A 72,089-nucleotide genomic window follows, 5' to 3' on the forward strand; every position below is an offset into this window, starting at 1 on the left:
TTTAAAATTATGCAGTTTTAGAGGTCAAGTACTTCCGTTATTTGGGGGATAGGTATCCTAATCGTAGGCATGTCAGACGGTAGAGCTACGAAAATGTAAATAACAACCTAACCTAATAATAAGAAATACCTGTATATGTCGTGACGTAACAATGTATCAAGGTTAAAAAAGACCTAGAAAGGTAAAATAACGGTTCGCCGCGACCCTACAGACGCGACACCCCGGAGGAGCTGACCCCAACGCAAATCGGCTCTTTTTCGGGGCGATTGTGCGACGCAGACGGAGCTATAGGATTTTAATATATATTGACAAGCTTCTTACACATCCAGGTCCGCGATGACATCACGGAAGAGTGGGAAAACGGCTAACATTGAAGGTATAGGGATCGAGTAATCATAAATATCATTGGCCTACATAGATAAGGCAGGATAAAGAGGGATAGTCCCCCTCGGTCCCAAATTATCGAGGCCACGTTTAACGACAAAAATAACGGCGCGGTACAAAACAATTTTAAGCAAATTATTATCTTCTGCGAAGCTATTTATGCACTAACCAGCGGCAAAATTGTAAGTGAGCGTTGGGATCTAAATTTTCAAGTTCTTGAGCAGGAGTTATATGAAATGGCCGAAGAAGTTGCTTTTTTTAAGTTTTGTAAACATTAGTTTTACATACATTTAATTGTCTTGATACATTGCGGACACTTCATAATTTGCATGTGTGGTGTGACAAGAATCCTAAAGAAACACGACAATAATGACATTACCTGATAGCCACATTTTGTTTTCATCGACTATACCTACTCACCACAAATTTTAAATCCGTGACACTGCTACGCAAACCGAAACATACACACCTGCAAATAATGCAATTTTTCTCAAGAATGGCTTTCTCTAAGCGATTTTTTCAATGTTGCTGCCCGTTTTAAAAATATACGATCACTGTAAAAGTTTTGACAGCTAAAAGGGAGAGGTCACCGTAGTATATCGATTTGATTATTTAAGAAATAATATGGCATAATAGTCCAAATAAATGTCCTAAATTTTAACGCTATCGGTAAAAGGGTTATATGAAGTTATTAATTAAATTAGTTTTATTTTTGACAACTTTGAAGGCCTCGCCATTATTCCATGGCTAGAAATTGGCCTCAATGATTTGGGATCGAGGGGGATTATCCCTCTTTATTCTGCCTCATCTCGTGTAGGCCTGGACAGCCTTCGTAGGTGGGCCCCATCCGTCGTCTACCCCGANCGCGCCGTAAAGAATCCTGGGTCTTACTATCGACGTATACAACCAGTGTGACATCTTTGGTTTCAGTCCCACGCATCTGTATTAGTAAACAACCTGTAAAAAATTTGTTATTTGTACCTTGTTCGGTTTTCAAATTACAGCCAATTTTCATAATTTTTTTAAAAACTTTGATGGCCCATATCTTTTCAGGGGTGAACATTTTACTAAGGCGATTTTTTGCAAATCGTGTTCTTTTGAAATGTAGATTCACTGGTATCATTTATGCTACTCCATTCAAAAACACCCTGTATATTTAAATTAACATTATTGATTCCTTTTTCTTTAATATAATTAGCATTAGTACTTATAAAGTGGAATGCAATAACTCTGTACCTAATGTTCTTGTGCTTTTAACTATTACCGAACTTCTCAGGAGATCTGGTAAGTAGCCCACCACCCTCCTCCTTAATGGCCACTTCAGATGAGAATTAGGTACTTTTCAAAAAAAATTAAATAGTGATAATTATATTTTAATGTAAAATTATTAACAGTGTTATTAATAATTACTATATTTTAATTCGTTTCTGATAATTTTTCCACTGGAATTTCTTGGTATAGACTCGATAAATTTAACACCACCAACTAATTTTTTATAATGTGTTACTTTAGAATTCACTAAACGTTGTATGTCATCTTCATTTATATTTACACCCGGTTTCCTCACTATGTAAGCTCTTGGAACTTCACCCGCTAGAGAATCGGGAATGCCAACAACTGCCGCATCTATGATGCCTTCTATGTCCAAAATTAAATTTTCTAATTCGGTTGGAGAGACCTGTAAATAAAAAAATCCAGTAGTATTTGTAGTTAAATACCTAATTAAATATATACTCGTATAGTAATATCAGTAAGTAGGTAGTATTTAAACAAGAGGTCACACATTCTGGAAAAAGCTTTGGGTCTCACTATGGGTTATCTTAACAGATACCTACAAGGTCAGTGAAATTAGGACAAAGTTATGGTAGTTGACGACGGGTAACATTTTTTCCTGTCTTTCTTTCGTTTTGAAGTTGTCCATTTAAATTGAAAACGAAAAGAACTGAAACTTATTAGAAAAACGGGCCATTGTAATTTAAAATATTTTTAAAAGTATACCGGAGAAATATGTATAGAAGTAATTCTCTTTCTTATATTGTAACCACAGACCAACTAATTAGTGTAACCATTAAAAATCCAAAAAAGAATAACACAACCATGGGGGCAGAGCTATAAACACTTTTTAAATTTCTATTAAGTATAACGACTAGTCTACGACTTACTAAAATTTTTGTTTTGTGAAAAAAATATTTGTAGTATTTTGTGTTTAATAAACTATGTAATAAGATTATTTTAATTAAAAAATATAATAAATAAAAACTTAAAAAATTGTTGGTTTTATCGATGAAAGTGACACATCGTGGAGACGGTGGCGCGAGCGAAGACCACCAGGGCTAGGCTCTATCCCTAACTCAAAGGTGGAGACACCCTCAGTTTAAGGAATAAGCGAACGCTTATCAAGGTGGTACTTCAACCGCAGCTAACCTACGCCTCCACGGCGAGGGGTCACGCGGCAAAAAGCCACTTAAAGTCATTACAGGCTGTGGAAAACATAGCCCTCCGCACGGCCACCGACGTGCCCTGGTACGTATGAAACTCTGACATATTACGAGACTTACAATACACAAACGCTAGACAGACAAAAACACAAAACGCGGAGAAACGGTTTGACGTAGCCGCTAGACATGCCAATCCCCTCCTCAGGCAAGCCGTTGACTACGTACCCGACGTCACAAACACACAAACACAAAAGATCTATACTCGACGGCCAAAATTATAGATAGTGATTGATCGCTAGCTCTTGGACTAGTAAGGGGGATGAAGCGTGCCGGGAACGAAAATCCATTGGCGTGTCTGCGTAAAAGGCAACAAGATATAGAAAATATTGAAAAAACATAATAAAACATAACATCTAATATTTTTTACGGTTTGCTATAACCGGCACTTTGGTCAATTTTAATTATTACAGCATTTTAAAACGTCCCAGTTGTGTTTTTTTAATTTATAAATTTATTATAGCCATGGAATTAGATCCCTCGTCTACGCTTATGCTATGACGTTTCTCAGGTCGGGCAAATCAAGTCCGTTTACACCCACTAAAAAAGCATTTCCCTATTCCCTACCAAGTGCAAAAGACAGAGATAAAATATAGATCGACGTTCAGTGTAATTCAGTCTATACACGATTATAGATTCTACCGATGTGCATGGCGAGCGGCACAAAGATAAATAATATTGAACCGTATAGAAATCATTTTATATTTTTTATACGCATTATGGTAATAATGTTTTTATATTATATATTAGTCACTCTTTATAATTTCGGCCGTCGAGTATAGACACCAACTTTTTGACCCTGGGTGACCACTCCAACAACATCCCCCCCCTGCCCGCTAACCTTTTCTGTTTCAGAGACCGCCAGGATCAAGAAACGAAGACAACGACACACACACACACACCCCATACCCTCCTTACCTCTCCCTTCCCGCGCTAGCCTAAGGGCCACCTTAGCAAAGCGCATCCCAGGCTGCATAGCCGCATCACCCTATCCAACCATAAACATGACACCACCCCCGGGGTTTACACAGACGAGCCGGCGAAGCAAGAAGAGCGCCAGAAGAAAGGGCCCTAGCCGGCGGGGCCCAGCTAGGACAAAAGGTGGTCCCACAAAGCGCCTACACCGGCCGCATTTGCGGTCGGGGTAGACGACGGATGAGGCCCACCTACGAAGGCTGTCTAGGCCTACACGAGATGAGGTAGGATAAAGAGGGATAATCCCCCTCGATCCCAATTCATTGGGGCCAATTTCTAGCCATGGAATAATGGCGCGTGGCGCGATGAAAGTGAAAGACGCCAAGTTTAGGACAGACTGAATTTAGTTATTCAATTTTCAAAATAAATTAATGTCGTCTATAGCGCAATCAGTCATGGCAAGATCGCTATAATTCGGCCAGCCGAACTGTGGTGAACCGTTTTGCCCTGGTCAACTTGGATTTTTAGATATGATAGATCACCGGAAACGGATAGAGCGAAAAATTTTACGTTCAGATCTGTCTTTATGTTATGCGTCAAAGTGATCCTAAAGGGTTATTTTAGGTTCAAATAAGATTCTGAATAAAATATGGGATATTTTTCGGGACCTACGAAAAAAGATTATGGTTGAAAGTTTTATGGTTTGATGGGATTATACGATGATGACCTTGACCATAACCTAGAGGTCAAGTTTGAAGGTTCTTTGAAGGTCAATTCAAGTTACGAAATAGTAGAACCTCATTAAGTTTAGGCAAGATTGTTATGACCCAATCAGTCAAGGCAAGGACGCTATAATTAGGCCAGCCGGGCTGTGGAGAACCGTTTTGCCCTGGTACGTAAGAAACGCAGACATTATACGCGACCCGCCACCCAGACAATACGAATAAACCCCGAAAAGAGCTTTGACGCGGCCACAAAAATCGACAATCCTTTCGTCATTAGGGAAGCCGTTAACTACATACCCAACGCGCCAGACAAATACAAACGGCCTAGACACCAACTTCCCGACCCGGAACCACACTATAACACCTCTACCCCCCTTCTCGACCCGTGGTAACCATCACAACACCTCTACCCTCACCCCTGCGCGCCCCCTAAAGTTTCAAGAACAGCCAGGACCAAATACAGCAAAGAAGAGACAATGACCAAACCCGTCCCACCTAAACGCATCCTACCTCGTACCAGCCCACCCAGCCATTTGGCTCTATGGTCGCGTGCATTTTAACGACCACGCTACTCCCAAAAATCCACCCCCATGGCGCGAATGGCACCGCTACATGCGCCCGCAACGATGAACACCAGAAGAAAGGGCCTTAGCCGGCGGGGCCCAGCCAGGACAAAAGGAGGTCCCACAAAGCGCCTACACCGGCCGTATTTGCGGTCGGGGTAGACGACGGATGGGGCCCACCTATGAAGGCTGTTCAGGCCTACTCGAGACGAGGAAAGATAAAGAGCGCGCGCGCCATTATTCTATGGCTAGAAATTGGCCTCAATGATTTGGGATCGAGGGGGATTATCCCTCTTTATCCTGCCTCATCTCGTGTAGGCCTGGACAGCCTTCGTAGGTGGGCCCCATCCGTCGTCTACCCCGACCGCAAATGCGGCCGGTGTAGGCGCTTTGTGGGACCTCCTTTTGTCCTGGCTGGGCCCCGCCGGCTAGGGCCCTTTCTTCTGGCGCTCTTCTTGCTTCGCCGGCTCGTCTGTGTAAACCCCGGGGGTAGTGTCATGTTTATGTGTGGTATGGTTGGGTAGGGTAGTGCGGCTATGCAGCCTGGGATGCGCTTTGCTAAGGTGGCCCTTAGGCTAGCGCGGGAGGGGAGGGTTAAGGAGGGAATGGGGGGTGTGTATGTGTGTGTGTGTGTCGTTGTCTTCGTTTCTTGATCCTGGCTGTCTCTGAAACAGAAAAGGTTAGCGGGCAGGGGGGGGGGTCATTGGGGTGGTCACCCAGGGTCAAAAAGTTGGTGTCTAGGTCTTTTGTGTTTGTCGGTCACGTCGGGTACGTAGTCAACGGCTTGCCTGAGGCGGGGATTGTCATGTCTAGCGGCTACGTCAAATCGTTTCTCCGCGTTTTGTCTTATTGTCTGTGTAGCGTTTGTGTATTGTAAGTCTCGTAATATGTCAGTGTTTCTTACGTACCAGGGCGCGTCGGTGGCCGTGCGGAGGGCTATGTTTTCCACAGCCTGTAATGACTTTAAGTGGCTTTTTGCCGCGTGACCCCACGCCGTGGAAGATAAAGAGCGACAATCCCCTCGATCCCAAATCATTGAGGCCAATTTCTAGCCATGGAATAATGGCGCGTTTGATGATTATAAAATCTGTTTTTCACACTCGCTGTATTCGTTATTTTTAATGGCCTACCTATAATAAATAATAATTATTATTAAATCGTGTTACAAAAAAATCTGCTGATTTTAAAGTAAAGTAGAACTTTTATATCAACCTATCGTATTTACAAATAATTATGAGATATGATACAAAGTCCTATATTACTTGCGAAGGGAACGTGATAATTAATAACTTTGTTAAAAGAGTAAACTTACTGTGTGTGTACTGTGGTAGTCTTCATGCATTTTCCTATAATGCTATTCTGTTATTCTGTGTTTCAAATATATACGTGGTTCCATGCATATCAAATGTCAAATGACAATTGACAACTGACGAAAACAATAAATGATTATTTGAGGTGATTGATGTGTACGCTCGTTATTTATCTTTTGTATTTATAGTTAAGTGTGCATTCTAAAATTATGGAAAATCCTGAAGAAATATTACACAGCCTAGAAGAGTTTTCGAAGATGAAACCTAAAGATATACCTCGCGAATTGGAAGAATATCTCTGCTTTGTTGCAAAAACGGGTAACCCAGTTTATCAGTGGCAGACAATAAAAAGTCTTTTTCGAGAGAAATTACTGAATGTTATTACTGAATTCTACGAGTCTTGCCCATCTGTGGAAATTCCACCATGTCCTAATGTAGAAATGTTTAATTATGATCTCATGAAAAATTTTATACTAGAAAAGTTAGATACTTTCGCTTCTGCACCTTTTACTGTTCAGAGAATATGCGAACTTTTAACTACACCGAGGAAAGAATACAATAGAATAGATAAATACATGAGAGCATTAGAGAAAAATATATTAGTTGTTAGTACTACAGAACCAGGTCGAAGGTCTACAGAAAACGGAGAGGGCATCGTAAATGGTATAGAATCAGAACATTTACCAGAATCAAGTAATTCTAGCCATGACATTAATGTTGAAGAAATGGATGAATCACCATCGTGGCCCAGAACAGCGCAAATGGCTCCAATATTATTTGAAACCACCAATGCTGAAAATCAGTCAACTGACATACACCACAATCGAGAACAACAGATTTTTCAAAATAGCTCTGATCTAAAAATAGATGGTATGTATGAATTTCAACATTTTACCGAATTAAAAGTACCCTAATACATATTGTTATGATTCTCCTAGTAACAGCTTTATGTTGATTAATGTACATTAATTAAAAGCCATTGAAAATTATATTCAGGTTCGGAAAGTCCCCATGGTACATCGGTCGATACGTGAGAGCGATAAAGTAAGTCATAGAAATCCTTGCGATAGACAAGGATGGTTACATTGAAGACGTTTCATAATCTGAATAGTCACTCCCACTTCTAACCCGAAACGTGCGATGACTATTCAGATTATGAAATGTCTTCACTATAGCCATCCTTGCCTATCGCACGGATTTCTTTACTTTACTTTATCGCTCTCATGTAAAGGCAGATGGACTATGTGGATTTTCCAGCCCTGTTTACAACCTATCTATCAAAATGTTATGTTTTTATTTGGAACACCATGTCATATTTGCACTGAATTTAAAATCATAATTTTTAATTGTAATTAATTAACTTTCAGAATACCAATTTTATATTTTTTAATTTTAAATATATTTAATCTTAAATATTTTTAACTAAAAAAAAGGTCATAGTATATTTATAGTATAGTATATTTTTCACATTTTGAATATAGGCAAGCCTGTTATGTGATCTATATATACAGGGTGTTGAAACCGAAAACTATAGAAAAGCCATACACTGCTTAAAAACCGCCAAGGAGTTTACCATCAATTTTTGTGCACTTACATTGAGAACCCCCTTTACATGTATTGTAAATGCTAACTACAAAATATGATATAAAAAATGGCATTCCCTATTTTCCTTAATATCATTATAAATTATTTTCTTCAACGGTTATTAAATGTCTATTATGGATGCTAACAACAAAATATTGTGCGAAAAATGATATTTCCCACTGTCTTTAACTTCACTGCTATATACTTTCTCCAAAAGTTATTAAAACTAGATTTCAGAATGCCAACGAAAAGTAGATTTTTTAAATACAGATATACATTGGTTTTTTTCTTAGGAAGAGAGGGGATATAAATTCGCCCGATTCATTAGTTGTAGATCTATTTTGTGCCTATTTTATGATATGTGGCTTCCTACTCACTTACTACAAAAAACTGAATAAAACTAAAAAGGATTTTTTTAATTTTAGAAATTTCATCAAGTAGTACTACCGCCACAAAATCCCAGCTAGATGATGCACAAGAAACAATAATTTCCTGTTCGATTGTTGGTGAAACGCAACATCCTTATGTATCCATAGAACCCGTGGCCCCAAACACTTGTTCTACTTCTCAAGATACTGATGAAAATCATACAGATAATTCACTTAGCATCACTGCCTTACCAGCTGGCGTTCAGCAAAGAAGAAATAGCATGGAGAGAGTGGAAACTTCCGAAAGTAGAAGTGATAAAGAACAGGATTTTAAAGAAAACTTATTTGTGAGTAAATATTATTCAGTGACATACCTACATTCTGATAAAATTAGATATTTTTGCATGCAGCATTTTTGTAGATTGCCTGTACAAAACGTAAATGACAAAAAATTATCAATGTGAAATTTCGCAATTTGAAACTGATCGTGCATACTTAAAAAGTAATGTGTATAATATTTCTTCTGAAAAATTAAATAGGCCTTATCAGGAGCAGAAGAATTATTTTTCAATAGTAAAGTGTCTTTTTCATATAAGATACGAGTATCGAAAAATTTTATTGAGCGTTATCCACTATTACAATTATTCATATCCATATACCAAATTTGAAAATGATTACTTATATATTTTTTGATTTACCGATTGCCGCAAAATTAATATCTTTTACTCAAAAAGAGTGCTTACACAAGAATAGTTGGGCCAATTAGATGATTTGGAGCAAGGGAATAAACATCAATTATTCTGAGCAATTTTTCTTAATGAAATGTTTTAATATTGTTTTCGTCTTGTATTTTCAGTATTTCAGTAATTATCAATTTTTGCTGCTATGTAAATATACAAGGTATTTTATGTCTGAAGTAGGTTTCTTTTCTGATTTAGTTATTATGCAAATGTATAAAAGAACTTAATAATAGATAGAGCTGTCACAATCGGTCCGCTAGCCATTGGCGCCGTCAGTCAGCCACGTGAGCTGCCCGCCTGTTGGTTTAGTCACCGTTCTCCCAGAAACCAGAATGTACTTTTCTGTAGGATTTTGGTACGCCGAATTCAATCTCTCAATTGGCTTTGGTTTTCGAGATATCCTAACCTAAAAGTTACGATTTTTTTAAATATTTGAGGATATGTTACATGGATAGGTTATATTTTTTTGCTAAAACCGTTAATGGGGTCTTAAGTACTATACTTACTGTTTAAAACGCACGCAATACTCTCACGTCAAATTTTCCAATAAACTTAGAAAAAATGTCTAAAAATTCGATATATGGCCGATAATTTACACATTACATCAATCTGGAAATACATTTACACGCAAAAAAGGTTAATACGCTCAATCTCGAACTCATTAACCCTAAGCCCATAAACCCATAAGGTTTGTTGTGCCATGTTGTGAGTATGTTCAAAAATCGAGAAATAAGTCAATCTAAGACCCCATTACTGCCCTACTTTGGAAGAAGACCGTATGTGCACATAATGACTGTTTAGAGAAAATTGCAATGAGATATTAGGCATACTTAATTTGGCTGTAATTCATTTACTAATTAAGGTAATAACTTGATTTTTTCGGTAATGGCAAATGAAAAACACTAAGTATATTTTTTAATGTAATTTGAAAATGTTAGAAAACATTGCAATTTCAATAAAAACAGCATCACATATGTTGTTTTGTCTTAATAAATTTAAGATTTTGCTAGGTAAAAATGCCATATGTTCAGTATGTGCTACATTTTCAATAGAAATTAATAGAAGAACCAGAACATGTACATCGTATACATGATATTTTGGATGCTTTTCAGGATATTTTACAATTTTTAATATATTATGTTGCAAATAATGTTAATTGTTGTTTAATTTAAAACAACGCATGCGGACACATGAATTTAATTTGTTAAAAAACAGTGTACCTCAATGCAATACATGCACATAAGTCTGCATCAGATACATACTGTGTTTTTTTCTAGTATTGTGACGAAGAAAATAAGAGTGATGCAATATTAGAAATTTAAAACATACAAATTTTTAAATTTAAAGAGACAAAAACGATATTTTTGATATTTATAGATGGGTATAATGCGATGTAGATTTCGAAAATGTAATTATCTCAATTTGTCACAAAACTGCACATACGATCTTTTTCTGAAGTAGGGCAGATTAATGATTTCAGCAAAAATGTACCTTTCCACGTAATATAACCTCAAATATGTCAAAAAATCGCGATTTTGGCACTTTTAGGTTGTGATATCTTCGAATTTAGCTCACCAATATCCTTTGGGAAAGTATATTCCTGTTGTTGGGTTAAAATGACGGCCTGTGTTATTAACTATTCAGGTGGAAAACAGAGATATAATTTTTGGAATAGAAAACAATTTTATGAAAGTAAAGGAATATAATGAGTTCCGAAAAGTACCTATTTAAGCTACTTCCTTCGTTTAATAATTTGATTTTTTATTTTTTTCATAAAATTAATAAAAAGAGTAGGAGTAATAAATTATGCACTCAGGTCAGCACCACTGCTTTATCAGTAGTAAATTTGTCCAACAAAGCAGCATTCAACATGTGTTATTTCAAATGCATGTTGTCATCGGGCCATCGTGTACAACACATAAAAACAACTGGCAAAAACCAAAATACTCACTTTATGTTTAATGTTTAATTTTAATCCTCATACTGATTGCATGTATTCTACCATTTGACATAGTAAAGAATACAACATTTCATTCCTTCTGGAATAAATACAACCCAGAGTGGAAATTACCATGTCGGACCAGCTTAGACGTAGACTATTTAGTTATGCAAATATTACATCAGTAGATGTCGAACGGTCGTTCTCTTTAGGTTAAGATATTTTATCACCGCTGCACAGTGGGAAAAAACAGACAAAAGTGTCCGTAAGACATAAATTTCGATAAATCTTGATAATTTTTTTTACCACACCCTAAACTAAGGAAATTTTCATGTGGTATTATACGAATCATCAAAGTATTTTGCAAGTTCACTTGGGTTCAACACGATACAAAAACTTTAGTCCACTCACAAATCTTAAATCCACAAACCCCAAACCTACAAACCCAAACCCAACCCATAAAACCCAAAACCACAAATCTCTAACCTATAGAACTCAAACCCATAAATCCCTAACCCTTAAAACCTAAATCCACAAACCTTAAAATCATAAAAACCAAAGGGTCGCAGGGTCACATGTAGAATAAGTGTCTGTTAGTAATTTAAAAGAAAAATTATCAAGATTTTTTCGAAATTTATGTCTTACAGACACTTTTGTCCGTTTTTCCGCACTGTGTGCCGCAAGTAAGTTTCGCTGAAACAAGGGGAGAAACATACCTGATGATGCGATCTATAACAGATCTCATCCAGATTGTGAAGCCGATGGTAACGATGCGTAAAACAATTTACATGTTTCACAATGATACAGTGACATAAAGATAACCATTGTTCACTTTATTTTATGTTGACGATCCGCACGTCTTTGGTGCAGGGACAGTTATGACAGCTCCAATAATAATAGAAATAGATTACTTAATATTTAGCCCTTTCACTGCTCCAGACTTATTCGCTAAACATTTATAGGACTCAAACTGCTCCAGACGAATTAATTTGCTTGAATAGTTAAATTGGATCACGCTGCGCAAACCGTATATATTCGCAACCATGCGCATTAGTGACTCGGTTGTTGCAATCAGTATAGGGGATTTTTGTGGGCGGAACTTATAGCGATTGTGGCAATTATTTTTATGCAAGGAGGTACTGGTAATAATGCCAAGATTGCGTATCTCTTTCAGTTTCTGCTTTATAATAAAATATTAATAATTAAACTATTACAATTATTTTGAAACGTTTACACATATTTTAATTTAATTTAACACAACATAATGTAAAAATATAAGTAGTCTAATTGCTCCACACAAGTATTATTCGCACGCAGTAAACTTTTGCGCACAGCGCGGTAGCTACGTTCAGATGTATTGCGTAGCGAAAGAGTTAAAGACGAATAATAGTTAAAATGGTCCAAGCATTGTGTTACCTTATTTTTTTCAACTATTGTTGCAGACCGAAGATGAAAAACAGAAAACACCCGAAGAAGACAAACAGATCCATCCATTAACAGAAGCAGTTTTGTCACATCCTCTTTGTCCAGAGCATGTAGAGGTCTTGGCAGACACGAAAATTGAGGAACATTCTGAAGAAAAACTACCGAAGGACCAACCTGATATGGAGAATATCTCACCAGAAAATAGTTCTGCATCTGCGGGGACATTGAAGGTCGATATCACTCCAGAAAAGTATAAAACTCTTCCTCAAGGCATAGAAGAACCAGATGAGAAAATTCCAGAGCAACCTCAAGAGGTTCAAATCGAAGTCTGTTCAAAAGAAGATGAATGGTCTGAAGATAAAGAGGAAACTGAAAAAGTGACCAGTGCACTAACGAGTACATTTCTGGAAGAGAATGAGGTGGATGAATCAACTTTGAAGACTTCTAGTTGTTCGGAACATGTTTCAGGATTGTCTAATACTCATCAACAAATTTCGGAGCCCTTAAAAGAAGCCGATACGAAATCGGACACTTGCGAGGAAAAAACTTCTGATAACCTGCCAGAACCTAATAAAGCTAATATCGAAGAAGGAGAGCCGGTTAGACAAATCATTAGTAAATTGGAGACGCCTATGGACGTCGATGCTCTCAGTGATATAACGATAGATGAGAAAGGTGAACATTTACGTGAAGAACCATCTTCGACATCAGATACCTTGTAATATATTTGCCTTAGTTTTTAAGTTTTTTTTAGAGTCAAGGAAGCAGTTTTCTTATCACATTCGATGACTTGATAATGCATGTTATCGTTGTGTTGTCATCCACATCTACGTTATAGAATTTTAGAACTACCTGGTAATAAGTAATTTTTATATTATAATGTTTTAAATACGTAACTTAACCATTTTTATGTACAGAACTGAATTAAATGTTGTAAGTGACATTCATGTTGAAATTTTTTTAATATTTAGAGGTAAGCATGTGCATTTATTTTAAATAGGTCTTCGACGTCCTAGTGCAGTGTTGCCCATTCCTTCAGTTTTTTACTATTAAAAATATGTATTGTTTTTATTGCATGTTAAAACAATAAAACAATAAAGTGGAAACGAACAATACATGAAACTTTTCTTTTGTAAAGATCAGTTTATTAATTAATTAAGCCAATCAGGTTTTGTTTGTGACAAAAATACTAGTAGCCCAGTCGGTATCTGTTTCGGGATGGATGTTTTACACAGGGTGTGGCGTTTATAATCTATAAAAATTAAACTACAGCTTCCTAACGATATTTGTAATGGAAAAGTCTTTATACGAAAAAGTTATATCTTCGCGTTTTTTTTTTTTGTAAATTAAAGTTAATTTAATCGACAAAAATGAAGGCCGACCCTGTGTTATTTATTAAAAACTTTGGAAATGTTTTTATGCGACCCGAGATGCAACCTTATAATTTAAGTCGGTATAATCTAATACTAGTAATACTAAAAAAAGGTTAGGTTACATTGTCAAAAAATTTGTGCAGTCGACTGATTTCACTTAATTATTAAATATTAAGCATCGTCCATCGACCCATCAGTGTTAAAAAGTGAAAGATTCCAGACTGTAATTTTTATAAAGAAGTAAAAAATAAGAATGTCCGGTCCTAGTGGGAATACAGTGTCCCCCTAAAGTTGTGCACAAATTCATTATTAGGTAAACAAAAGAAATTATTAAAAATTCCCGAAACAGGTCGATTTTTGAATTTAATTTACTATTTTTTCAAATAATAATTTAATATACAGGGTGACCTATGTTCGAGAAATGACGTCATCACAATTTTTTTTAAATGGAACACCCCACTTTTTTTTCCAATTTTGGGATTGCCTTAACTGAGCTGATTCCAAAAATATACCACAAGTTGCTTCTAATTGTTACAGGGAGGGCAACAAAACCCAAATTATTTACAAATACTAAATTTATTTACAAATAAATAAACGTACTAAAAATTGAATCAAATCGCCAGAAACACCTAAATTAAATGTTCAAATTGTTGACCATTTACTGCCAAACAATGGGCCAGACGGGAAGTAAATTCTTGCTGTACATTCCCAATGACTTCAGGCGGGATCGCTCGAACTTCTTGCCGAATTCGTTCCTTCAGATCGTTAATACTATTTGGTTTATTGACGTATATTTTGCTTTTTACATAACCCCCAAAAAAAAAGTCGAGCGGTGTTAAATCTGGTGATCTGGCGGGCCATTCCTTAGGTCCTCTTCTGCCAATACACCGATGAGGAAAGACATCATCTAAATAGCGGCGAACAGCGCTGGTATAGTGCGGTGGTGCACCATCTTGTTGAAACCAAATGGTTTCATTGGGCAAATCTGGATCTTCTTCATTTGGAAATAGAACACTCAAGGAAGGAACTGAATGGAACTGAAGAAATTCCAAATATCTTGCACCATCTAAATTTCCTTCAAAGAAATACGGCCCCAAAATTCGATTACCAACAATTCGGGCCCAAACATTGACCTTTTGGGGATGCTGAGTGTGTGCTTCCATCATCCAATGTGGATTGCGATCTGACCAGTACCGACAATTCTGTTTATTGACGGTGCCATTCAAATAAAAAGACGCCTCGTCGGAGAAAATTATGCGTTTCACAAAATCCGGATCTGCCTGACATTCTTCCATCATCATTTCGCAAAATTCTGTGCGTCTGTCGAAATCATTGTCACATAATTCTTGTACTAAGTGGACTTTGTAGGGATGATACTTGTTTCTGTGAAGAAATCTACTCGATGTACTTTCACTCATTCCTAAATTATCTGCTACGACTCTCAGACTGGATTGTGGGTTTTCATGAATGGTCAAAAGGGCTTGTAACTGCAATTTTTCATCTACAGTCGGTCAGCCAGATCTGGGCATATCTTTAATATGACCATGATTTCGAAACTTTGCTTCAGTTCGGCTAACCGTGGATCGATTTATTGGTGGACGATTGGGATGAATTTCATTAAACAAAACACAAACTTCCTCATGAGTTCGAATTCTATCACCATATCCGATCATCATAAGAATTTCAATCCATTCGGTTTCACTTAGAATCATGTTTTTTAATTAATTAAAAAATACTCAATATTTTAAGGAAGAATAATTCAATATGGATTTACTTGTACAATCTTAACAAACTATTTAAAAATGATTGCCTGCAAGAAATACACGAGCACGTTCTATCAGGCAGATAAATTTAAAAAAGCATCAAAGAAATTATAGCAAAAAATAATGACATTTTAAAATGATATGTTGTGATTTGATTCAATTTTTAGTACGTTTATTTATTTGTAAATAAATTTAGTATTTGTAAATAATTTGGGTATTGTTGCCCTCCCTGTAACAATTAGAAGCAACTTGTGGTATATTTTTGGAATCAGCTCAGTTAGGGCAATCCGAACATAGGTCACCCTGTATATTAAATTATTATTTGAAAAAATAGTAAATTAAATTCAAAAATCGACCTGTTTCGGGAATTTTTAATAATTTCTTTTGTTTACCTAATAATGAATTTGTGCACGACTTTAGGGGGACACTGTATAATAATAAGACGTACATTGGTTTGCTCCGCAATTAACTCCAAATCTTGGGCGATGGCGAGTAGATTAAGGTGTGAAATTTAACTGCAAGTGCGAGCAGGTCCGTTCTGGCCAGGTCAGGAACTCGGCAAAACCCGACTTATTTTGGAAGATAGGCCCCCAAACGACTAACAAGGCGCCAAATGTATAAGAATATTTTTTATAAATTCTTGAGATATAGCCACCGTAAATTGAAAAGAAAAATTAACGTAAAAATGAAAATTGAATCTTGTAGAAATGGGATTTTCCCAGGTCAAAAAAATAACACAAATTTTATTATTTTGCCCTATACCCCTATAAACAGTGTACATACAGGAAAGAAAGATATATAACTCCTTTATCTACTTATAAGCCGTGGGCCAGAAAAACGAGAGAAATTAATAGTAAGTCTTAACCTTATAATAACCGTTTACCCTATTATAGTCGTATAAGTTATGTGTTCGGAAGAAAAAATGAGAATATAAATAATAACCGAGAGCTTTAAAATTTTTGTTCAAACTATTATTGATTTTCTGTATTCTGTATCCTAGGTCGATAAGTTTATTACCTATATTAATATAATTTTAAAACCAATAATACTTTGGACGTAGCCTATAGAGCTATAGCATAAATAAAATCTGTGAAAACTTCATACCCCAGTCATTCTGTCCAAAAATAAACCGAAGAAAAGAAAGTGAACCGGGAAAGCCAAATTTTTTAAATGTTGTGGAGGGTGCTTAGAAAAGCTTAACTTGAGATTTGAGACCAAGATTTCCCATGTGCATTTTCCGCCATCTTGGAAAAAGGGGTGAATTTTTATTTTTGGTATCGGTTCCTCGTCGAGATAACAGAATTGTTGTTTTCTCCTTTTTTGTTCCTCTTTCGACTATCTATAATTTAAGTCTTATAAACTTTTCACCTATTATTGTTAGCTGTTGAAATATCGAACAAAATAGATAAAAATTCAAAGATTCGATCTGGTTTTTCGGGGTTTTCTCTTTTTCCTTAATACTTATCGAAAAAATGTATATTATCAAACTTGTAGAGGATATTCGTACGAATAATTTAATACTCTGCTCTTGTTCTTTCTCGAGGGTAATAATTGCGGGTTCTATCGTGTCGCGAAGTCGGCAAGTCCGTACGAAGTTTTTATTTTATAGCTTGGGCGGTTTTATAGGTATGTACGTTGTAATGGATTCGAAATAAAGAACTAACACAGTGAGATTACGTTTCACACATATGGAATTTATTATACAAGAATGTTTTCGTGTTGAAGAGCTATCTACGTCTTCCTTCTCTTCGACGGCCCTGGTTCACAGTCCTTCTGTTCAGGATACTTTTCGATACGTGGAGATTCTTCGACCATATTTTCTCCGACTGTTGAATCATCTTCGGAATCTAATTCGTTGTCACAGATCAGGACATCGACTTTGGCAACGTTGTTGCATGTTTGTCCACTGCAGTTCCGGCAAACGATTGAACATGCAATGCCAGCTCTTCTGCACCTACAAGCAGTTCCGCATTTTTCCTTGCATTTACAAGACATTAGCTTCAAAAGCTCGGGTGGCGCAGGTTCAACCGTATTAATAATCGGCTCTACATCATGGTCTGTTCCTCGCCAACCCCATCCCTCAGGATCCTTGTAAAACCCAAGTCAAGCTTGTACCTGATGGTACGCGCGGAATATGTGTTGTCGTGCTGCGCTTTTTGTTGGTGGGAGTGATAATGATAATAGATTGAATCTAGTTCTGGTAATAGAATTTGCGTAGCGTTGATATCGTAGCGCATTGAGGTTTTTGCTGTGCTTCTCACCGCCATATAGGGCAATGAGAAATCATTCTCTCGTGGATTTCAGAACCTCCGGATCGACGTGTTCTCGTTTGAATAATTCAATCGATGATAGAAGTTCCGTATGTTTTTCCAATATGCTGATGCATTTCGATTTCGATGCTGAACAAAGATGAGGTGGTATCGCAACCGCTGAATGCATGAATGAAAAATATGTTTTTGGATTTATTATGGTTCACACTACTCTCCAACGAGAGTAAAGTGTTCTTGGTGTATATCATTTTCCCGATTTTTGAAAGTATACGTTTCTTTTGTCCTTTGCTAGTCCAGTGAGCAAAATCAAGAGATCGATGTCTTCACCGACGATTTCAACCGAATCGTACTTTGATGCTTCTACAAGTGCGGTGGTTACGATCAGAGTGTCCGCATCTTCAAAGGCTTGTTCGACTCTGATTTCGGTTTGTACAAAATGAAGGCGGAGCATTTTTATAAAGTTGTCTTTGTTCTTGTTTTTTATTTATTTAGTTCGATAACTCAACAACTAACAATAATGTGTGAAAAGTTTATATAACCTAAATTGCAGATCGTCAAAAGAGGAACAAAAAACAACAAAACAACAATTCTGTGAATGAAGAATGATAATATCAAAAAAGTAACTCGAAAGAAGTGACCCTAAGTTGGCAAAATGCAAATAAGTTGCAAAATTACATGTTTTTTCACTTTTTTACTGTCCATGAAAATCCAGACGACATATTGGAAAATTAACTGTTTTATGTTGTAGGCAATTAAATTACCTACAATTTAAGGTACCTGAAGTCACTTTTCACCTACAGGTTCGGAAAGTACCGATGGTCCATCTGCCGTTACGTGAGAGCGATAAAGTAAGACATGAAATCCATGCGATAGAGAAGGATGGCTATAATGAAGGCGTCTCATAGTCACCGCCCGTTTCGCCCTTTCACAAATAAGATCCACTTCTTATTTGTGGAAGGGCGAAATGGGCGGTGACTATTAGACGCCTTCATTATAGCCATCTTTCTCTATCTATCTATCGTCATTCTCTATGACTTACTTTATCGCTCTCACGTAATGGCAGATGGACCATCGGTACTTTCCGACCCTGTATTTGTTAACTGTAAAATAAATGTCGAACACGGAAAAATCAGTTTTCGAAAATTGCGTATTATTATTGCAAAAAGCGATGGATGTTGATCAAATTTATAGAAAGGATGGTCAATCCTAGGGCCAACATGTGTGCCAAGATTTACAGATTTATTTGTAATATATTTTGATATAACGGACATTGATACAGTTCAAAATGCGTATAGGTATTTTAATTAAATCTTACTAAATAGGCCGTGAGAGGCCTATTTACTTATGGACAATGTTATATGGTAGGCCATGACAGTGACAGGTTGACAACAGGTTATTGTTTGACTGTCACGGCCTACCGTATAACACTGTCCATGAGTAATTAGGCCTCTCAGGCGATTTTTGATACCTACAGGAATTTTGGACTGTATCAATGTCAAATACGTATGTCAAAATATATTACAATTAAATCTGTAAATCCTTATGTAATTGGAAAAAGGGCAGAAATGACTGAGAGAGGTCTAACAAATACAAGATAACTTATATTCTTAATAAAAAACCTATTAAAAATATGGTTTTTAAAAAATTTAAAATTTCACATGATTTATTAAGTATTAACCAATATTAGCATGTACATAACTAATTTAGGTTTTAAAATAATTATTTTTACTAAACAATAATAAAAAATAAATAAAAATGCTGTCTGATTAATATGAAATATTTTTTTAAAATCGTTTCACAATTATGTGTTACTATTTTTTTAAGCAGTATTTGTATTTAATTTGTTGACTACTGTCACAGCGTACAGTAGATTTAGGATAATTATTAAGACAGATGTAAAGAAATACGGTTATTTATTTCTACTCTTTTTGCTTATTGAGCCACATATTAAATTAATCCAAATTAAATAAAATGGGAACAAAATTAAACCGTAAACAGTGTAAATTTAAACAGAATTCCATCATGTTCTAAACACTTGCGAGGGCCAACGGATGTTAGCCACCGCTGTTCTGTTGCAGTGCCGCGTTTAAAAACGGTTTGCCGATAGCTTCACATTTGGTATGAAACGGGAATGGCCAAATGTTACCACTGTTTCATTTGGTTACATTTTACGAGAGGGTGTTCGTATAGTGCCTTTGTGTGATGTAAGTGTATAATCTTATTTATTTCAGTGTTTATTGACTGTACAGTGTAATTTTGTGTTTTAATTTATATGATATTACGAAAAAGCATGTATTCGAATCAGGAACGAGTTAATACATAGGTAATCTTTTTTTATTTTTTTTAGTAATTTTCATACCCCGCCGCTGGACAAGTTAGTGTGACTTCAAACAACGGTGTGCGTTAGTCTCGGCACAAGCACAATTGGGAACTGGACTGTGTATTGTTGTCAAATCTCATAATTTAAAGGAAAGGTTATTAAAAGCAAATTTTCACACCACCCGTGTGATACGTGCGATACTGCTTCTTGGTGTTACTTTTCTTGAGTCACATAAACGAAAATTTAGTTCTTGTAAATAAGACATCATACTCTGACACATTACCTACTTAACAAGTGATCTAACAGAAAACTCAAGCAGTAGGTAATCATTAATGACAAATGAAATATATAAAAATAAGTAAATAATCTGTTCACTAATTTGATTTTTACAGCATATGACACTTGAAATTTTGTGGCTAATCTTCGAGTATATGTATCAGGATAGTCTTCCATGGAGTTCCAAAATTTCTGGTTCCAAATTTCTCATTCTCTGAGTTTATTCTAGTCGAACATTAGCGTATTGATCGGCTTCTGTTTTCAATGAACAATAAGTAGGCTCTAACCATATCAACTCTTTCTTGATTCGTATACAGGGTGATTCATTAACTTTGGGAAAGTCGAAAGCTGAAGATATTACACGTAAAATGGTGACCATTGGCGCAAAAATGCCTTATCCGAAAGTTGATAGTTTCGGAAATACAGGGTGTTGAAAGTAAAAATTTTAAATCGTTTTTTCGCGATTATTCTGAAAATACGAGGTACGTCCAGAAAGTAAGTTCCGTTTGGTAATAAAATTAAATTGTGTACAGATACAGAAAAATTATTTATTGCACAAAATTCTACAACTCTTAAACTACTTTTCCACATAACTGCCGAAATTTTGCAGGCATTTGTCATAGTGTGGCACAAGTTTTTGTATACTTTCTTCATAGAAGTTTGCCGCCTGTGTCTTCAACCAGTTGGAAACATTTTCTTTCAGCACTTCGTCATTGTTGAAGTGTTGACCGCCAAGGAAAGACTTGAGATGTAAGAACAGATGAAAGTCGCTAGGAGCGAGGTCAGGGCTGTATGGAGGATGGTCAAACACGTCCCAGCCAAATCCCTGTAGGAGGTTTTTCGTCACATTTGCAGTGTGTGGTCGTGCGTTGTCGTGAAGAAAAACAACACCTTTTGACAGCAATCCTCGGCGCTTATTCTGTATTACGCGGCGCAATTTCCTAAGTGTCTCGCAGTAAGCATCTGCTTTGATTGTTTGACCACGCGGTAAGAAATCAATGAGTAAGATGCCTTTCCAGTCCCAGAACACTGTGCACATCATTTTCCGAGGTGTCAAGATTTGTTTCGGCTTAACATTTGCTGGGGATGAAGTGTGCCTCCGTTCCATTGATTGCCGCTTACTTTCAGGGGTGTCGTAAGAAACCCAAGTTTTATCTCCTGTGACTATCTGTGTCAGAAATTCTTCGCCGCCTTCATCATAACGGGTCAAAAACTGATGTGCACTACCCACCCATCCGTTTTGTTTTGTGTTGCTCAGTAAGAATCTTTGGTATCCAACGTCGGCAAAGTTTACGAAATTTCAGTTTTTCGGTAACAATTTCATGAATTAGTGATCGTGATATTTGGGGAAATTCCATAGCGAGAGCACTAATTGTAAACCTGCGGTTTTCCCGGATCTTGTCATCAATCGCGTGAACCAGTTCTTCTGTAACCAAAGATGGACGCCCACTTCGTTCTTCATCGTGCACTTCACTACTCCTTCATTGAACTGTCGGACCCATCTTCTCACCATTGAATCACTCATCGCATTTTGTCCATAAACTTCGCAAATTTGCCGATAAATTTCAATTGGTTTCACTTTCCTAGCATTCAGAAAACGAATCACAGATCTGATTTCACAAGCGGCGGGATAAGGCATGTTTGCGCCAATGGCCACCATTTTACGTGTAGTATCTTCAGCTTTCAACTTTCCTATTGTTAATTAATCACCCTGTATATGCTTTTTCATAATGCATATCAAACTACTCTGTACCGTTACTAAATACTGAAATAAATAATTTTATAAGATTATACACCTGCACCATATAAAGGCTCCTTTCGTAAACCACCAAAGTCAAAAACTAAAATAAAAGTGTAATAAACCTATTTACCATCCCGTCATATCATATCAGGTGTGTGAAGACAATTTGCAGTTGCCACCTCTCAAAGGCGGTATTATTTCAGCAGCATAGCTGTGACTAAACTCCGTTCCCTTCGAAAGCGTTCACAACTTGATGGAATTTTGCTTAAATATAAACTGTGATAGTGACAGTAGCAAACTAACAAATGTTACTTCAAGGGTATAATCTAGAACCCAAATGGTGTCGATTTAACCAAAGCTTAAATGAAAAATGTCACTAAAAATATTCCAGGGTGTTAGTTTCTTTTTTTATTTCTGGTTTTCTCCTTAACTCCGAACCCAGTTAACCGATTTGAGTAAAATTTGCTGTTGCCTAGTTTCTCTTCCTGAAGTAAGTATGCAGTGATTATGTTCCTATTAGGTTAAATTATACAGAGTGTTCATTTTACTACAACCCTTTGTGAATATTCTTCTGTAATTTTTTTATAGTTTAAATTTTTACACGCTACTATCAGAAATAGGTAGATAATCTATACAAAAAATGTATACCTATCAAAAGTCGAAATTATGCTCGGTTATGAAGATATTTAGACCAGTGCTTAAGCCTTCAAAAATGGTAAAAAGTGAAAAAAAATTATAGTAGGATGAAACCCATTGGAAAAGGAAGAAAATATAACAGAAATGAAAAGAAAAATAATTTACGGGCGATCTGAGGTCGGGAAGGGGAAGGGGGTGAGTTTTTAAGGGTAAAAAAACGGTTTATCTTGATTTCCGGAAAAACTACAAATCTTATGGAAAAAAGTTAAATGGCAAAGTTGTAGATAATAAAAAGATCTACAACTTTTGTATTTCGCCATTTTTCGGCGATTTTCCCGAGAAAAATGTGATCCCTGTTATGTAACTGGAGAAATCGTTCGCAAAATGTTAATCTCAGCGCCCAGTCTGGTTTAAGCAAATTTTATACAGGGTGAAAATGGAAACATTGAAACTGCTGCGTGTGGAGTATAGTTGAAACAGTTTTACTGCCAACTCCTGTAATTGCTGACAAACGACGAATAGTAATTTCGGGATTTTCTTCTACTCTTTTTAGAATTTGTGCTTCATCTTGTACCCTTCTTTGAACGTACCTTCCATTTCGTGAATTAGACCCAAAATTTTCCAGTTTCTCCTAATCTGATGAATAAAGAAGTAAATAACGTATGAAAAGGCTGTCTGTGATTCGGATATATTTCTTCATAATGTTCTCTTAGCAGCGCGTCCACTAAAATGTTCCTGTACATATACCACTATCATGTCTCTCATTTTATAATTCGTAAATTCATTCCGACGAGGCAATTTTGCAAAATACAAACTATACGAAAATACGAAATTGTCATGTTGTTATGGATACGTAGTTATTCCCAAAAAGTATGGGGTAAGTTTTAATAAATATTTTCTGTAATATCTTCATAACCGAGCGTAATTTCGACTTTTTATGTATACATTTTTTGTGCAGAATAAAATTCTCTACCTATATCTGACAGTTGCGTGTAAATTTAAAACGTAATTTAAACGTACAAAAAAGTCACAGGAGAATATTCGCAAAGGGTTGTAGTAAAATGAACGCCCTGTGTTATTTAAACTAATACGAACATAATCACTGCATACTTCATGAAGAGAAATTAAGCAACAGCAAATTTTGCTCAAATCAGGTAACTGGGTTCGAAGAGAAAACAAGAAATAAAAAAAGAACCCTGTAACTTTTTTTTTAGACATTTTTCGTTTAAGCAAGTTTTATTAACCATTTGGGTTCTAGATTATACCCTTGAAGTATGCAACGTTCATTAGGTGACATTCTGTACAGTTAGATCCTTTTGTGTTTTTGCTTGATACAATGGAACTTAAAAATCATAACATTGTTATTACTATTGTTATGTACTTACTTGATTTCCCTTAACTTTTATAAGTTCTTTACACCTATCGACAATATAAAAGTAACCATCTTCATCATAATATGCTACGTCGCCAGTATGTAGCCAGCCATCTTTATCGATTGTTTCTGCTGTTGCCTGCTCATTATTTAAGTATCCCATCATTAACTGCAAATAAATTTTCATATTAAATTAAGGTTTATTGTAAGATACATTTTGACAAAAATTTAATTAGAATGAGATGAAAAATTAGAAGCAATTCTTTCCACAGAAATTATTATCTCAAAACGTCCATTATCATCACCACTAATTGTGAAAAGATGCTATCTTTATTGTCGTCGTATTAATCATAGGTCGCAATATTTTTTAATTAGATCCAAGGATTAGCCTAGTTAAAAGAGCATAGCATTATGTATGTATTCAGCAGGCCCCATTTACACTCAGGATCGATCTACAGTGGTAAGCATATTGGTATTAGTGTCTCAAGTTAATGATCTTGTATTTTGAGACACTTAGAAACAGCATCTTCTCTTCGACACAAGGTTTAGCAACAACAATTTAAACCTCTAGGACAAACTGTATTGCTGGTCAGAAAATGTCATAATTTTCGCTATCCACCAATTAAATATTAGCACCCAGAAAAAATATAATTATGGTTATATTCTCAACCATCATCATTATTAGTCCAGGGAACGAAGAGAGAAATAGGGTAAAACCTCCGAATACGTTCGGATAGATGTGATTTTTATGAAAATTTGGAATTAAGCTTATTTCACCCTGTAGATGAAAAGTTATATAATATGCTTGATATGCGCTTCTTATTTTCAGGGGATGAAAACCACCCCTTATGCTAAAAAGCTGAATAAATAGGTTATAAAAATAGGTGTTATATCTTAATATACATATAGAATAAATATTGTTTTATATTGTGAGTCATGTACGTTATTTTTATAAAGATCCTTAAAAACCACCCTTAATGAAAAAAATATAAAATTAATAGTTTCTTTGATCTTAAAATATTTTTATAGCGCATATATTAGGTATAGATAGAAATCTTTTCAATAGTTTATGGTATAAATAATTTATTATATTTCAACCAAACTACCCTCAATAACAAAATATTAAAAAAAAATAGTTTTTAACAGTTTGAAATGATTTGATAGTACAAACAGGATAAATTAAATTGTTTTATCTGTTTATAATACAATAATCCAAAAAAGAATGCAAAATAATTTTTTTTCGTAATAACTTTCTTGCTAGTTACTTTCAAAAAACATATCAAAAGTTGACCTACGATATACAGGGGGCAAAGAAAATCGTGCCAAACCTGATAATTTAAAATGTAAAAAATCTCGACTTTTTCAAATAGAACACTCTGTGTTTTATGATGTCATTAGATGCATTTCTGTAGACTCTACAATTTTTTAATAGCTTTCCCTATACCTTAGTTGCGTAGTTTTTGTAAAAAAACCATTTTTATGTAAAACACCGGATTTGCGCCCGTTCCTTTGTGGGGAAAAATAATGTAAGGGTATTTATTTTTATTAAATTTATTAGTTGTGTAGCTACACTATTTAAAATAAAAATTAATAACTGAAAAATTTAGATATTTGAGTTTAATAAATAAGTCTTTATGGAAAGTTACCATTTATTTGTAAATAAAATAAAAAAACCATAACATCGCTACAAGTGATTAAGAATTAGCAAAATATGGGAAATATTTGCCAGCAGCACATATTTACAAAGCAAATAATCCAAATTTACAGAGATTCCCACTATTTTGAAAATGTGAAGGAAAGATTTGAATGAACAGCAAATGCGAATTATGAGAAAACTACCAGAAGACATGAAAATAACAACGATAATATTTAGTTTAAAGTTGTGGCGTCTGCTGTTGAAAATCCAAATATTAGTGCCAGGAAATGTAACCTTGGAGTTTTCAAAAGTTTAACAAATAAAATATTGAAGAAGTTTTATAAGTATCATATTGAAAATCAAGCACTGTTACCGTAGTTAAGAAAGTTATTAGTGAAATTGGAGATTAGCTAACTTAAAATAAATGTTCAAACTGTCCACCGTTGTTTTCTACACAAAGCATTAATCTACGATGAAAATGAATGTGGATATTTCTTAACATTTGAGGCGTTATAGTTAGAAACTCGTTTTGAATCTTTTCTTTTAAGTCTTGAATACCCGTTGGTGGTACTTCGTATACTTGCTCCTTGATATAACCCCACAAGAAAAAGTCCAGACTATTTAAGTCAGGCGAACTGGACCACCACGACCTAACCACCGGTTTGGATATACGTGATTTAGGTGTTCTCTAACCTGAAAGATAAATAGGTAATAGGAAAAGTATAATAACAATAAAATAATCATATTACATCCAAAGGAACGGGCGCAAATCCGGTATTGTACATAAAAATGTTTTTTATTTTTTGCAAAAACTACGCAACTTAGGTATAGAGAAAGCTATTAAAAAATTGTAGAGTATACTGAAAGGCATCTAATGAAATCATAAAACACAGGGTGCTCTATTTGAAAGAGTCGAGATTTTTCAAATTTTAAATTATCAGGTTTGGCACGATTTTTTTTGCCCCCTGTATATCGCAGGTCAACTTTTGATACGTTTTTTGAAAGAGCCATCTTCACTCTACGGTTCCTGAAAAAAAAATAATAATAATTTCTCGCTGTCATACAATAATAATTATGTCAACTACTAGAAGTGACGAAACATAAGAAACAAAAATGAAAAGTCGATTATCTCGAAAACTGTCAATATTTTAATAGGGATAAGTCCCGTTAATTTTTCACGTAGAATTCGATAATGCCATAAAAAAAGTTTCCATTTAATTTTTTAAAATTAAGTTGGTACCTACCCAGGAACAACTAAACACCCTGTATATGCACATATATTTTCATTTTGTGCAGCTCAGGAAAGTAGGCAACTCTATAGAAAAAAAATAAAGTTATATCTTTTATTAACCTAGATATTGGACTTACGCGCACTAGGTGGATACGGTGTATATTATTTTATTATGTAGGTATAAATGCTTCAAAGTTATGGATAACCAAAATATTGATATGCTCCGAAAATTGAAGCGGTAAGGTACCGTTGGCTTTTTAACGATAACTTCCTTAATTTTAAAGCTATTAAGACGACTCAAAAACGATTTTACGGAAAATTTAAAATTGAATATTTTTTAACGCGTTATTTTTGAGATTTTTGAAGTAAAATGGTTTGAAAAACACGACCTTCGCACTCAACTGCAAACTTCTAGCAGCGACACCTCTGTTAATTTTTATCCTACACAAATAAAAAAAAACAACAAAGTATTCTGTGAAAAAAAATCGAAACTTTTGTACCCTTGAATATTCTTCATATCTTTTTTATTTTTAATTTTAAAATATGTTATTTTTTTGCAATTAAAAAATTTTTTCAATCAAAACGTTATAAAATATGCATTCTAAGCCGCTTAAATTTGTATAATATATTGTTACTACATAAAAAATGTAAATTGTAGAAGGATTACCTTTAATTTTAAATCTCGTGAAAAATTCATCAGTTTTGTTCTGATTCTTTTTTCCGAAAACAGTTTTATTTTGATCATAACTCTGTTAATTTTTATGCTAATGACTTAAAGTCCAGTTCATTTTAAAGATTTTTTAAAGTACTTTAAAAATGTTCTATACATTTTTTTTGAAAAATAGAATTTTTTTAGTTATTTTACGTTAAATGTCTCCAATTTAGTTTCTGATATATATTAGCTTCAACCAGCCGTATCTCAGCACCTATTGCACCTACATAAATGAAAAAACACTCGATCTTTTCCTTTTTCTATAAGCTTCATTTTCTTGGTGATGGTTTTTCATAGAATGTCTATTTTACGAGTTATTCGAGAAAAACTACTAAAAACGCCTTTTTTAATAAAAAATTTACATTTTCAATCACCAATAACTCGGAAAATATTGACTTATCGAAAAATGTTCATAAGATACTTTTTGCTTAAAATTGATTGCTTTATCGATGTCCTGGTTATTTTCAAAGTTTTATTTTTCACCTCCTAGAAGGAGTGGCTTCCACCCCTTGAGTAAAAGCGCTCATCGGCACTATATAACTTTTGTTTCTTGAGCTATTTTTTACTTACAATCCAAATTTCACGTCAATCGGTTCTATCCGAAAGAATTCTGAGGGGAAACCCTTGGTTCCCTGGACTGCTAACACATAGAAACTGCTAACTATTTATTCATTCCTTATTATTGCAGCTTTTAGCCACCGTTCTAGCTACTTGAGTAGTGTTGTCAACAGTAATTCAATGTTAGTACCAATAGGAAAATAATCATACATGTTCCTCCTTTAGCCTTCACTCTTCCCCAAAAACTGTTTTCCTTCAATAATGAACATACGAATTTATTCACTTTTTTCCACATCCATCTTTTTGTCTTTAGTGCAACGGCTACGAGAATCGTTGCTACTATCACCAATACTACAAACCTTTCATTTTTGATCATGTGGGATTGAGAATCCGTCACCGAATTATAGGTACCACAAAAATGAATGAAAATTAAGGGCAGAACTACTTACCTGCGGGCCTCTTACTAGAAGTTCTCCTGATTGATGTGTTCCCAAAGATTCGCCAGATGTCAAACTAACAATCTTTGCCTCCGTTTCCGGATAAAGAATTCCTATTGTACCTATTTTGGATGGAGGAGTAAGTCTTGGCATACACATTGTGACTGGTGCACTTTCTGTCATTCCATAACCTGTAAATCAGAAGAATTAAATGAATATGATTTTGCCTTTAAGGGGGTGTTTTCCATGAAAACTAGGGAAGAGCTGCTTATCTTACAATTTATATATATATATATATATATAGATATATGTATAATAACAATAAGTGACGATAAAATTCTTTCCAACCCCGGCCAGGCCAGGGGTGAAAAAAATTAAGTAGAATTTTTCAAGACAACTCGAAAAGAGTAAGCGGTAGAAAAAGAAGTTTCTTATAAAATTTATAGAGCATAAAATTGTAGATAAAAATGGATTATTGACTTTTTTTCTTTTACTATTAAAATTAACAGAGTTAGAGGGGCTACATCTTTAAGTAATNTATTAAAAACTTTGGAAATGTTTTTATGCGACCCGAGATGCAACCTTATAATTTAAGTTGGTATAATCTAATACTAGTAATACTAAAAGGTTAGGTTACATTGTCAAAAAATTTGTGCAGTCAACTGATTTTGTATTTGTATTGAATTCATTATTCACTTAATTATTAAATATTAAGCATCGTCCATCTACCCATCAGTGTTAAAAAGTGAAAGATTCCAGGCAACAGTTTTATTTTGTAGTTCCACGATAGTGACAGTGTAATTTTTATAAAGTAAAAAATAAGAATAACGTACCGATTACATTAAAAACGAGATTCTTATTTCTTACTTTGCTTAATTTTTTAGTTTGTGCACAAACTAGTTTTATAATGAACCGAGAAAACAATGCATTTACTATTTTTGAACGTGTCGATATGGGGTCCCAAAAATTGAGAAGCATCTTTCTATCTTTCAACAACGATTTGTTTACGCGGCTGGTCTACAGCACGTAACTCATCGTACAGCACACGGACATTACCGTTCCAGAGAAAATATTTTAATCTATAATTGAACTTTAATTTACGAAAAAAAAAACGCAAAAATAGAACTTTTTCGTATAAGACAAATCGTATTACAAATATCGTTAGGAGGCTGTAGTTTAATTTTTATAGATTATACACGCGACACCCCGTATAGGATTGGTGTTTAGCTTTACTCTGTGTTGGCATTATTACTTGTAAATCTATTATTGAACTGATTTATTTCAACCCTAAACGCGTTACTTACTAGGTCTGTTCCAACAAGAGTCAGGGATTGGTTCCGAACCGTCAGAAATGTGCATCCAACTAATTCTTGCGATATATTCACTGAAGACACATTTAAAACTTAGCTAGCCAAACATTTCAAACGGTTCGGAACCAATCCCTGACTCTTGTTGGAACAGACCTACTATAATTATATATTTTGAACGCACTTGCCTTGTCTTATTAGAACATCTGGCTTATCTATCTTCTCTCTGAATTTTTGCAATAACCCCTCAGTTAACGGGGCTGCCCCAGATTGAATACCTTCAACAGAAGATAAATGTTCGGCAGTAATTGCAGGATGCGTTGCTAAAAACAGAAGCAGAGATGGCACGACGAAAAGGAATGTTGGTCGATACGTTATTAATGCCTTAATGTAATCTTCAGGAGTGAACCTCGGTATGGTAATGAGGTGAGATCCGTCCCTCAGACAAATGTTCATTATACCATTGAATCCAAAGATGTGAAAGAACGGAAGGACAGTGAGGATTTTGTGGGGGGCACCATCTATTAAATAATAAGATAAATAATTGTTAAAAATCGGTTCTTATGTTAGTTTTGAGGTTAATAATAATACTATCTAAATAATTTTTATTTAATCCATTCCTTTAACAAATTAATAAAACCCTCAAATTAATTAATGCCAACATTCTGCGTTTTGTGTTGTATTTTTGTGATTAAAATAAATAGTGACCCTACGGCGATTGCACTTAACCCACCACTGAACGAAGTAAATCACTGTCAGTGTTGCCAACTACAAAGAGTGAAAATAATAAGAGAGCGGCATACAAAATATTTAGTAGCGACGACATTAATCTCTCAGTATAACATTTTTTGCAGTACATTTTTTTGCAAATATAAGTTCACAAATAAAATAGTTATTTATATAACAAAAAATGCAGAAAAATGGGGAGTGCCCTACATTTTTTAACGGATGGCGGATTGCAATTTTCACCAATTAGTTTTTCTTCAGAATCGTCCGAAAATGTCAACATTTTCGCACTTTATTCATCGATTGTAATTCTAAAAGATAATAATTGACTGAAATAGTTACCTTTAGCACTAGGATCTATCAAAGCGGGATGGTTTCCTTGGACGAGATTAGCGACAAGGTTGTAGTGAGACAACATAACTCCTTTAGGGAGGCCTGTGGTACCGCTAGAATATGGAAGGAGAGCCAATTCTCTTGGATTAATACCCGGAAGTTCACTTTCATGTCCTGCTGTAGAGTAAAAAACCAATTCAGTAAATTGTTTAATATCATACATTTACTTATTCAATAAAACTGAAGTTTATATTAAATAATTTCTTATTACCTTTATTTCTACCACGGCAAAATAAATAATCTTACTAATCTTTTATCCTGTCATCAGCAGATTTTTTAAAAACAATTGAAATATACTTTTTTCGAAAAAACTCGGGATGGGTTGTGGTAGTTTTAAATTGGCGCTCGAGATTTTTAAGAATTATTCTCTTTTGTTCTTTTTTATACAAAGACTATACTATACGTATTAAAAAAGTTTGTTTTAATAAAAGAAAACTGGTATCAGATTGGAAGAAAGGTATTATTCGTATTTCAAAAAGAATATCTTTCATACAATTTATTCATAAAGGATCAGAACATTCTTATTGACTTAAATAAAAAAAAAAAACAACTAGAAATCCAAAATATAAAATTATTAAGTAGATATATCTAATTTTTTATTAATCCATCTTGTGTGCCAATATCTAAATTCCAACCATACGAATAAAATCATTGAATTTAATGATTTGCATAGATTGTCTGTCTGTCCTATAGGTGTAAAAATAATAAAAAAAATTACAGTAGAAACATTAAAAGAGTAAAAAACAACAATGGATGGACAATAAAACAAAAACATGCATAATAATGCATCATAATAACTACGACTGCGAAGTAAATATTCGAAGATTTTACTGATATTACATAAAATAGAAATTGGGCGAAATTTTATATATCCTGTTCATTTCCTTTTTTATAGATGGGTCAAACTTTTGAATAGTTCCAGGTAGGTATCTGGAAAAGTACCTGCACATTCTTACACACAAATTAACTAAAAAAGTAAGTAGATATGCTAATACACTAGCACACTCTTTTAAAATAAAACTTGGCACACCATCTGACCTTGTTGTCATTTTAGGTTTAATACGTTTAAAAGCGCCAAAAGCGGTAAGAACTTGCGAAAGCTCGACCTATGCGAGTTATTCGCTTAGCTAAACGATAAATAAAAACAAAATTGATTACGTTGATTGCCTCGCATGTTGCGTTTAACATAAATAAAACCAGAAACGCTAAATTGTACGCGAGAGCAATTTTAATCGGAAATTGTACGGACTGCAATAAGTGTAATAAGAATATACAGTATGAGTGCTGCATACATAAATTGATGATGATACATGAGATATAATATATATTATATTCCAGCAATATGCCATTAAACAAACTAGAGAACCCCAAGTTCCGTAACTCCGTAAATTGGAATCACATGGACTATCTCTAAATGAAGAATTTGATATAATGGATGATGTACAAAATATATATATACGATGCCAATAATACATATACACCCAGTCAGTAGTACGATAAAAGAAAAAAATGGAAAGAGTGTTGGGAAAAAAATTCAGGATACATCCTTTTGGAAAACATATGTAAAGTTTTATTTGGTACATATCAGGAGTTACTAGCAAATTTATTAATATATACCCATAGCTCATGCCTCAACAATTTCTCGTATTGTCCATTGTCAACAGTAGACGTTGAACGATCATTTTCCCTACACAAGTTAATATTAACTGATAAACGTCGCCGTTTCACTAAAGAAAACTTAGGTATTTTATCCCCTACTTTGGTAATAGTACTATGTTGCGACATATTTTCTGTAAACATATTAATATTTTCATTCGTAATCTGACTACGGTCCTGTTAAACTGCTGCTCACTAAGCCTAGTTAAACAACTTTTAGTTAAATTTTCCTGTATTTCATCTTTTGTAAGTTGTTTCCTACATTTATTTTTGTTTTAAATTTTATTTATTGAAATCCATCGACATAGTCGAGAATTTACTATAAATTTTAAATGTAAAGAAGACCCTTGTTCAACATTACGAAGCACCCTTTAATAAGAATTAGGTACCATATACAAAATAGCAATTTTTGCGTAGCTACATTGTCTGTGGTATTATTACCACTTAATAGTAAAAGTAATTTTATTTTATTGCAACTATAACCAAAAATATTTACCTACGGGGTGTTCTGGAAATGAGCGCAAAAAATTTTGTGAGTGATAACCTATCATCTTTTGTGTTTGAAATGCAGGGCGATAAAGATGATCTTTTAAAATACTATTTTAGCTGTCTCTTTCAAAAAGCAATGTATTGAAATCAAATTTGGTTATGGTTAGTTTTTGAAGTTGCTAACTACGTCAACTTTGTTAATTTTCGACCATCTGCTAGATTCGCTAGCTGCTACTGTTGCGGAGTAAGACCTTCTGTTTCGGACATTGGAACTTCGCGTTAGGAGTCATGTCGCGGGTTACGGTTTCGTCTTTCCATACTTCTAATATGAGGAATTACTATGAGCATTATTACTGACAATGAGATCCTGCGGTGCGGGGACTTCCGCCTCTTGCTCGCTTGTAAAGAGGCGAACCAGATTTTCGGACGCCTTCCTCATCACATCCTCAACGAATGTTTGAGTTGGAGACTGTTACTACTTGGTCATCTCCATCGTTGCTAAGGTATTATGCTTAGGGATAAGGTTCTAATTTATTCGCCTTGAACTACTCTGGATACACCCTCAGAATGGTACTGATTTTGGAAGCTCCAACTGAGTTTAGTTGCACTAAAACGTTTTTTTTTTGGCCATAAGTAGTCTACTATTTGTATCACTGTCAAAATAAAAAATGATAGGGTTATGGTCCAAAGGAAAAAACCATCTTATTTTTTGAAGTTCTGTCACCACTTAAATTATTGCACTTATTTTCGCCAAACTTGAGGGGGATATAGAGGACATTGTGGTAGAAAATTTTTGCAAATAAAGTCGAAAATGAGGCATTTTGACCCTGGGGCAATTTTTGTCCAAAAACGTAAAGACTGATAATTAAGTAATTTTTATTCGGGATAACGCAAAAAATGATTTGAACAAAATAAACACGTTCATCTCTTCCGATGTGTTTACCAACTGCATGTCCTACACACGAGGTTGGTAAAAATTTATTTTATCAACAACTGTATGATAAAAACTTTTACCTACGACCACTACTGTAAGTACTTAAAAACACACTGTCTGCGATCAATGTAAGATTCCTATTACGTACGGTAAAAAAAAACGCACAGTTTTCCTAGCAACTGCCTAGCAACGGCCAATACAATACTGTTTGTATTGACCGTTGCTAGGCGGTTACTAGGAAAACTGTACGATTTTTTTACCAAGCTGTGCGATTTTTTTACCGTACGACGTAATAGGAATCTTACATTGATCGCAAACGGTATATTTTTAAGTATTTAAAGTAGTGGTCGTAGGTAAAGTATAGTACGTAATACGTGGTGTAATGCAATTACGCACTCATAGAATTACGCACTCGCCGCTACGCGGCGTCGTGCGTAACTTTTCCGTTCGTGCGTAAAATGCTTTTTACAACACTTATTACGTAATATACTATATTGTACGCATCTAATTTAGTCACGCAATGTCATCTGTGTTACGCTGTCAGGAATAGTGAAACAAATTAACATAGCTGTCACGTAATAAATTATCGGACCTAATTATTGAGTGTTTTACATCTGTTTTGTTTGCGACGAAATTTTGCTTCTAAGTTATTGAAATGTACCAATTTACGTTCGAAGAGTATGCAGACATGCATCTTATTTATGGCGAAGCAAGATGGAACGCTAGAGAAGCTGAACGCTTTCTGAATCGCCGACATCCTTGCCGAAAAACATTTTCGTCAATCCATCGTCGGTTAAGAGAAAACATGTAGGAAGTTGACATCCACGAACTGCACGGACAGCAGTCATTGAGAAGAGGCTTTGCATCGAACATTCTTTAACAACCTACCACAAGCCGTTTTGTTTTGAACAATTACTTTCAGGGCCAAAACGGCTCATTTCCAGCTAGGGGTTTATACAGGGTGTCTCACGGTGACGCCCTATTAGAATTATTTTAGAGACTACTTCGATTTGAATTTTGAAAATTTGGGATACCGGGTTTTCGAACATGCCCTTCTCAACTAAAATAACGTACCACTTCCGGTTATACAGGAAGTCGCCACCAACTTGCTTATTTTAAATGGAACACCCTATATATTATTGCAATTTTGGATTCTACGTGTTATTTTAGGTGGACTTTTATGAAGTTTCCCTATTCCCAACATTAACCGTTTTTGAGATATTTAATTTTTTTTCAAAAAAATGGGGGGGAAACAGTGACTAGCTTCTACCCATGTATATTTTATAGTAAGGAAGATAAAGCAACAACAGATGGATAGCTAGACCCCTAAGCTTCCTATCCATAATTTTATAGTGGCTTAATTGCATACAGGGTGCTAGAAATTTTATGCCGAGTTTAGTTAACTTCAAACCTTTCGTCGTTTTTTTTTTTTAATGGAACACCCTGTATGTTTTTTTATATTCTGATACACAATTTTATTCTCTTTCGAACAGTATCAGGGTTCCTTATACCTGTCTCTTCTAGTTTTTAAGTTATCTACTGTTTTTTGTGTAATCACCTAAAATCATGTAATTTCTTGCGAGGATAACTGAGGAATTTTTAGCAAAACTTCAAAACGAACAATTAAACTGTGAATTTGTCGTTAGTCTCTTGCAGTGACAGTTTAATTTAGTGTTTATAAGAAATGAAAAACAATACATAATTGTTACATACTTTGTCACATTTTCCGTAAACAACACAAATTAAAATAATTCTCATTTTCTGTAAAACTATTCAGACACAACAATAATTTGACAAATAACTTGACAAATGTCTTGTTATTTTAATTGTTTTTGGAGTGTTTCTGGTTATGGTCAATTTGACAACAAATCTAATCCAAGAAAAACTGCCCAAAAAATAGAAAATTGCAAATATTTCTAGTAGAAGTAGTAACGGCAACCCTAACAATGCTTATATGGCTTGAAAGGAAATTTCAATCTGCATACGACAGAGTAAAAAAATATAGGGTGTACCATTTAATTTAACAAAGTTATAGGGATTTGAAGCTATCAAAATGTAACAGCAAAAATGAAACACCTAGTATTCAATATTTTAATTTGTTGGGATACCATAATGTGCCCTTTACAGGTACCAAAAATCCGCTTGATATCATGTTCCTGAAAAGAGTTACTAGCATCTCCGCGAACCCTTGCATTTGTCAAATTTTTTCTTTAAAAATTAATAGGTATCTCAAAATCTATACCTCCTAGGTATAGGGAATATTTAATACAGTGACCCTCAAATTTCATAGAATCCGAAAATGCAATAATATATAGGGCGTTCCATTTAAAATAATGAAGTTGATGTCGAATTCTGGTATAACCGGAAGCGGTGGAGAGTTCTAGATATTTTAGTTGCGTTCGCCCCAGAAACATTGCCATGTTGCCAAATTTTCAAAATTTTCGGAGCAGTACTTTCCTAGATATCGATCGACGCAGTTCCCGCTGGGACACCCTGTATTGACTTATTTTGATCCAAGGAATCTCTGGTATTACGTTCTTCACATATTTTATAAACACCTCATATACTTTTTTGTATTATGTATGTACCCCGTGGTATTTTTATCAGTCTACATTTCACTCGATTCAAATATGATAAGTGTTATGAAAGTAAATGGAGTATTGCCACTCTACACTTATATGCATAAATGGAACATAAATAAGTTAATAAAATATCAGCGTACCTGTAAGTAGACTTTGTAATCCGTGGACATTTTTGGATAAGTCGTCTTCTCCACCAATACATATTGTTGATCTATACCCCTGTAAATTTGATGATATAGTATTGGCAACTTCCAGTAAGATTGGTACAGTTATAATTAATTTCACTCCAGCATTTTCAAATTGTCGTTTAATTTCATCTGAAAATTGAATATTCGTTGTGTGATTTTCTCATTGAAATTGTAAATACATATTACATGTAGGTATATGTTGTATCATAATTAATTACATTTTACGGAAATAAGATTAGTTGTTAAAGACAGGCAGACGTATACAGGGTGGCCTCTTGAAAACGAAACAGAACGAATAACTTTCAGGAAAATTATTTTTCCAACAAATTCGAGACAGGTCATCTTTTCACATAAATTTCTTGTTACAGACTACGAGAAATCTTAATAGGGAAGGAGGGTTAAGTGATACATCGTTTGAAAGGTATTTTAATTCTCTACACAACAGCGTTTTATTTTTTGAATTTGATCGATTAGTTTCGGAGATACAGGTTGTTAATAAAAAAACCTACTTTTTACAAATTTATTTGCAAATTACTACATGTCAGCCAATTAAGTGTTCAAATTGATGACCTCCAGTCTCCATACAGTAATATGTTTTGTAAAAAGCTTTCACGCACATTTTGTAACATTCTGGAGTAACTTAACGGCATTCGTTGGCAATGCGTTGGCGTTGGCGTAGATCTTGAAAGGAAGTAGGTGGAGTGAAATAAATTTTGGACTTTAAGTGACCCCACAAGAAAAAGACCAAAGGAGATAAATCCGGCGATCGTGCAGGCCATTCTATGACGGCTTGTCTCCCAATCCACTGATTCACAAATCTATGATACTGCCGAACAGGCCGGTAGTGTGGGGAAACTGCTCTTTGAGATAATTCTCATTATTCTCGATAATGTTTGTCAACGCTGGATCAATGTTCTCCAACAAATCCAGGTACAACTCCCCGGTGAGATTAACTTGTTAAAAAAATTGACCAACAATGCGGTCATCAAATTCCAGCATTCCAGCCCATACATTTAATTTTTCCGACCAATAACGACAATTATAATGATTGACCGTGCAATTAACAGAAAAAAAAACTCATCTGAGAAGTCTTATCGCAGCTGATGGGGAAAATAAAGTTTTACAAATTTTGTAAAAAGTAGGTTTTTCATTAACAACCTGTATCTCCGAAACTAATCGAATTCAAGAAAACAAAACACGGTGTAGTCTGTAACAAAATCGACCTGTCTCGGCGATTTTCGGAAATATAATTTTCGTGAGTTATTCGCTGTTTCGTTTTGAAGAACCCACCCTGTAAGGGCAACGAACGAATTTTTCCTTTAATATACGCCATTGATATAAGAAATATATTGTGGATGGTAGTCACATTTACGGTCATGTTTTTCATGTTACAATCGTATTGTGTGGTATTGATACGTTTTCTACACGATTTGATTACACAGGCCGACAAACAAAAATGACGGCCCTACCTATGTCTAGTAAAATTTTCCGCTAAATCCGAAAATGATAGAAAAAAATTCTGACGTATGGATTCTCCACCACATACCCTCAATTCCCCCAAAAATTAACAGCATATAAGCAGAGTTACAGCCCCCTGAAAACTGCCCCTAAGAAGTCTTTTTTATATCTCAAAACCATGTTGTACGAGAATCACTAAATTTGGTACATAGGGGCTTTATGACATGTAGAATCTCACAGTGATACGATTTTTGGCGAGAAACCCCCTTAAGACACTTTTTCGTGGGCCCCCTTGTCTTTGGAACCAGAAAAATTTGGTCGCAAATTTGATTTTTTTTAAATTATTAGTTAGCTAGAAAGCCATTGAATTTAGAAACATTTTTGTCGCTTGATATTTGTTCCGTAAAACGCAATGTTTTTGAGGAAAATGGCGAATCACGATATACATTCGATCACATTTTGACATTTTTCTCGAAAACATTGCGTTTTACGAAAAAACTATAAAGTGACAAAAAGTTTCTAAATTGAATGGCTTTCTAGTGGACTGATAATTTTTAAGAAAGTTAAATATGTGACCAAATTTTTTTGGCTCCAAAGACAAGGGGGCCCACGAAAAATTGTCTTAAGGAGGTTCCCCGTCAAAAAACGTAGCACCATCAGATTCCACATGTCATAAAACCCCTGTGTACCAAATTTAGTGATTTTCGTACAACAGGGTACTGAGATATAAAAAAAGATTATTCTTAGAGGCGAACTTCAGAGGGCTGTAACTCCGAAAAAGAGGGCCACTTGGCAAAAATAAAAAATACGGGTCCCCTAAATTTGTCTTCAGAATATGTGACCAAATCTTGTTGCATGAATTTCGGGACACCCTGTATATTCTTTCAATAGTGAAAGTAACCAGTTCTGTACTTTTTGAGAATTTTTGTACCATAAAATTATAGCTTAAAGTACAAATTGAGTTATTTTTATTTTCTTACCTGGAGTGTACAGGGGATTAACGAAAGTTACAGTTAACCCAGCTTCTATAGCACCGTGACAAACAATTATAAATTCAGGTATATTAGGTAGCAAAAGTCCGACAACTTCACGAGGTTTCATTCCACAGTGTCCTAAAAGTGCTTGAGCACATCTGTTAATCAGCATTCTTAATATTCCATATGTATAACTTCTTCCAGTTACAGCACATGTCTGAAAATATATTTTAACATATTTTTCGGTATTTTGTGTTTTGCATGTGGGTATTAGACTAAGAACACCTGCGTCTTTATATGACATCTAAGTATAAGCACAAGGAATCATCAATGAACGTAATATTTTAACGTTAACGGTTAATGTGTGAAACGATATTTGAGCTAAGATGATGAGTGATAATAAAGAATCTATATATAAAATACAAAATAAAAAATGCTTTACATGTTTTAAGTAAAGAAATATTAGATTGGAATCATCATCGAATTACTTCCACGAAAATCTACATCAGACTATGAAAATTTTTTACTGTCTGTCTGTATGAAAACTGCGAGCGAACCTCAAACTTTCATCTCAAATGGTGAGCTGCGCTTCAAAGCCGAAAACGGCTCCGACGACCATACTATAGAGCCAAAGCGAGTATGTATGTACCAATTTTGTAAATATGATTTAAAATGATGATTTTAAAAATATGCAACCAGTAATGTTTTTCGAGCAAATAAAGTGACGTTCATAAAACACCTGCGAATGAAACAAAAAAAACACAAAATATATGGTAAAATCAAGACTATTTCAGGTATTCTTAATGGTCTTAATATTTTAGATCTGGATAACTTACAAATATATGTTTCTAAAATGTTGGTATTGTAGGTAATAGATACATACCGCAGCTGGTTCTTCAGTCCATTTATCGATATTCTTGAAAACATATTCCACCAAATTTTGATTCGGAATTTTTCCACAAGACCCTAACGGACTTTTAACAATTCCTTCACTTAAAAGTCTCTTAGTTCTAACTATTTTCCTTTCTAATAACCTATTTACTTTTAATTCCGAAAAATTAATTGTATAGTGATGTTTGTCAATTGTACTGATGGGAAAGACTGATAGTAGTCCAGTGGGAACGTGTGTTAAAAACGAGATGCGCTGTGTGAGTACCGGAATAGACATGTTTAAAATGTTTGGTGGAGGGATGAAAAAGTTTATTTTCTTGAGAATCTGAAAATTAAATTAAAAAATTTATTGATGTGCTAAACTTGATAAAATCTCTTGATAAAATTGTAGGTTTTCCATCTGAGATACTCAAAACTAGCAAACTCAAGTTATCTATTTATAGAAATTTCAATTTTACAGTTATTTTTAGAATTTTTAAGACATTCATTAAAATTAGTTAAACGAACAATGTTAAAACTATACATTTTCTGCCCATCCGGAGAAAGTGTGCGTCATTCTGACCCCCTTTTTTGGGGGTGTATTGGAGTTGACATTGTAACTTGCAACTACAAGTGGTTCTAGAAGCGGTTATTTTTTGTACGACTTTCTACTTTAAAAACACTGTACTTTGATAGCTAAGCAGAATAATGACTTGAATGAAAACCACTCCCAAAATGGGTGTTTTTACTGTGTTCCCCGCAGTTTTACGCAATAAGGGCGATGGATTCGTACTCAGCACATAAAAACTAATCAATAAAATCGCATTGCACACTTTCCCAAGAGTAACCCAAAAAATAGCTGCATTGCAATTAATTATAATAATAATAATAATATCTCTACTCCTCATTCTAACTACGAGAATTAGCTCACAAGTCGGAGACTTGTGCGGGAGAGGAGGCGGCATATTATTATTAGGCAGGCCGCATTTGCGCCCAGGAACGATTTTGTTCGTAGGCCCTAACCACCATTCAGTTCAGGAATGAGGGAAACCTGGAAAACCTCATTAATTAGGAGGGTGGTCAAATGCCAACCGGTGTCAATCTCTCACATTGACCCAAGCCAACATTCTTCCACCCTACCATACCTGCACAGAGGGTGCCAATCCTCCGTACATGCATAGCTAATCTACGCTCTACCGGCCGCGGGAATCGAACCCAGGCAGAATTTGCACACGATTTAAGTACTGACGCCTTAAACCGTGCGGCTATTGACCGATTATATTGAAATAATCCCTTCTTAGGAAGGGGTGAGAGGGTGGATCGGTGTTTTTGTGTCATTTTTCTGCTTAGCTATCAAAGTACAGTGATTTTAAAGTATAAAGTGGTACAAAAATTAACCGCTCCTAAAACCACTTGTATTTACAAGTTACAATGTCAACTCCAATACACCCCCTAAAGGGGAGTTTTCACTGTGTTCCCGACATTTTTTGGCTGATAAGAATGATGGGTTCGTATTCAGCATCTCAAAATTAGTAAAAAAAAAGAAGCATTGCGCATTCCCCCGGATGGGCAGAAAATGCCAATTTTTGACATTGTTTTTTGATCCGACAAAAAACTGCTGTGAAATTTGGAAATATGAAAAATTACAAAAATTAAATATTTACATCGCTCACTGCGATCTGGTAATTGGTTTGTCAGAAACATACCTCTGTTTTGATGTTATTGAAATGAATTTTAAGTTATAAGATTTTTGCTCATGCTTTAATAAAAAAAAGTAGTTGTAAGCCTATACAACCATTTAACAGCGTTTGTAGTTAGATGTTATGTGTGCGCGTTGCCTGTCCCAAGAAAAACCAACACACCAACCACCCTTAATGCCCGCACAAGTTAAGACGAGGAATTCTGTCGCCACGGAATAGACTGGCGTCACCAGTATTTACAGATATACAATTTTGTTAGTAAATAACTGTGCGTAAGATGCATCTTCAAAAATGTATTTTAGGCATTGCAAAATATATTGACGTTTCAACTGTTTTTTTTCTTATACATATACGCCATATTAATTTTAAGCAAGCAAGCATTTTTAAATATAATAAAAAAGAAAGTTGCAGGGGACACGATGACGTTTCTCGGAACCACAACTTTGAAACAAAAGTTGCAATAAGGTTTTTATTTAAAAAATTCGTAAAAATCTTCAAAACCTGAGTAGCTAAACCCGATAGATAGGTATGTAAGTGCCATTAAGTTATTTCCAAAATTATCTAAAACTTATTCCATTTAACCGTTTTTCTATCACTTATAATTTCCCTTATCCCAATAAATGCATCGCCAAAATGTTCGACCCGGTGTAAATATACAGGGTGATCCATTAACGGTACGAGACGGCTGTGATACGATTATGGGGTAGAAAATCTATAAACAAATATGGCTAAAAGCACTTCTAAATTTTTTTTCCGATTTCTTATCCAAAACGCACTTAGACAGGATGGCAAAATTAAAAAAGTCAATTGGAATATAGGAATAAATTTTAATGCTAAATAACTTTTTAATGGAATATTTTAATACCATATTATCCACGCAAACGGTATTTTGTCTAGTCAGAGCATCATTTTGTTATTCATGTCAAAACCTACTTTATTTTTCATAAATCAAAATACGTTATAGATCATGTTTTAAGCAAGCATATTAATTACTCAAAATGCCAAATTTCTATTAAAAAATATTGTCATTAGCACTAACGATCGAAAGATACATGAGGATATATACTGGGTGTAGATGTTAAATGTTGGAACAACTGTTTAAGTGTTTCTTAATTATTCCACTGTGTACTATTCAGCTTAAGGATAAAACTTAATACCTTATTTCTAATAATTTTTGTATATTTAAAAAAAGCATAGTTTTCATAGATCCACTGTCAAATCCTCTAAAATCGGAGCAGCAGTCTCATAACAATAAATGGAGGTAAATTACTATGTACATATAATAGGATTTTTTTCAAAAATCCATTTAATTATTACCAAAGATATACACAATTTCAATTATATCCCATGTAGCTCTTAAATAATAGTACTGGTCTACAATACGTTTTATTAACTTCACAAAATTAAATGGCACGTGACGAAGATTCTTTATTGTATACAGCAAAGATGAACTTAAATAAATGCAAAACCCTCTATTTTGGAACACAATTTCGTTCAAATTTATTTGCATATCCAGTATCTATCTAAATGATAATACAATCAGCGATAATAGTCTCAGATCCAATTCTAACCACAATTAGCTGCCAGGTGCAGAATTTAAAAATTGAGCAAATTCCAATTACAGGGCAGATATAAAAATTTAAACACACCCCATACTAATTCCACATAAATGTTATCATGATAAGTATACCTTAATGAACTAATTAATGAGCCTTTGATTAGAAAACATAGTCGTTGTTCACATATATACACATATCTACATACATTGATAATTGTTATCATCGTGGTGAAAATAGAAACGAATAAGATTGGCCCTTCATATTCGCCAAATCCTCGACCATATTCACCAAAACTTGGAAAAAGATACTACCCTGAAGAAGACCATCACTCCGACCTAAAGACCAGGAAGAGAAAACTGAACTTACATAATATTTTAACCTTTATATTAATCTTTTTGCAACTTTAGTATCTCTTTGGAGCTAGAGTCAAATCAATTACTTTCCAAAACTAGTTATTAAATTAAATTCATTTGAACTCTCAAAGTCATTGTGAAATTAAAAGTATTTTTAAATATGAATTTTCCTTAATACGGCTTTGGGCGATAAAAGGGGTGCGAATATTCTACGAATATTTATCACATATCTAAAAAGAAATATCCTGCTTTTCGACCACTGCGCATCTACAAGGAGCGTGTAATAAAAGGGGGTTGAGAATTACAGCCACTTGTATGTTCCTCTTCTTCTGATTTGTATTGTTCATGCCTTGTTGTTTACTTAATTGTTTTTGAGGTTATTTTCACGATTATTTTATCTAAATAGAATAATAGCGTTGTTTTTATGGGAATATAGTGTTATTAACTTGTCTTAAGATTATATTTTGTAAATTAAGAAAATGTCGTGTGGAGACCTCTGCCGACAGCCTCAAAAGTCTTCTAAATTTTTCCACCAATTAAAAAGTGCTCCAATTTTTGCAAGCAATAGAACTTGCAGATTCAACAAATATATTCTAGCACCCTCTCCTTCAACTGGTAAGTGGTAATAATAGTCATTAATAATAATGAGAGCGGAAATTTATATTTCACTTCCTGCTAAATTAAGTACAGCACAACTGGTTGGATTTCGTCTGGAAGTGAATCTAGTGACCTAGAAAAATTTTGAAACACACCTATTCGTGAGTGTCATATATGTTTTGCATATGAAAATTTTTATATTTTCTCCCAGCATTGTTTACTTTATTATATGAAAAAAAAATTGTTGTTTTAGTGTAAGTCCCTAAACCCCAATAGAAAGTTTGATAAATTAAGAAGTGATTATACCGGAGGAATAAGGAAAGTATATAGACAAACTATAAATATATTAAATAAGAGTTGTGTTTAAAGAACTTTAGCATTTAACTACAAAAAATGATTTCAACAAGTGCTCTGGGGCATTTTATCGAGAATGAGGGCGTCTGCAGATTTTCTGATGGACAGCTTAAAATTTTACAGGCCATGATTATTTTTTGTACTTATAGTCCGGAGCCAGCGACCGTTTTGAGTTAGTCATTTGGTGAAAGCTGAAAATATTTCCTACGCTTCATTTAGTATCACTAGTAAGTGAATCGGCCTCCAGCTCGCGCAGCTCCGGGGGGTGTAGATGCGTCACGCAAATAAGTAAAAAATATGCGCTATGTGAACTGATACCGCAAAAGCTGAGATATGGTAAGGTAATAGTTATCTTAAACAGTTACACGAAAAAAAAATGTCCTCTGAATTTTTTGCGGTGTATAAGTGTTCAGCTGACGAGTTAAAGGACATTAAATTGCAACAAAGTTCCATTCATTTTAATTATGTAATTTTAATGTGTTACTGTACACTTACAAGTTAATTGCAAATTTGTTAGAATATTTCATATCAATGCTGTTTAATCAACTGATAAATACAAAGTAGTATTTAAAAGAAATTTGCTAGTAATTCGATAATTATTAACTTTGTAACGAAATATAAAACAAGCATATTTAAACGTTGCTAAGAAAATTTTTGCAGTACCTACGATTATTTACAAGTTTACAACAAACTTGTTAAATTGATGTTTATTAAAATTGTTTGTAACCATTACAACTTTGTTGCAAATTTCTTCAAACCTGCAAAAAAACTCTACAGTTTCATTTGTAAATTGATGTCAATGTTGCAGCATTTTTATTTTGCTTAGTTAACACATATTTACACTCCGATTTTAATTCTTAAATAGTTTTAATAATCGAAGTTTAATAATACTATCTTACATATTTTTAAATTTTGATTTGGTAATGTAGGTATGGGTCCATAAAAATGGTAGGACGTGTCGGACGCACAGATCACAGAAACAATGTCGGACGACTCTCTTGCGCAGTATATTTCTTTAGGTATGTATGCAGTTACTGATTAAAGAAATCTTTATACAGATTAAGTAGGTACTTTGAGGCGCTACGAGGTTATTCAAGTTTGGAATTACGCTAATAGAGACCGTCACTTTCTAAATGGATTTTCTTGTCTATAAAACGCAGCCATTAAAAATGTAATACAATACAATGCTACATTTCTATTTTCCAATGCAGATATGCATCGTTATTTATCATTGAATCGAAAAGTTTCGTTAGAAGTGATTTGTAATATTTACTACAAAACCTCTTCAAAATGCAGCAATTTACTTATTAAAAACACTTCATAAGAACTTCGCTGTTGGAATTAACTCTAAAATCGAAAGTCACACTGAGAGAATTAATTTCTTTGTAACGGTTAGAAAAAATCCATTAACCGTAGCAAAATATCTGCATTAAATAGGCGCCAAGTGAGTTGCCTTCCTACCACAAGAAAAACTGCTTCGCTGGAAGGAACTCACTTGCAGTAAGTAGACAGTTTTGCTATAATCTCTTTGCTACCTCAAGTAAGTCAATTCATTAACCACAAACGACTCAACTCAGTAACCCCAAACGAGTGAACTCATTAACCCCAAGCGAGTGAACTCCGTATTTACTATTTTTCGGTGTTGTTGGCTCTCCTCACTCTTTCGTGCACCATTCAATGCAACTTAAATGTTGTACATATTTTGAAACAAGCATAAAATTAAAATCCCCATTCGAGAAGTAAGAGTTTGTAGCCAGCCTGCATTGTGTGTATGTAATCACGCATGCATATAAGTATTATTGCATACCTACGCAAATACCCTAATTGAAAACTTTCTGTCGGTTGTTAGACAACTGAAAACTGACTTAACACTCGATCACAAAACATCTATTTATCATAAAGGACCCATCGACTAACGATTGACGGACGTATATCCAGTGCTTACGTGTTACAGCAAAATGGCGATACCTCTAACTTCTCTATGGACGAAACCATGGACAGTATAAGGCACGCGTGATCGCGCATGCGCACTGAGCCGAATTCCGGTTTATTCTGGAAATTATTAAGTGAGGCCTCAGTTACAGTAAGTGAGCCCTAATTTGCTACAAATAAGGACTGACTAACCCCAATTGGATCTATTCTAAAAAAGTACATTCACTTACCCGAGCAAAGCAACTCACTTGGGACAGATAGACAGTCGACTAAAATAAAATTTCAAGTGAACTATCATATAGCCACAAGACTTTTCTTTGTTGTGGTAGCAAACACGTTCAGCAAAACGTATTTACTTGTGGCAGCATGAATTTTTTTCTGTGAGAGCAAAAATTTTACCTACTGTAGCTAAAATATCTTAGCAAAGCCCCTCACTTGGTGGATTTCTTTCAGTGCACTTCTATAAAATCTTTACTAAAAAAATAGAGTAAATTTTACTGCTACCTGTATTTGACAGACCAGTTAGTTTCAAATTAATAGTCTCATCTATAATTGCATGACGTTTAAAACACTTTTTTCCGTACACAGCAACGGCAAAGTAATGACTGATAAATACTTATGTACATTTAAAACGCAACGTCTCGTTTATTCTAACTTCATTCTTTTTAAAATACACGTCGACGTAAAGATTATCTCTTCTAGAAAAATAGTTTTAACATTCATAATTTTGTTCATCCCTTGCGAAGTAATACATCGGCAAATTTATGTAGGGAAATTTTTACCTTGGTTCTATCTTATTTAGGGCTAATACACATGTGGTTGAAAATGCCACGAAATAAATGTTTTCCTTGAACTTAAACTTGAAAACAAACGAATACATCAAATACATATTTAATTTGGTAGTTAGATTTATCTCGAAAATCTAGATGAGGACGTGTCATCGGTGTTTGTTTTGACACAAAGAGAAATATAAATTGTATAACGGAACAGTATTTATTCAGAGCTGTTTCTTTTTTGAAGTATTGAATGAATTATCAGTTGAAGCAGAGGAGCTGAGTAATTTAATAGTAGGACATATACATAGAGGTATACCGGTGTATTTAGGACCGTCAGGGTTAAACTCTGTGGCATAAACTATAAATTATTATTAAGGATAAGGATTGCTGGTTGATCTCACCTTCATTAGTCACACATCTGGAGCCAGATTTTCATAAATCAAGGTAAAAGATTCCACTCCGTCTAAAAATGTGACTTCGCTTAAAAAAATGACTTAAGGACTCTACACATGTAGTGTGATGTGCTTGTTTTCATGGGACAAGACAAAAAAGTTTCTACTTTATTCTTTCATTTATTTAGTCGTGCATGGGCTTATGGTTTTCCAATCAGATTTTTTTAACTACTATGCAGTTTTCCTATGGCATTTAGATGCTTTTATTTCTTAATAATTTTAAAGTTCCAGGAAAAGGACACATTACTGCCACACAGCACATCACTGCATCTGCTTATGCCTTCAATCTAAAAATGTGACTTTGCCGAAAAAATGCCGCATACTCGGCCTAAAATTATGACTCTGCCTACAAATTTTACCTTGATTTATGAAAATCTGGCTCCAGATGTGTGATTAATGAAGGTGAGATCAACCAGCAATCCTTATGATGCCAAATTTTACTGAAATCGGTGGATTTCAAAAAAGTACACCCACCATATTGGATCAGCCATCTTGAATTTTTACAATGTGAATTCATATTCGTAATCAGCGACCCAAAAAACCCCTTTATACAAAATCTGGTCAAAATCCGCTCAGAATTTGAAAATAGCGATTGCTGCTCGGTTTTTTGAGGTTAGAAAAAAAACCACACGTTCTAGCTCAATTCTGACAGTGGATTTGAATTCAGCAGAGTCTTTTATATAAAAATGTACTATTTGATGTGGAAATAAATTTTTTTTCAAATTTTCCCAGTAAATTTTCATCAATTTTCACTATTTTTCACAAGTTTTTTGAGGTTAGGAAAAAATTGTGACGTGAAGGGCCAATTCTGACCCCAGATTCGTGTTCAGGAGGCTAAATTACTACGAAAAATATATGTCGCATAAAAAGTATACCCAACTTTTTTTTCTGTGTGGCTGTGTTAACATTATCGTTAGATATTATTATAACGTTGTCGTTTTCGTTGTGCTTATCGTTACCCTTATCGTAATTGTCATCATCGTCACCCTCACCCTAACCGTTCCGCCATCGCTACCGCCACCGCCAGCGTCATCGCCATGCCATCGCTATCGCCATCGCCATCGTCATCGTCGTCATCGTTATGTTGTCGTTCGCAGGCAAGACTATGCGCGTGTATGCCCAGATATTCACATTGCTCATTAATAATTACTGACTTCCACTTTCGAACTGGTAGGTAATTAATATTTTTACCTGTTTCAAAATTATTATTGCTTATTGTTTTGGATTAAATAATCATTTATTATTTTATATAGTTGTAAATCCATTTAGTTTAATATTAGAGCAATAAAGTAATTAATTGTACAGTAAATATTGCAAATATAGATAAAATTTTTTAAAACTTAAACTTTATCTTTGATATCGATAAAAGTTGTACATCATTTGGAAAGAATTACTAATATAAATATGTGCTCGCAAAAGTGTAGATATCTACACACTGTCCCAGGATTAAAGTGACACTCAAATAGGAAAGATGTCTAGCTTCTTCAAAGTTATTATGGGTTACAGTTTCAGTCAACATCTAGGTAGGTATAAGCTGTATTTCAGAAACAATTAATTTGAAGGGCAAGTACGTGTGTGGACTTAGCTGAGTATGGTCTATATTACATTAAAATTTGTCATTTTAAATTTGAGACACCGTGTACTCGTACATACCCAAAAATGGACATATATGCCTGTTAATTTTGGGTGATGTACATAATTGTGAAGTAAATTTTCATTTGTTTCGGGTTTTAGGGGGTTCCAATGAGTACAACAATCTATTGCAGTGATAAAGATAATGAATAATTTAAACTTGATGTAATTTAGATTCCTATGAATTTGTTTAATATACGTTGGTGTTCTTTATTTATACTTATTTTAGAAAATTCAGACTAACGTAGAAACAATTTGCCTGATTACTTTGAATACTTTTAAACATTGTTACATTTAAGTTAAAGTAAATAAAATACAGTAAAAGCAAATACAGGGTGTAACTTAACTAACATTTTCGTAAAAATCTTTACGAAAATCTTTATCTAGAATTTAAAAAAGAGAGTAGGTACTGTTACGTAAGATGTTCAATATGTGCACCTTGAACTTCAATGTACAAAAATGTTAATATCACATTTTTGATACAATGTTAATAAAATTCGATTTTCTCAAAAACGGTATAAGATATCGACTGATAAACGGTATATCTTCTTTTTATAAGCAAAGTAAGAGAGGAATCGAACTATGAAAAAACATTCCAAATTTGGCGACGCTGTCAAGATGTATAAATTTAAATGGATAATTTCGTCTATTCCTGTATAATCCAGTCATATTGAATATCAGTTTAAACTTGGAAATGAACATTACCATGAGTTACTTTAATTACCCAAATTTTATTGTTGACTTAGAAGTTATAATTGGAATTTGTTTTTCAAAAGTCCTATAGGAAAACATTTTTTATGAAGCATAACACATCTACTTTGACCTCTCCTGTATACCCCTTTATTTTTGAAATGACCTTTTCGGACACCCTGTATATCCACGATCTTCTCCCACTACTCGACCGTGTACGCGCGCTCGGCCGTTTTTGAACATGTTTGGAGGAATTTTTCACCTATCGGAAAATTAGAATATACGTTTTGTAGTATTATACATCTACTTTTAAAATCCGGCTGAAAAATTAAAATCGGACCACCTCCAACGCATCCAGAAAGTTTGCAAAATAGTGCACCAAAAAATTCAAATTGCAATTGTGCCAAAACTAATGATCCGACAGCGTCTGCTTTGTGCACACTTAAAGTACACATAATTCACTACTTTTGTGCACAGGGTCAGATCTACAACTTAAAAAAAATGGCGGAGTATTGAATTTTTAAAAATACTCTAAATTTTCCGATTTTTCCGGGTTTTCTTCGTTTCTAATTATCCGATCGAATCGATCGACCGTTTTATTCGTATTTCGATTCTCTACAAATTGTCTCTGCAATAGCATTCAGATTGCTTCTTTAGTTTAGGTTTTATAAGCAAAAAACTAAAAAAATGCGTTTTTTGCAACTTTTATAAAAAATTAATTAATGGTAAATTGGAGTAGGAAACATATGAGCATATATCAACAGACTGTCTTTTATATGATGGTACAGTCCGTTTGGTATTATATATTATTACGGAATTTAAAAAATAAACAAGAATTTCGTTATGAATATGTATTTATCTACACATATCTAGTATAATGTATAAATTTAGAAATGTATATTCTGAAAAAAAGACAAACTTGTTGACATTGATATTCGTTATTATTTGTTTAGTTTAACTTAATTTTTGTTTAATGACCTCCACAAAAACAATTTATAAATTATATTGTAATAATCTTTCCCTTTCCCGATTACTGTATTTATTTTTGACTTATTTTAATGCATTAAAACATAAAGCTATCATTATAATTACGTACTTAAATGGCAATAAGTCGTACAACCAAAGTTTAAGCATTTAAATTCAATACTGCTAAATATTGTCCTCTGTGCTGTTCCATCTCAAACAACATTTGTACCCAATCTGTTTAGAACCTAGAATATTGAAAATATGGACCTCAAAATGTTGCGAAATCTTCTGAAATAAATTTTTTCTTCATGTACATAGATAGGAACAATTTCAAATTTATGACGACAGTCATATATTAAATTGTATTTATTTGTATTCATTACGGATGTTCACCTAAATAATTACGTTGAAATATAGGATAAGCAAGGATAGCCAAAGTTCATCGACAAAAATTATCTGCATTCTGTCTACAAACAAACATTTTAATAAATATATAATCTATATAAATTCCATAGTTGCAATGACGAATTTAATTGCGTGTCGCTTTCTTCCTGCTAAAAATTATTTCTAAAGTTTTAAACAATTATTGTATACACATATACAAATCTAAAGATTTATGAATTTAAAAGTAGAAAATATATGTGTGAGAATATTTGTCCATGTACCTAGCTATATGGAAAAACCGGTAGTTTCTGAAAAACAATTCTAGCAGTTCTTGTATCTAAATAAAAAAATAAGAATTGTTGAAGAATATCCATTAATACAAGACAATTTTCATTGGTTATAACGATATGTTATTTGGGTAGACTATCTTTTCATTATGTTGAGTGGTTAATTAGATGTTATAAACGCAAATTTTAGGCCGTTTTTTTTAATTCATCATACCATCATAAGCTTTTGTAAACAATCCAATAATAAACACCTCGATGGAATCCAGCTCATTACAATAATGAAAAAAAAAAAAAAAATAATAATAACATGGCCATACTTGTAAAGAGTTATTGTTTAACTTTAACTTTCCAAATTCAGGAAAAAAAAATGAAATAAGAAAGTTGGACCTATTAAGAAATGCCTTAAACTGGTGTTGATTTTTGTACAGAATTCTTAAGAGGCATGGCAAACCAAATTTATAATTTTTTAAATTTAAAACCATCTTTGTTATGTTATAGCAGAAAAGGAATTTTTTTAGGATTAGAATAGTTTTATGGGTCTACCCTTAACGGAAAGGAAGAAATATCATTAGAACATGTAACAATAATGTGTTAAACAAAGACATGGTAGATGGTAGCTAAGCAACGGATTAATGTGTTTAAAGTCTCTTTCTAACACACTACCGGTCTCAAATATTGACCTGTATGTATAATGATAGTTTTTGCTTCAATGAATTTCTATCGAAGGACCGTATTAAAGTAAATTTATAAGGTAACAGATTTAAAGACTAAAGTTTTGTTTTATATTAGTTGAGAAATATGAGGTCAAATAATCAGTGAGGTTTTTTAGTCTTCAATTTATTTTTGATATGAAGTAACATACACATATACACATTAATTTGTCATTCATATTTTTTAAATTAATGGAAACGACATACGTATTAGAAACTACAAGAAAGTATGAATGGTCATTGCATAAACAGTTTTGTTTACAATTCATCATTTTAATTTTGCATTAAAATTGAATGAAAAGGACATGAAAACTCCATTGAGGTATTATAATAAGATAATTTCCGTTTATTATTCATTATGAAATTTGTTAACATTCACAAAGGCAAAAATTACAATCTCTGTGTAAACAGATGAATAGAATAAAACTTATATTGGTACTCACCTAAAATTTAAAATAAAATAATCTTTATTTATTTACAATTCTTCTAAAACACAAAACAAACTTTTTAATAACTGTATCTATTTTTTTAAATTAAAATAGCGACAGTATCCGCGTTAATACAGGATTTTGAATCAGTATTTGTTTTCTATTTATGTGATTGAACAGATATATAAGTCTAACCAAGGGAGCAAAGTCCGAGTTTCTCCCATTCTCCACACGATTCTGCATTGTTTATCTGCTTGAAATCTAGGAAAATTTGTCATACAATAATTAATTCGTTTTAAATATATAGAGCGTTTAATATTGGGCCGTCATTTGAGAGAAGATTCTCATTATCAAAATAAACCAAAACTAATTTAATGTTACAATGTAGCATGCCCGCGGACTTTGTATTTTGGCGTAAAATAGAAATAAAAAGATAGAGAGAGATCTGGCAGACATTTCCTTTTTTTTTGAGAGTTAGATTTTTAAAACATTCTAAATAAACATTAAAATCAACCTTTGACTGATCCGTATGACACGCGGACTTTGCATTTTGGCGTGCAAGATAGAAAAAGATTTATTTAATTACCTATCTTTAGATCTGGCAGGAGTGACTCGACGGCTTATACGATTAACTAAACGGCTACAAGTAGTCAGTGTTGCCTATATCCTGGTTAAGATTGATTTTATAATACCCAAATGTACAGAGATGCAATCAAATCAGAAAATTGCTTTTTATTAGTTTTTGTGGCTTAAGGGCGCCATATTGTTTAAATAGTGTTTTCCGCTAAGACAAATAATTTCAAACATTTAATAACTGAATAATCTAAAGCTTATCAAATAATAGGAATGTTATGTCATGCCACCTGAGTATTTTCAAAGACGCCGCAGTAAAACGAATAAACAGGTGCAAAAAACGATCAAACCATCAAGGTTTTAGGTACTGAAATCTACGAAAATACTAACTTTTTTATATAGTAACTCCACATGTAAATATTCTTATAATATTTACTTGCTTAGTCCTACATATAAAATTGTTTGCTTTTATTTATAAGTAGGTGAAAATAATTCTTAAAATAACAGCTAACGCATGTTTTGCAAACGCTTTTTTTTAGTTATTATTTTATTTGGGTAAATTTAAATGGTAACAAAGAATAAACAAAACATCAGGGATTTTATTTTTGTACTTATTTTTGACCTACACGCTTTCCTTTTAAAGATTTCAGTACCTATTTAAAAACGCCAGAAATTTCACTATTTCTCGGCCAGGGATCATATTTAAATTTGCCCTTCCTGACAAATAATCTGCGGGTGCTCTTGTATAGTGATGTAAATTTTCGTTATTTTATCAACTATCTGTTGATTTGGTTACTTTAAGAATTATGATTTGTTATATGTGTACGTACTATGTACTGTGTACCAAATTGTGGATGCATACATTTGGATCTCGAAAACGAAAAGAGAGGAAGGTTAAATGGGGAAGTATTAAAACTTTTTGTAATTAACTTAAGATCTTTTTGGCAATTTACTAAAGTAGATGATCGGGTTCAAATATATGTTCATTTACTGAGCGTGTTCGTACTTGCTGATTTCGGATACTGTTAAATTATTTACTTCATTTCTTAACTTGGGCTTCTCCAATAATTTTGGGTTACTCAGATGGACCCTATTGTATTATTATTATTATTATTATTGACAACTCTAGTCGCTTACTATAGTAGATAGTGCCAAATATATTGTTGAGACAACCATGCTTATAATTTTTAAAATAACATATTTCATCAACTTTCGCTTTTCTAATATTTCTAATACTCGTATTATATAATATTTCTAATATTTAGGACATCTTTTAATATAAAAACCTCAGTCAACGGTAGTTTTTATGAAACAATTTTTGTCTAACCAAAAATCTCACTGAAAAAAGTAAAAAATCCTCATGTAGTTAAAGTTTTTAAATCGAACTTTTTTCTGTATATAAAGCTACGAGTGATGTTTTTTTTTTGGTGGATTTTTTGTTCTGCAAAAATAATTTCATAAAAGAATACCTTATCTGTTACCAAGAGTCTATTTGATTATTTTGTTCACAAGTGGCAAAATGTATAAATAAACAGAAAAAAGATAACATTTTGAGTTGTTTATAGTAAAAATAAATTACATTAAAGGGACATTTAAAATGAACCATAGTTTATTTAATTGGATAAGGCAAATCCAAATTACAGCATTCGACATTCGACGTGTTGTCCTCCGTACTGCCGTTATCATGGTAAATAGGAAAAAAAATGTTGAAACAAAATTTGTAGAGGACTGTTGGAAATACTGATGACAAATGCGCCTCTTAGATATAAAGTTGGGAACCTTAAAATATTTTGCTTGAACTTTTGTTGGTCATATTTGTTAGCAGATTTTTTATCTCAAAATCGTTGCATGAATGGTGTCCAAAATATATCTGTTCCGTAATCTTTTATACAGTGCGGACCATTTTGGTGTTGTATAAGAGATAGGCAAATGGTTAGATGAAGATAGTTTTAGAAAGTTGTGTTGCTCACTTAGTGAACCTAAAACAGTTGTTTTTTTTAGTAGGAAAAATGCTACTTACTCAATAACGATCAGCAGTCTTCAGAAACAGAAAAAGAAATTATAAAAAAACACTAAGAATGATCAGAGCCATAAAACGTCTGTTTAGTTTCTGTTTAAATAACTGGATATATTGCAACTATAAATAGTTGTATGGTAGAAAAAGATGGTACTTCCATTACTTACAACTTTGTGCTTTAATCGCTGTTAGATTTTCAAGAATTCCGTATTAATAGATTATTCCATATTTGTTACCTACCTTTATATCATCAGCAATTTGAGTTTCCGTCATAACATCATTTTTAAAACAGACTTAATTAAAACTTGAGATTTTATGGCGGGTAAATAAAAATTAAAAAAATGAGAATAAATATTTAATACTGACTAAATTTTGACAAATATTTCACTGTTTATAAATTGTGATATACAAAATGAACAAGGAAAATAACAATGATAAAATTAAATGATATAATTAAATTATTACTACCGTTATCATGTTGGTGATCGCAAGTGACATAATCTAAAGTAGCGTTTGGATACTCTTCATTTGCAATACTAAAATAAAAATCGTCCATTCCATTACAGTCTACACCTATATTCCCTTCTTTATCAACAACAATAATGGCACCAGAAAATGATGGGTAATTTTCAGCAATTCTAGCAATACTTGTATGAGCTGCCTGCTCAGGAGTAGCTCCTTGTCTAAGTTGTTCTACTGCTAAAAAACTGACAAAAATATAATTACTTAAATGCGAGATGCATTCGATTAAATTTTAGAGTTTATAAAAAACTATTAAGGATGGGTAAAAGTTAAAATAGTATATTGTTATATTAGGATTAAAAGTATTTGCGAGGCGAGATGTAGCGTAGCAGAGCAGTGCAAAATTGCAAGACAAAGAATACACTTTTAATTATAATTATTCATACCAAATTTGGATAATAAAAGCAAAGTAGGTAAGTAGGATATCGATGTAGTCATGGATACTTTGTTAAACATTAGTCGCCACTGCTAATTTTGTGATTGTTTGTGGTTCAGTTCGTTGAAAACTCTGTAAAAATTGAATCTAATGAAGATTTAGGTTGTATGTGAGGAGACACTGGAGTGTACCAAAAAGGTTTCTTTGAATTTTCTCCCAAAGAAATCTCGAAACGAACGTGTGCAGCACGTGTGCTGCGAAATATTTGTTTTACATATGACGTCATCTGTGTGACAATGATGTGTGACATCGGTGTTAGTTTTTTAAATATAAATGTAAGTCACGCGATAGTTTCTTTGAAATACTAGAATTAGAAATTACTTACGTTGGTGAAAATCTCATCATGATGTCTCCATTACCAGTGGCACAAGCTGCTCCATAATCACTGTCAGCATAAGCTCCTGCTCCAGGTATCGGTGAATCGCCAACTCGCCTAAAATAATTATACAGGATGTTTCAGTCGAGACACTTTAAGGAGATATTCCTCATAAAAAAATAAGAAAAAAATCAGGTATAAATTTTTTTCCAGAGGCGCTTCATTTTCGAAATATAGGGCCTTAAAGATTTTTTTAGAAATTCAAATTTTTTAAATAACTTCTAAATGAAGAAGGCTATTTAAGCCAAATTTGGCATGACACATCTTCTTATAAGATACCATTTTTCCATAGAAGTAGAAGTCCCGCAAGCAACCAGTGGCGGAGTTATGGGGACTCACTCATTAAATTATAAAAAAATTAATACGGCCCTACTGAAAATGAAAAATGATGCTGTTTTTAGATAGAACAGTTTGTTATTGACAAAAAGTGTACATTCACTGTTTTTCCTAACTCTTATAGAAATAAAATGAACCTCAACAAAAATTTTCGAGTAGGCTGCTGTCAAGCAATGTTAATTTGTCGTTTTAAATGTTATTTTGTGAATTATTGCATAAATTATCCATTAGATAAAGCTTTCAAACTAATAATAAAAATAAGTTTAATAATACCGTCCATATTTTCGAACAATGAATATGCTGATATTGTCTTCGTATATGGTTTTTGTGAAGGAAATGCTACGGCGGCTCGCCGTGAATATGCAGTAAGACTTCCTCATCGCAGACTACCAGCAAAGGAAACATTCAGTTGTCTCAGACAAACTGGGTCTTTCGGTATTCCAACTTATGCTGATGGACATTTTGCCCCACTTCAGGTCGAAGTAAGATCGAATACTATTTTAAACCATTTCGATGAAAATCCATCCTCGAAGAAGATCTAGTTTTGAGCTGTACAGCAAGAATAAAACGCTCTCTCAACGGTAATAATAAAGTATTTTATTGAAAACTAAGTTGTATAGAAAAAGATGTGTTGACGGGACGACTGTTCGTTGTAGAGTCCCCGTGTGAGTCGGTCGTAGGTATATGAGTTCGCATCTGGTCGCCGGCGTCAGAAGTCCGCCGTAGACCCTTCCTGGAAGGTTGGTGCGTCCGGCGGCGCTCTTGACGTAATGCTTAAAAATGGGTAACTTGCAAACATGTGTACCCTCAAGGTATTTCATCTGGTTCCATTTGGAGGACTCTTCGGGCTGATGGACGCCATGCGTGTGCAACATTTACTGCCTCAGGACATACGATGCAGGTGCGTGTTTTGTGACTGGATGTTAAACCAAGCAGAGAATGACCAGTTTACGCAAAAAGTAATGTGGACAGATGAGGCAGCATTTACTCTAAGGGGAATTTTAAACCAAAGGAACAACCATATTTGGTCCTACGAGAATCCACGGGCGGTAAGGGAACATAGTTTTCAGCATGAATTCCAATGTAGCGTATGGTTGAGTGTGTTGGACAACACTATAGTTGGTCCCTACTTCCTTCCGCATCGGTTAAATGCTGACATGTTTACCGAGTTCCTTGAAAATGGTTTTCAAGATCTGTTAGAAGATGTTCCGCTTAATACTCGAATAAATTATCCCAGGAGATGGATTGGTCGTGGAGGACTTGCAGCGTGGCCCGCACGTTCACCGGACTTGACACCGATGGATTATTTCGTTTGGGGTGCTGTTAAACAAAAAGTCTACGAGGTGCCAGTTGATACCCTAGAAGATCTAAGACAGCGAATAGCCCAAGCGTGTCGAGAATTAACTCCAATTCAGTGTCGATCGGCCATTACCTCTATAATTAGAAGATGTCGTGCTTGTCTACAGTCCGGAGGCGCCCATTTTGAACACAATATTTTTTAAATCATTTCATTTTTGATGTCTAGGTATAATATTAATTAATATTTTTTTGGTTGTTTCAATTTACAAATAAATTTTCATGTATTGTTTGCCATCTTATTTTATTTAAAAGTACACAAGTAAATGAATTGACTACAAACCACCTGAAAAAAATTAGGAGTATTGCAAGGGTCGTTATGTTGTCGCATTACGACATAGTCACATTAGATGTTAGATACTTAAATATTTATGTTTTCATCATCATTTTTTTTTCTAAAAAGAACACCATATATCTATCTCAAAAACGAAGTATCTCCTAAATAATTTTAATACTATTGGTTAAACCCAAGGGAAGGGGAGACAAAAAGGCTTATTTGACTCACGTCTTCCTAAAGTTTATCGACATAATCCAGAAGCATCCTTCCGAAAAAATCAATTTTGCTATGAAACTATAAGAGTTAGGAAAAAAGTGAATGTACTTTTTGTCAATAACAAACTGTTCTATCTAAAAACAGCATCATTTCTTATTTTCAGTAGGGCCGTATTATTTATTTTTTATATTTTAATGAGTCTCAGTCCCCATAACTCCGCCACTGGTTGCTTGCGGGACTTCTACTTCTATGGAAAAATTGAATCTTATAAGATGTGTCATGCCAAATTTGGCTTAAATAGCCTTCTTCATTTAGAAGTTATTTAAAAAATTCGAATTTTTGAAAAAATTTTTAACGCCCTATATTTCGAAAATGAAGCGTCTCTGGGAAAAAAATTATACTTGATTTTTTCTTATTTTTTTATGAAGAATATCTCCTTAAAGTTTGTCGACTTAATCCTGAAACACTTTGTATATTGCATAGATTGAAATAGTTGTCAATACTTCGTCAGAGTTCATTTTTCTTTGCACTTCAGTCTTCAGTGGTTATAATATATTATGTAAGTATAGTCCAATCAGTTCTTTCATTGTCTTTCTTATCTAAGGTAATTGTTGATAGGTTTTTAAGTTGCATACATTTACTTTTCTAATATAAAATAGCGCTTAAAATTTTGAACTGAATTGTTTTCCATATGGTATAAATATTTGTGCAAATCGAATGATTTCTTATCCAACGTCGCATCTATTGCATTTCTGAACGTATGGCTTTTCAAATATTGCGTTAGTTGAACCTTGTAAGGATGCAGGCCTAGATTTTTGCGATGCATGCTGGTTTGTTAAATGCCATATTGCTGTGAACGTTTTGCAATAGGTAGACCAGGATTTTCCCTGACACTTGCAGACAACAGCAATGTTTTCGTCGATCTGATTGACCGAGCACGAGTTGGGTTCTTAACATCAGTAATCTGCCCTGTGCGTTCAAATTTAGCCACTAAATTCATAATTGTTATACGAGAAAGCACAATTCTACCAAACCTGGTATGGATTTTTCGAACCGTCTCCTTGAAATTATCACTTATAATACCACTAGAGCTTCAATTATTACTGGAAATTTTTTCGAGCACACGAATTTTCTAAAAAATATTCGTGTGCAAGAAAAAATTTCCAGTTTTTAATTGAAGCTAGAGTGGTATTCGGTAAGAAAATTTCACAATAGTTAGTTGTATTTTATTTAACCTGATGTTATATGTATGTAAGTTACTTTGATTATATATACTGCTTCAAGTTTTTTTGCAATAAAATATATTTTTACCAACTTTAGTTAAGCAAAATAATAAAAAATAAGTCGATAGTAGATCAATCCCTCAGTTTTCCACATACTCATTTTACTAAAGTTGGTAGAAATATATTTTCTTACAAAGAACCTTAAGCACTATGTAATATCAATAAAATTCATATGTATATATTATTAAGAAGGCCATGGAATCCATGTCAAACAAGGTAATCGCGACTTTTGACGTTATTTGACCATTTTCTTTAAAATCGTTGTGTTGTACAATTGAAAAATGGAGCGGTTTGAGAAATACGTTTTATGCAAGTTTTGCAAAAAAGTTAGTGAAATTAAAATGTATCATCGGAACCTAACATTTTTAATGTATTTATTACAAGAATGCGGGCCAGAAATTTATTCGCCAAACTTGTTTGGGATTATTAAAAATCATTTGCTTCTTGTGTGTAAGAAATATGGAGCTCTTCGTGGATCACAGCAGAATAAGATTGTTTCAAAGTACTACATTTATTTTTTGAAACATAGACATTTTATAAATTTTAGTGAATGTGTGCTTGTTTATTCCCCATTAAGAAAAGAAGACGTGGCTGAGGAATTTCAGCAACATTTGGACGCTTTAATTAAAACTACTAAAAGTACATACTTGGTAAATAATTATTTATAAATGATTTGTACTTATTAAATTATGATAGAATAAATTTGAAGTTAAATATAAATGTCATTTTATTTATAAATGTCAAAAAATTTCCAGTGTAATTTCATGCTCCTTACCCCAAGGAAGAGAAAAATTTCCGGAAATTTTCTTAGTTGCTATAGTAACGCTACAAAATACAGGCCTTTAATTGGCTGAAAAATCCTATTGTGAAATTTTCTCCATAATTGCAGTGAACTTTTATTACTTTTAAATATTGTCTAAGTTGTCTAAATCTCAAAGAAATATCGATGTATCTTTATTAATCGCGTTTTTTATAACTAACGTTTACCAAATATTGCAGTTCCATCTGTTGTAAGTAAGAAACGGTGAGCAATTTAAAAATAAACCTCTTAACGGAAGACACTTTATGTATATTTTAATTATGTTAAAACTACTTATTTACCCAGGAAACTTAAACCTAAGGCCATTCGTGGATGTCCCAGCTACAATATGACCATCTTGAGAAATAACAATCATTCCAATAGTGTCATGATTCTCTGAGTTAATGAAGCTCTTGCCTGACTCCGCAACTTTGACTATATCATATTCTTCTGAAACGTTGTAAGGTCCACAATTCGATTTAGGATCTGGTATAACATTCTAAAACGAAAAGTTGCAAAAAAATCATTTTTTCATCATTTTACTTATGCATAAAAGTATTGAAATGCCAACACATGTAAAAAAAATTAAATAAATCTTATATTTCTAAAAAAGTGTTTTTCAATTATAAGCCGTATTTATGTCTCACACACTATCAACTTTGTTAAGCTTGCTTAAATATAAAATATATATGGCATTATTTTTTATGCATTGCGCCGCACACATTTTGGATCAACTTTGTTAAATGGGTAAAACTCGAGAGTAATTTCAGTTTCATATAACCATGACCTTCTCAATAAATATCAATTTTTGATAATTCTAATAATATATGTCGAAGATGTCTTTCTCACGGACCGAGTCCTTCAGACTCTGGAATTCTTTACTCAGGGAATACTCTTTTATAAATTGTACCTAGACCTATATACAGGGTGGTGCAACCAAGATGGGGTGGAAGATTACGCCTGAACGACGAGGAATTATGAAATAATTTTTTGTCACGAGGTGCATAGTTAAGAGATCCATATTCTAAACATATTTTCATTATACAGGGTGCACACAAAAGTCCGTGGCAAACCAAACATATGTTTTTTTAAATGGAACACCCTGTATTTGAATCCTAAAATGAATTCTACCTATTACTACGAGGTTTTTGATATAATGGTTGATGGGTCTAAAGTTTACAGTTTTAGAGAAAATGGCGCTTAAACTTGAAAAACTACCCCCAAATCAATCAAATTCCTCCCCCATCTAAAAAGGTTGTCAAAACACAGAACCTGGTACAAAATGTACCATATCCCTGGGTATAATAATGAATCTTGTCTGGTTCAAAAATCACTGACAGGGTGATGGAGCTTGACTATTTCACTCGAAAGTCAATTTTTTAAATGGAACACCCTAAATTTTATTTGCCCATGTTAAAGGCAATAAAACCAGCTTTCAAAAAATATGGCACATGATACCCTTCAATAAAATACTTTCTTAGGAAATCATCGGGAAACTTTGATTTTTCAAAGAACGACTGAAACAAACTGTGAAATAACGACCAAAACTTCAACATTTAGTAAGAGGGCTATGACGATTGTAACATTTTATCTTTGACAATTAAGTAGTTGACAGTTCTGTAAAAGTAGGTTTTCAAAATTAGTTTAAGTACACAAGAAATGGTCAATATGATATCAGTTCTATACGAATATCAAAGAAATCCGTTGTTAGCTAGTAGAGTGTATGCGGTACGATATCCGGAAAACGAGAAAAAACCAAGGCCTGAAGCTTTTCGCTCATTATTGAACCGATTTGAAGAGACAGGAAGTGTTGCATTCAAAAAACGTATAATAGTTAACAAACCAGTAACAAATGAAGAAAATCAACTAGCAGTATTACTAACTGTACAAGAAAATCCACAAGCGAAGCAAGTACTAGATAAATTGAGAGAAGTCTAGGTATAGACCGCACTAGCGTCAAGAGAATTTTGAAACAGCATAAATCCTATCACATGGAATTACATCAGCAACTTTATGATCGGGATTTTAACAGCAGGGAAAACTTTTCTATTTTGATGTTAAACAGGATTAGGGATGATCCCAATTTTATAGATAAAGTGCTGTTTTCCGATGAAGCAACTTTTAAAAGTAACGGTGTGATTAATCGCCATAATATGCACTTTTATTCAGTAGAAAACCCTCACTGGGTTCGCCAAATTGATCACCAAAATAAGTGGCCTATAAATGTTTGGGGTGGAATAATTGGTACTCACGTGATAGGCTCTTATTTTTTCGAGGATCATCTCACTGGTTGAAATCTATTTAAATTTTTTAGAAAATGAATTGCCGCTGCTTTTAGAAAATTTAAATTTAGCACTAAGAATTTCTTTCTGGTTTCAACATGACGGAGCCCCGCCACATTTTCACATAAATGTACGAAATTACTTAAACAACTGGAAGAGAAATCGGTGGATTGGCCATGCTGGTCCGATTGTGTGGCCGGCTAGATCCCCTGATCTAGCCGGCGACATATCTGAAATGAAAATACGGATTCAACAATGTTTCCGTCAAATTACAGAGCAGACCTTACGAAATGTTGAACGTTCCTTCATCCATCGGCTTGAAATATGTCTTCAACAAAATGGCGGCCTGATTGAACAACTCTTATAAAGCATTTACATCTTTCTGTAACGTTAATAATAATGATATTGATTTTCTTTATTTGTTATTGATTTATTAACTACTGTATATTTTGTGAATGTAACCCTTCCTTTCTCTTAAAATCAGATCAATAATTAATGAAAAGCTACACTTTACTGACATCATAGCCCTCTTACTAAATGTTGAAGTTTTGGTCGTTATTTCACAGTTTGTTTCAGTCGTTCTTTGAAAAATCAAAGTTTTCCGATGATTTCCTAAGAAAGTATTTTATTGAAGGGTATCATGTGCCATATTTTTTGAAAGCTGGTTTTCTTGCCTTTGACATGGGCAAAAAAATTTAGGGTGTTCCATTTAAAAAAATTGACTTTCGAGTGAAATAGTCAAGCTCCATCACCCTGTATACTAGTCAGTGATTTTTTAACCAGTCAAGATTCATTATTATACCCAGGGATATGGTACATTTTGTACCAGGATTTGTTTTTTGACAACCTTTTTAGAAGGGGGAGGAATTTGGGGGTAGTTTTTCAAGTTTAAGCGCCATTTTCTCTAAAACTATAAACTTTAGACTGATTAACCATTATATCAAAAACCTCGTAGTAATGGGTAGAATTCATTTTAGGAATCAAATACAGGGTGTTCCATTTAAAAAAACATATGTTTGGTTTGCCACGGACTTTTGTGTGCACCCTGTGTAATGAAAATATTTTTAGAGTATGGATCTCTAAACTATGCACCTCGTGACAAAAAATTATTTCATAATTCCTCGTCGTTCAGGCGTAATCTTCCACCCCATCTTGGTTGCACCACCCTGTATACTAGAGGTGGTCTGTCCTCAAATGTAAAGAAAGGTTCTTCTTCTCAATGAAAGTTTTGTGAAGAGTTAAGACCGAAAAAACCACATCAAGTCAGGGTCAAATATGAAGGTTGTTCTAATCGTCTAATAGAAAGTTAATCCCAAATTTTTACCGCTCGGTTCTACAGTAAAGAAGTACTAACCTACAAATTTTGAGCAATTTAGAGAAAACGACCCGAACTCTGGAAAGCCGACGCGTGGATTTTGCGCCACGGTAGGTCATACCGCTTTGGTTATCCAACATTTCCTGGAAAAACAACACCGTTGTGATGCAGCAACTACCCTATTCTCCGGACATCGCCCCCTGACTTTTCCTATTTCTCAATCTCTAGAACAAGGGTCTGCAACTGGTGGACCGCGGTCCAGGTCCGGACCGCGGAAGGTACTTGACCGTCAAAAATTTTTTGAAAGTATAAATTACTCAAATAAATTATTTAAAAAATGTTTTCTAGTATTTTACAATTGTGTGAGCGTGTGAGTTCTTAATGGTTAGTAAGCAGATTAAATTTGAGTCCAAATTAAAATACAAAAATAAGAAATATGAATTTTTTTCCTGGACCTCGTTAAAAATTTTCAAATGTATACGGACCCCACCTAAAATTACTTGCCGACCCCTGCTCTAGAGGATACTCAAAGGACAACGTGTTTCAATAATAGATGAGATAAAGGCAAAATAGCAAACGGGCTCAAGGCGATGCCTAAAGAGGAGTTCCAGCAGTGTTTCTCAAACAGGAAACTATGTTGGCATAAGTGTATATCATAGGGGGGCTACTTTGAAGGAGACGGGATAAAAATTGAGGATTACCCATATAATTTCTGAGAAAATTAACAATTCTCTTGACTTTTTGATCAAATCTTGTATGTAAGACAAGTGAGAACAAATGCTGAAGCCTTGCTGAAATCAACTGGCTGAGAATGATCAACTGCTTTAGTCCCATCATTGAGACAATGAAGATAATTGGTGGTAGTAGTTTTACCTGGAAGAAAACCATGTTGATATAAGCAATACATTTATTTTGTCAAGCAAAAATTGGAAAAATTCTTTCCACAATTTCCAGTAGGAAAGAAAATAAAATAATTTTATACAATTAAAAGGACTATAATTTACTCCATTCCTATACAATAATGATCAATTAGTTAAGATTCATTCTAATTTCAAACTATTCGAAAATTATAAATTTTTTAGTAATATACGTAAGTATACCATATTATATAGGTTTCACTGATTTTCTCATATTTCCATGCAAGAGATTTTCTGTTCATTATGCCCTTTTTGGAAATAATATAATATGCTCTCAATCTTCCCAACTGCTTGAGTCCTAGTGGACACACCTTTCGATGGACTCTGACAAATCGATTGAAGTCGGAGAGAAATAAGTTTTAAAAACATGCGATAGAATTATTGTAGATATTTTGTTTTTATCTATCTAAAATGAACAACACAGTGAAATAGATTTTATAAGTGCACCAGTATTTTACATTAGGTACCTATTTAGATTTCTCGTATTTTACGTAGAGGTAAGTTTCTATACCTTTATACAGGGTGATTTCACTTTAAATACAGAAACTTCAGGAAAAATTAATTTCCAAAAACTAAGTAAAAATTTGTTTCTGTCATATCTTTCTTCGTAATGCGTTGACGGAATTGAATGAAATTTGCTACAGCGCATTTACTTAATTAGACTTTTTATTAAATGTAATATTAACATCGTGGCTTTAATCAGTGGCGTGCTACTGAAGTTTCCACCCCATTTTTCCAAGAAAAAAAATACGTCACTGGCGGTTTTTTGTAGAAATAATGTTGCATTTCGGTACCTACTGTTACGTTAAATAATGACAAATATTTTTTGGTGTTTTTTAATAGTAATAGCAGTGTTTTTATTAGAAATGTGACAGGAAAATAAATATGAATATTAATTTTTCTGAAAACTCAGTGTTGTAATTTTTCTGAGTAGTAAAGTAAGCCTGAAGAAGGAAAACAGAATGGAGAGGACGTGTAATTATAACAGACTACTGAGAACAATATAGTCTTCACTTGAGAAGAAATGAATAGAGAGCAGACATTTATACCTAAATAATGACGCAAATAAATAAATCTTATCAAATAATTTATTGCACATTTTTAAATATACAGGGTGTTTCAGAAAGACCTCCCATAAATTGGGGGGGGGAGGGGGTGATAGTACGACAAAAATAAGAATTTTTTGTCTTATGAACTATATGTCTATCTCCTCTTGATTTCGAGATACAGAGCGACAAAATAAAATTTTTTAAATAGAATTTTTACGAACATATCCAAACGGTGCGAAATATTTTTATGAAATTTGGTATTTCGGGGTTTTTATGGACGCCAAATACGCTGGTCTAATTATTTTTTGGAAATATCATACATGGCGCTAGTTACGTTACATTCCTATTACATTTTGGGTTCTAATTCTCTTTTTAAGGTTAGATTTTTTACCATTCGGGCTCCAATTTCTAATGTACAATTTTATTGTCTAAAAATAATGTAGTCTTGTTAGAACTTCCTAATGTGGACGGTTTTCGAGAAAAAAGGCTTTTAATTGAACTCTTACAATACTACGGTGAAGAAAATAAGTGACTTTTCTCAAAGTAGGCTTATGTCAAAACTTATTGATGGATATCTCATAAACAACGCATACATTCTCAGTAATATTTTAAACTCTAAGTAACTTTATATCAAAATTTTAGTGATTGTTTGGTAATGACTAACCTAACCTCAAAAAAATTAGAACTTAAAATGTAATACGAATGTAGTATAACTAGTGCCTTCTACAGGGTAGGAAAGTACCGATGGTCTATCTGAAGTTACGTGAGAGCGATAAAGTAAGCCATAGAAATCCATGCGATAGAGAAGGATGGCTATAATGATGGCTTCTCTGTGTCACTGCCCGATTCGCCCTTCCACAAATAAGATCCACTTCTTATTTGTGGAAGGGCGAAATGGGCGTCGACTATTAGACGCCTTCATTGTAGCCATCCTTGTTATATTTAAAAATTTTTATTTTGTCGCTCTGTATCTCGAAAACAGGTGGAGATAGACATATAGATCATAAGACAAAATATTCTTATTTTTTGTCGTACTATCACCCTCTGAATTTACGAGAGGTCTTTCTGAAACACCCTGTATATGAAAAAGTAATATAAAATGACAATTCATTTCTATGTGACATCGACAGTTATGAAAAGCGACTGAAATAATATTGAATTAATTTGTTGTGTAATAGTTTATTTGAGATTAGAAAATATAATATTTTCTCTTGTATATGAAGTACTTTTTTCGTTCGGATACTTGTTAATACGAAAAATAATTGAAGAGGAGACACTGATTAACTCTAGGCGTATAATTTGCGTTGTTTTCATCTTTACAATTTACGATTTATGACATGACAATAAAATATTGTATTATCTTAATTCTATTTTATATTATCTATTCTTTTTACAAAATATTTTACTCATGAAAATATATTCAACTAATGAATTACGTAACCCCAGTATTACCTGTTATTATTGCTTTAAGAAATTAATATCAATACAAACCATTTTTTTACTGAAAATATTTTTCGTTTCATTTGTTCATTTACTAATAATAAAAAAATATGTTTAAGTGAACACTTACCTTCCAAAAATTTGGCTGGCAACTGTTATTTAACCAGTTTTCCCACAGTCCTAAGGAATAATTTGTTTGAAGTGATTCCTCAATAAAATCGAAACTTTTAGCATAATCAACAGCCAAATCACCGACCAACAAAGTGTGTTCTGAATGATCTAGTATATGCCTAGCAACAGATATTGCATCTTTTACTCTTCTCAATCCCCCGACTGCACCCGCATCCATTGTATTTCTGTAAATTATTTTATTAAAAAAAAACTAAATTTTTATTTTAAAAACTCTGGATTTAAGAAGTAAATTTTAAGCTCAAAAGTCAGGTATTAGCAAAATGAGGTACCTACAGGAAGATGTAGAATTTAGGTCTATTATAAATAACTACTTTTTTCAATTTAATTATTTATTTTTTATTTCTCTACTCTCATAGCTAGTTTCTAATTGCTTGGCGAACAAAATTGTAAGAAAAGAACTAAACACGATTCGTTTTGGCATTGGAAAAATCAGGCAAGAATTCACTGGTACAAGAAAGTTAATTAATATTCTACTGTCTCATCGCGAATGAATCCAGAAAAATTGCGAGGTATCCAAAAAAAATCGGAATCATCCTCTAGTACGCGGGCCTCTAGTACATGCTTCTGCCACTAAATCTTGAAGGGACCATATTGAATCAGTCCCTAGACCGATGTCATTAAACAAGAATCGTGGTGTCTAGTGGCAATTTTTTTTTTATTAAGCCGCTCTAGCTTGTTTGTCGATTTTTTTATGGCTGAAAAGTTGCAACAACATATGGTTGTGTTCTCAAAACAGTTGAGGAACTTTTATTTGTCTGCACGGTGTGTCTAGAAGATCCTTTACGTGTTCTTTCAATTTACAGCCAACACTGATCCATTTAGAATTGTTTTCAATTGGTCAAAAGTACATGTGATACAAATTTAGTTGTAACTCCTTTCATCTGCAATTCATTCCTCGCTCAAAATTCATTTTCAAGAGCTCCCAAGATATACAAGTGTCTTATAAATCAACAAGTTCATCAATTGTTGTGCGACGGTCTTCAGTTCACGAATTTTTTGTCTTCATTAATTTAAGAGGTTGAAGATTTCCCGAGCAAGGGAATGAAGTAACCCCCCAAAACTATTATTCTCGCATACGGGATTTAAGTAATACTACATAAATAAGTCTCCACATGCCTTAAGTCTAAGTTTAAAATATGAATAAGATATCATGAAGAAAAGGATACCGCAAAAATATTATATCTACCATCTTACCTACCTATCATTAATTCGGAAAAAGTTTATATAAAACAGTATCCTTATCGTCTAAAAATATTGCCAGACAATTTTAGGCTACCCCGCATAGTTATCACGTAAAACAATTCTTACCCATCGAAAATCAGAGCATCTAATGTTGTTTCTCCTTGTTCATCAGGGTTTCCACCATAACCCACGGAATAACCGCACTGTTCTTCTTGACATGTCCTACAACCAATTGTAAGTGCGTCTAATGCAACATCAGTTTTATTTGGATTATTAGCTAATACTTCAAAGGCTAAAAGGTTATTATGAAATATGTTATGTTAAAAAGTATGTTGAAATATATACCTTTCTGTGCCGCAGTTGGAAATTTCCAGGTATTAATCACCATTGGTATAACAGCAAAAGATATTTCTAAACGAACTATAAGAAAAATTAATATATTTTTAAAACTAACGCGAACCATCTCGTTACTTTCCACGTTTGAGAAGATTGCAGTGATTTATACAGTGATGGCATTAATGTGGATTAATTATATCTACAATTCCATCGAGACTGAGATTTTATTATTTAATCCCATTGTAAATTTGTCGCAGAATACAATTATAAATTCTCGATTATCTTCTTGTATCTTTTATAATATTATTAAGTTTATACTTGATTTATTATGTCAATAGGAACTTATACATAGATATATGTTTGTATATACGACTGAACATTATTTCTTAAACAAATATCCTTTTTTGATTGAAATTGCAGGGTTTGGGTTAAATAGGGGTAAAAACTATCATAGGCACTATCGAGCTGCGTTTAGTGTTTACAAATTCTACCTAACTTAGATATGTAGAACGATTTTTCGAATTTAATAATATGTTTGCCCTTACTTCTCTGTTGTAATAGGGATATCAAATAAATGTCTATAATTGTCCCTAATAGGTTTTCTTGCATAGAAAACAGTGCCTACGATCAGCTTTTTAGAAGAGAATTACTTGAAGTCTATTATTTTTAATGAAATACTCTGTTAATATTAATTTTACTTTTAATAAAGATAAGTAGACATTAGAGGAATTAGGTATTACCAAAAAACAAAAGACAATATCTACATTCCTAAAACGTGTCGATTTTGAAATTTACTTTACTTTGCGATGCTTGAGTAGGAGACTGTACCTAAATATTGTGTTAAATATATTCTATTTTAGGTCGTTCAACAGTTATAACGCGCAACAGGCATTGGTAGCAAAAAAAAAATAAAATTTATTGTCTCACCTTTTCTAATCAATTTATTAAAGTCAAATACATATTGGAAGCTGACATCGAATATCTAAAATTCTTTTTTCTATTTCTATGTGACAATAAATATTAATAGATCCGTGAATGAAAAATAAATTTAACAAAAGTTACAATTTCTCAGAAATCGTGGTTGGAAAAATATTATGTCTATTTGAACTCCTTAGAAGTATGGTAAATATTTACTTCTCTAGAAAACAATATAACTTTTGTAAAGAAATTTTTTGAAATTTTATCTGTTTGCCAAATTACATTTACCTATATAAGCATAAGGTCATAGGACAATCTAATAGAAAGGTTTTATTGTAATGGAGAATTAGAATATAAAAAGAAATTTACAAGGAAAACCATTTTGAATTAATTAAGTTGGCAATAACTCTAGTACTTACCTACAAGAAATATGGATACATGTTTGCATTACATCTAGCTCCAAAACTATATAATTATGTTGCCTTTAGAATTAAGAAGAACTAAGAATTTTAAAAAGTTTTCCTTCCTTTGCAAAAGCTACAATTATTTCCTATTTTCATTTTGATTGAGTAATTTATAAATACAGGGTCGGAAAGTCCCCATGGTTCATCGGCCGTTACGTGAGAGCGATAAAGTAAGTCATAGAAATCCGTGTGATAGAGAAAGATGGCTATAATGAAGGCGTCTAATAGTCACCGCCCATTTCGCCCTTGCACAAATAAGAAGTGGATCTTATCTTACATACCGACCCTGTATACAACATGGCTTGGTAACACTAATATACTACTAGTACTACAAATCTATCTTTTGATTTTAAATTTGCACAAAACAACTGTTAACTCAGGTGCGTTTCTTTCTTTCCTTTATTTTCTTTTATTTGTAATTTCTGTGAAATTTAATAATGTTATAGGATAGTTTAATATTGGCTTTGATTTAAGTAAGTTACTTTAAGTATGTAGTATCATAGTATAGCATTAACATTTGTAATATTATCAAGTGTATTAAGTTAAATTGCAGTAAAAGGAAATAAATGTAATAAGGCTGTCTCAAAATGAAAATCTGTTACATCAAAAGAAATAAATAGATTAAAAATTTAT

The 72,089-nt window shown here is 33.6% G+C and overlaps 3 protein-coding genes across 6 annotated transcripts; 1 reads left to right on the forward strand and 2 right to left on the reverse strand.

Annotated features, from left to right (window-relative positions):
* Positions 1-1,741: 1,741 nt before the first annotated feature.
* On the reverse strand, positions 1,742-53,340 carry LOC108911944 (probable 4-coumarate--CoA ligase 3). Of its 4 annotated transcripts, none has more exons than XM_018717029.1 (9): positions 53,186-53,340; positions 40,364-40,696; positions 39,487-39,697; positions 37,001-37,177; positions 31,149-31,313; positions 30,269-30,601; positions 28,786-28,964; positions 24,213-24,368; positions 1,742-2,062 (listed from the first exon to the last, which is right to left on the reverse strand). In XM_018717029.1, the coding sequence occupies exons 2-9, from the start codon at positions 40,646-40,648 to the stop codon at positions 1,784-1,786; spliced, it is 1,785 nt and encodes a 594-aa protein (XP_018572545.1). In that variant the 5' UTR covers positions 40,649-40,696; positions 53,186-53,340; the 3' UTR covers positions 1,742-1,783. The 4 variants fall into 4 exon arrangements, with proteins under 4 accessions (XP_018572545.1, XP_018572542.1, XP_018572544.1 ...); XM_018717026.1 differs by having other exon boundaries at positions 31,149-31,316; positions 53,186-53,339; XM_018717028.1 differs by lacking the exon at positions 53,186-53,340 and adding an exon at positions 51,492-51,510 and having other exon boundaries at positions 31,149-31,316.
* LOC108911945 (serine/threonine-protein phosphatase 4 regulatory subunit 2) lies at positions 6,494-13,563 on the forward strand. Its single transcript, XM_018717031.2, has 3 exons — positions 6,494-7,262; positions 8,402-8,691; positions 12,466-13,563. The coding sequence occupies exons 1-3, from the start codon at positions 6,602-6,604 to the stop codon at positions 13,168-13,170; spliced, it is 1,656 nt and encodes a 551-aa protein (XP_018572547.1). The 5' UTR covers positions 6,494-6,601; the 3' UTR covers positions 13,171-13,563.
* A 2,762-nt stretch (positions 53,341-56,102) lies between the features above and the next one.
* Positions 56,103-70,231, reverse strand: LOC108911943 (N(4)-(Beta-N-acetylglucosaminyl)-L-asparaginase). Its single transcript, XM_018717025.1, has 6 exons — positions 70,084-70,231; positions 69,865-70,030; positions 68,495-68,720; positions 61,664-61,860; positions 57,044-57,151; positions 56,103-56,467 (listed from the first exon to the last, which is right to left on the reverse strand). The coding sequence occupies exons 1-6, from the start codon at positions 70,199-70,201 to the stop codon at positions 56,152-56,154; spliced, it is 1,131 nt and encodes a 376-aa protein (XP_018572541.1). The 5' UTR covers positions 70,202-70,231; the 3' UTR covers positions 56,103-56,151.
* Between the last annotated feature and the right edge of the window lie 1,858 nt (positions 70,232-72,089).

Source organism: Anoplophora glabripennis, unplaced genomic scaffold (assembly GCF_000390285.2).
Source record: "Anoplophora glabripennis isolate ALB-LARVAE unplaced genomic scaffold, Agla_2.0 scaffold631, whole genome shotgun sequence".
NCBI classification, from domain to species: Eukaryota; Metazoa; Arthropoda; class Insecta; order Coleoptera; family Cerambycidae; genus Anoplophora; species Anoplophora glabripennis.

Coding starts and splice junctions, on each gene's coding strand:
- LOC108911945 (XM_018717031.2), top strand. CDS start 6,602: ATGGAAAATCCTGAAGAAATATTACACAGCCTAGAAGAGTTTTCGAAG. Junction 7,263..8,401: donor CTCTGATCTAAAAATAGATG/GTATGTATGAAT, acceptor TTTTAATTTTAG/AAATTTCATCAAGTAGTACT. Junction 8,692..12,465: donor ATTTTAAAGAAAACTTATTT/GTGAGTAAATAT, acceptor CTATTGTTGCAG/ACCGAAGATGAAAAACAGAA.
- LOC108911944 (XM_018717026.1), bottom strand. CDS start 40,648: ATGTCTATTCCGGTACTCACACAGCGCATCTCGTTTTTAACACACGTT. Junction 31,317..37,000: donor ATTACAAAGTCTACTTACAG/GTACGCTGATAT, acceptor TTTACTCTACAG/CAGGACATGAAAGTGAACTT. Junction 24,369..28,785: donor TTCTAGTAAGAGGCCCGCAG/GTAAGTAGTTCT, acceptor ATTTATTTGCAG/TTAATGATGGGATACTTAAA.
- LOC108911943 (XM_018717025.1), bottom strand. CDS start 70,201: ATGGTTCGCGTTAGTTTTAAAAATATATTAATTTTTCTTATAGTTCGT. Junction 61,861..68,494: donor GCCAGCCAAATTTTTGGAAG/GTAAGTGTTCAC, acceptor TTTTCGTTTTAG/AATGTTATACCAGATCCTAA. Junction 56,468..57,043: donor ATGATGAGATTTTCACCAAC/GTAAGTAATTTC, acceptor TATTTTTGTCAG/TTTTTTAGCAGTAGAACAAC.